This window comes from Lytechinus pictus, chromosome 4 (genome assembly GCF_037042905.1).
Source record: "Lytechinus pictus isolate F3 Inbred chromosome 4, Lp3.0, whole genome shotgun sequence".
Classification (NCBI taxonomy): Eukaryota; Metazoa; Echinodermata; class Echinoidea; order Temnopleuroida; family Toxopneustidae; genus Lytechinus; species Lytechinus pictus.
The window spans coordinates 6,604,199-6,670,347 of NC_087248.1; the positions used below are offsets into that span (position 1 = coordinate 6,604,199).

Below are 66,149 nucleotides of genomic sequence, written 5' to 3' on the forward strand. Positions count from 1 at the left end.
GGACAGGGCCTGATTTACAAACTAAATGGTTTGAATATTCATCTATATATTCATCATAATAATCAAACTCTTATCTCTAGGGTGTTGCATGAAGTTTGGAAAAAACATAGTAGTAAAATTGAAAAAAAAATAAAGTATGAAACTGAAATTGTACATGTTTTAAAGCAAATCTATTTTTAATTTCAGTCTAAATTTGTTTGGTTAAATATTCATAAAATTAATGGTGAATGACGTTAATCGCATTTCAGATTTTTTTGGGGAAATACTTTGTGCATTTCCTCTTTAGCTACTATTCATAATTGCAACCCATCCGTTGACTTTATTTACTGTTCTATCCATGTACAGTCTCCTATTGATTACAATGTGCAAAGTGTGTCAATAAACTTCTCGCTCCGGCGATTATTTATTCCTTATTCGATTTCATATAAAAGAGCAGAGTCGTGAGTAGTCCTGCATCTTTTGCAGCACCCCTATGAGTAGAATGGACCCCTCCAGCAACTGTTATGCTAATGACGTTAAATGGGCAGTAGCACATGTTTGAATAGATTCAGTATAGTAGAGATTCTACCATTCTGTTGAACAGGGCAAAGCATTACGGATGGATGCATCAGAATGATACGTTGCGTGGAAAGAGTCAACGGAGCATGCCCTTCGACGACGTAATCAAGCCATGACACAAAACAAAAAAAAGTCATCACCGCTAAGCTTGAATCTTAACTTCTTGAAATCATAGAGGATAGAAGCGTCCTCTTGGTAAGACCAAAGCTAGATGATGTGAACAGATGTTACTACAGACTCTAAGTATGCATAGCTAATTGATATTTCTTCATTGATTTTTTTCTGTTTTCTTGAAATCATTTCTTCATATATTCTTCAAAGAAAATTGAAAAGTTCAATTTTAGAGCATTTTGACCTAACTTTTTAGTTGAAGTTTGAGATGGAACCTTCCATGCTAGGATTCTGAGAATCTTTGTTATCTTGAAGTTGAAGCAGCAATTTTACTGGAAACCTTTCTATTTTTATTGAACAAGAATCTGTTGGACTGTGCTAAATCCTGAATGAACCAAGTTAGAAACTAGAAACTGCCCCAGATGCCATCAAAATTGTTAACTTAATAAAACATATTGGATCGTGAATATGTTTTGTTAGTCTGATCAGGAATCACAAAGCCTTTTCATTGGACTGCTCGTGATCATGCGTGAATATCTTCCGATTATGTTTCAAACCAGAGATGAGTTCTTCGGTGGGCTAGCATCAAAGGTAAATAACCTTCCATTTCTTCTCTTGTTTTCTGATGTGACTTTTTTAAATGATGCCCTTTTTTTGTAAACAGTCCATTTTACTTTGAAGACTTGTTTTAAATCACCCAGTCTATGCTTTGAATAGGGTGTAATTTCTCATTTGTATTTTATTCAGTTCCGCTCCAAAAGCTTCATTGGGTGAAGCCCTATGAATTAGTTTTCAATTCGTCTATGGAAAATAAAAGATAGTTAGAAAACATACAACATCTATGACGTATGAAAAGTGTGAATCGCAATGTGACTAGGGACGCCTTCTAACACAATTAAATCACACTGTGTGAAGTCTTGTTAATATATATTCTTTTTACAAGGACTGCTTTGTGTTCGTCATCTATTTATAGTATATAGCCAAATTATTCTTGTGATCGAAGAAATCAAAGATAGCGTTGCCCATCCTGCGATGATATACAGACCTATGTGTATACCATTGGAAATAATTGCAATGGCCTTTCTTCAATTTTCAGTTATTTTGATATGACTATATGTGGGTGTGTTTGTTTTGTTCATGGCCGGCCAAAGGTTTTGCTTGGGAAAATTGAAGTTGGTTCCTTTTGTGACATGATGCACATCTTTTTATTTTTGCCCGTTTTGGTCTGAAAATAATAAATTCAATATTTATAGGATACCTTGTTATCATTGTTGTGTATTGATTGTAGGCCGACTTATTTTTATTATTGCGTTTATGAGACCTGGTATAGACATTAATAATTTATATCAATCAATTTGGTAAATTTTAGGAAACGTGGTGCTAATTTCTTTTTTTTTTGTAATTGTGGATATGGGGGGTTGTCAATTAAATATATTGATAAGTATTCCAAAAGTATGTTTTATACTAGAAATGTAATGCATTTAAGATCTCTATAAAGTCAGATAGAATGCTGTATGATGCTTTGGCTGAAAGGTTTTTTTTTGGGGGGGTAGGTCTATTTTACTATATTGCTTACTGTTTGTAAAGTCTAATTAGGATCAAGGGTTTATGATGTTTGTTATAGCTCTTGATTAGATCATTTCATGATAATTACCAGAACCAACATTCCCTATTGTGTACCTATTAGCTGGTAAATTGTAGGCGTCCTCTGATGTGCCCTTATTCAATTTGCATGTTTGTTGATGAACATGTTTTATGGTGTGTATTCATGCTATCAAGGTGCTCAGAAAACAAAGCCTTGTTTGGACATCATCATGATGCATGATTGGGATTATAGAATTAAGAATTGCCTCCTCAATTGGGGGGAGGGGGGCTGTTCTTGAGGCCAAAAGCCTATTTTAAGTTATTTTTGTGTAAGTCCCCCAAAAGTGCTTGTCAGTTTTCCATTTCATTATTAGGCCTAGCCTATGTTATATGAATAATTCAAATTTTCACGAATTTTCAAGAATCGGGAAAAAATATCATAGACAGGCCACTACCCTTTTGTAAAGTGGGAATGTGAAATGATAAGAATAATGCACATTATTGACCCTTTACAACTTTAGCTGGGCTGAAGGGAAATGTCCTATGAGCAACAGAGAAAGTGTAGGCCTACCTGTTCCATTATTTTTTCACTAAAATAGTAACCAAAGGAGCCCCATTCCAGTTGATAATTGAGAATGGTTTGGCATTGGGCAGGTCAAACAACCTCACTTTCTCTTTCTGTGCACATTTATGTACTATCATTTATAACTCAGCACCAATTCTTACTTCATACATTACACCCTGAAGTTTGAGAACTGTTCAGTCGTCTTTTGTGTGGCGGGATCTCTGTTGCATTGATGTGATCCATATTATAGTGGGGCTCTTTGATGTATGTTTTATCTCGTTTACAGGGCTGCATCACAATGCTGACCATTGATAACCTTCAAGATTCTATATGTTTAAGGGGTAATATTACTTCGCTCTATTATGTAATGTAGAATCCTGTCACCATATATGCATGAATTGAATGAAAGGAGGTTCTTAAACGTTCCAATATAAAGATATGCTGATGATTAGCATAATCGGACTTCAGTTATATTAATAGAGGTTTGAGATTGAATGGTTACTCTGTTTATTTTGGAATATCCATCTATCAAAGGAAGTATTAAATTTGGTAATTCCATGACAAAATGATTTTAAATCCTTAATGCAACAGCAAATATATCTTTCTCCTCCTTTTTTGTGCTCTAATTTTCCTCCTTAAATATGTCCTTCCATTCGATTAAGCCATTGTACTATCCGGAAGGAATATTTAATTTTCTTGATAAGCCCAGAGGATTCTCTTGTGGGTGTCTTGCCCCGTATGGACAAGAAGGCCTGCGATGTATCTGGCAGAAGCTCAAGACTTCTGGTCAGTTTACACCCTTTCCCTGAAAACTGATGATCCACAGTAAGTGCTCAATGCTGTGTATTCCTCCAGATGATATCTCTAAACATAGGATAATTTTCACCTACAAACTCCTGTATTGATGTTGATTGGCACTTTTCTGGGTTTTGAATGAGAACAGGAGAAGCCACAGTGCCACAATTTGCTCGAGGAAATTCTACAAGAACTGGATGGGAGTGGAGGTGGTGGTCATCACATTTAGAATTCCATATCGTTATTTTGATCTATATCTCGGATGTAGAATTAGATCATTGAAGAGGAATCTTGAGACTTGGCTCTAAACCAACATGGTCCAACCCCCTTCCTGCCTTTTTAGCACCTGATGGTGAAAGTATAAAAGGATTGTTTAATTACTGCATATCCTGTTTGCTTACTTGTTATTGAAACCCACAGGGCATGCATATTGACCACTCTCATCTAGTGGTCAAGTTCATTGTCCAGTGGTCATTCATGGCTAAACCTCATTCAGGATAGGAATAATAGATGGTTTTGCAATGGTCATTGAACGGTCAAATCGGACCTGAGGACAGTATGCCATAAGTTTTCCTGACGGTACCTTTGAGGTGGTTTGCTACTGTTGAGACAAGTGGTCACTCCTGGTCAGTCATAGGACAGTGTGTGGCTTGTGACTGGTCATCATGTGAGAATGAGTAGCTGACCAAAGCCATGAAGCTAGGTGTGCGTACCATGGATAAGGAATGTGAATAGGTCGTATATCCATTTTTTCCTGAGATCGTCCACCATTTTGGAGGTGCACAACTTTACTGACTGTTGCCTTGTGGAAATAAACACTTTGAGATGTGCTGAAGTTTAGGTCAGAGCTATTGAAATGAACATTTCAAGAAGACCCTATGTAATTCAAGGAAGAAGGAGAAAAGGGAAAGAAATCCTACTGCTTTGGTGATTTCATAGGCTGCACTGTTAAAAAACGGTATGCTGCATTTTCAAAATTAATTTTATTTTTTGTGAGTACCTATATTGATATGTTTACCCAAAAGACTTGTGGTTATGCAATATGTTCTTTTTTTGTCAATTAATGTCAGTTTTTGTGAAATTGTGAGTGTCGAAGTAGCTCCTACATGTAATCATTGAAACTTCTCAAATGAGATATGTTTCCGTGCATATAATTTTATTAGTACAAATACTATTACATTCTCATTATGAGAAATTTGTATATATATTCTGAGTCACCATGGCGATACAAGATATGCTGTGTTAGTAAAACAACATGTTTCGCCCTGAACCCATGGACCTTCCACAAACCTGAATAACGGTTTGCGTAACAGTTTGCTTTCATAGACAACTTTCATACAATAGTTCAATTATTGGGACAGTGTCTGGTCACGTTCAAGTCTATTCATAAGAGAAAGCTCCATATCAGCAAAAAGAAATGAATTCAGTTGTGAAGAATATGTGGTTTGAGTATGTTTATTAGAAGAGAAAGTCACTTGTATTCCTAAGGTTAATTGTGTTGATTTTCATTGGTGTGTTTCACAACATAAAATTCTGAGAATATAGACATGAAGTTTGCAATCACTTCAAATTTCACATAAGGACTATCTCATTATCATTTTGCTTCTCATAATAATAGCAAACAATGTAAAGAGAATTTATCACTTTGGCTGCAATAACTTCAATATCTGTGAATGTTTTATTCGCTTACATATCAAAACAATTGAAAATAAAACATACAAAGAAATTTATATTAAAAAAAAAGAATATGTAGGGCTGTTTGCATAGATTACTTGCAATTTCCATGATCAGTATGTTTCTTTTCCCCAAATCAACAAACCGTGCAAGCATTTGGTAATTCTTTTGTTCTTTCTGATGGTAACTGTCATCAGAGCTTTTAATAGACCAATAAAACATGAATGTGACTCCAAACAGGAGGTTCTTGTCCTTCACATTTCCTCAGAAAACGGAAGACAACCCTTATTTACTTTCAGCTTCCTTTCATTCTAACATTTGTTTTGTGGTATGTTTCTTGATTAGCTTTATTTACTCACTTCATATTGACAATGTCAACAACACGTACCAGCCCACACATTCCTCATGGTAATCAATACTACACGTTTCTAGGAATATTATGAGACACTTCCTTTTCTTATACAATAATTCAGTTCATTTATACCGTGTTTACACTTAATCGGCATTTGGTTCTGAACCAAATGCCGATGCAGAATCGGCATTTGGATTGCGTTTACACGTTGTTATAGCTCGCGGTTCAGAACCGCGAGCCGATGCAAAAACCTGAAATGATGCGCATACCTACAATATACGTCATAATAAAGACAATGCTGGATCAGTGCGCTTACAATTACGTCACAATGGTAAAGTAATTGAAATGCGCACAAATTGCCGGTGCAGAATCGGCTTTCTGTTTACACGTAGTAAAAAAGCCGATTCTGCATCGGCTCGCGGTTCAGAACCTAGTACTTTGGTGGTGCAAATTGCCGGTTCTGAACCGTGAGCCGATTCAAGTTACTCGCGTTTACACGCTATGAAAAAGCCGATGCTGAATCGGCTCGCGGTTCAGAACCGCGAGCCGATTCAAATGCCGATTAAGTGTAAACACGGTATTAGTTGTCAAAATTGGATTTGTCTCAAGAAATATTTCTTGAGTCATTGACTGATGACAATTAGTCTGCAAGCACAGACTCATATTTGACACTTTATTAATGCCATGTCTAGAGTGTAGACTAGACGCCAAACTCCCTGTCTGCGTAATAGTTAATCTAGTCTCACTATTTCAGACTCTGCATTATACACTATGCAAAATTACGAAAAACAAGGGTCTGTGCCGGCAGACTAAATGAAAATACTTATAGTTATTCTAACAGTATTTTTCAAAATACAATTTCATGTCAGTAGATCAAATTGGATACATTCCTTTAATGTCTTTTTGTATAAGAAAAACCCTGTTTCATATGCCTTAACTAAGGTATGTATTTAAAATGCAACAGGATTTTTTTTTTTTTGCTTTGAAAAAGAGCACCTTTATTGTTATTTGCCAACAAGACAGAACATAGACCGTCCACCGGGGTCCATGTACAGACTTACAGGTAGGCCCATTCTTTGACATAACTTATGTTTTTGTGATGTTTGACGTCATTGCTGCTTCAGCCATGTGGAGCAGTCTTCATTGCATCTGACCAGTCTTCAAAGAACCTGACAATTTGTCCTATTGTCTCTGGACTGTTACACAGAGGTTTTAAAAATACCCTCTCAGAAAACTTGCTTTAGAAGAGGAGATTATCTTCTAGCCATTGACTTGGAATTGATCAAGTCCAATGGAGCATAAGCCATCAAGGTATAGTTTGGTGAATTTATTTTGTAGCCTTTGGTTGTAACTGTAAGAAGAAGCTGTGGACCTGGAACTGCACCAGCCACAACTTTGGGGTGATCAATCCTACCAGAATATCACATGGAGGATTGGTGCGTAACAAGGCCCTGTAACATTGAGACAGAAACAAACTAATCATACAGGTACATACTTTTAACTGTAAGTATATAATAGCCCATATACAATTGATTACAATAATCAATTGCAAATATTTTCATTAATGCAACAAGGTCTTGGTATAGGCCTAAAAGAAATGAGAACATATCTTGAACATTTCTGGTTATAGATAGAATAAACCTTTTCATTTAAGCCATCCTGGAGAAATTTCTTATACGGTGAATACTGCAAGTGCAATTAAAGGAGAAAACAATTTTCTATAGGCCTACAGGTATGCATATCATTTCATTTTTCCATGACAGGGTAAAGTGCTAATGGTATGCTAATGTATTTTCAGAGAGTCTACAGCAACAGGTCCATGCAACATCTGTAGGATCCCATGTCGACACCATAATGCTACATGTACATTTATGGTTGGCCAACAAGACATAAAACAAAGCTGGTATCTTGTAGAATTCCCTTTTTATGGCATTCTTTATCTAGCATAACATGTGATTGTATTGTCACGTGTGTACCTTCCCGTGCAAGTGCAATAGAAACAAATAATTTGGCTCTCTAGTTCATTAAGTAAAATTTTCTGTAAATTATTGGTAATAGTAGACAATTATCCCGTTTTATTAGTGATAAATTGTATGATTTGATGGTACCAGACAACTACCAGTTCCACAGTCCAGCATTGTGCATTTAAACTAAATGAATTCACACTATTGAGGGTGCACTTCACATTAGCATTGGAAAAAAATTATCTGAATTGCTGTGCAAGCAAACAGAAGAGTTCCTGTGATGCTGCTATTGATTTTTAAAAGATGTTCTTATTAATTGCTCTGAATGAATGAGTAATTGGTCATGTATGTTGATGGTCATTTTTACAATCCCCCATTCAACCATACTGACCCTTATCCATTCTCATGGTCAATTCTTAGAACTTGTTCAATGTTATATCTTTGTCTATTCAGTTGGATTGTAATTTGTGACAAATTTGATTTACCACAGCTGTACTGAATCAATCATTTGTATACAAGAGAACTAAATTCTGAAATTCATTTTCCACAATACATGACAGTTGTGAATTTCAACAATCAAGTAAATTTTAAGAGGTGACAAATTTTGATATATCGGCCTTTTTCAAAGCACTGGCTTCATCATTTCTGTATGAGAGCCTTATCATTTATAGAATGTCCATCTGATTTGAAGGCAATTCCCTCATGTAATCAAGTCAATTGCTGTTGGTTGAGAATCTGAAATGAAGGGTCACTCCAGTATAGCGTCAAAGTATGATACATATACTGCATCCATCTTGCTCATCCAGCTGTCAACTATCCCATCACTTTTTAATTTTTTCTTCAAGTCCGTAGAACGGGTGGTGTGAAGGCACACCCATTCATAAAAACTTTCCCCTTTGTCGACTAGGTCACTCATAATACTGCATGAATCTTGTGGTTTGGTATTAAAATGGTTAGTGGATGAGCTGTATTGTGGCACCATTCATGTGCTGCCTCCTTGAGGTAAGAGTCCATGGCTGGCTATAGGACTTGGAGGATTAAAATTTGTCTACCCCAGAACACTTTCCTTTCTGTCAAGCCAAGGGTTCTATTTCCGCATCCACTGGATGAACCGGTACAAAGGATGGGGAAGAAGATTATGGAGGAAAGCTCTTTGATGAAGAATCTAATCCATCCAGCTCTCTGATGAAGAACAGTTCTAATCCATCCTTCTTAAAGGCTTCTTGTAGTTTGTCTTTGATCTTGAACACCTTAATTAAGAATGCAGGTGGCAGCAAGTAGGAAATTCATTTAGGGGTAGGAATTATAAAATCATGTTTGCCAATTCTTATTTGGTTCAGGATCCGAAAGTGATCAGAATGTTATGTCTGAAACGGTGATATGTCAGGAGAAATGGGTTCATAAATAATTATTGTAATAACTTACGTGAACCTTAAGGTTTGATGTCCTTAAACCAAAGTATTTGAAAATTTATTGATTTTTTTTCACGATAGGCACATATCAGGGGAGGAGATAAACAAAGTCTTAAGGGCTATTTTTAGCATAGGCCTAGAATTTTACTCCAGTAAAATTGCTTCCCTGAAGAAAGATGAACTTTATTTGGTATTGGTTAGATCAAAGTATGTGACAAGGCAGTTGGCACATTTTATGATAAATATTAATTTGATTTATGACCATACCATGTTAAAAAATGAGAGGGAAATCCAACAGGTTTTTAATTTGATAGCTTGTACTTCCTTATTGCTTTCAGTAATGAGATTGATGTTATTTTCCTTGACCTCATTCAGTTTATTTATCCCTGAATCTAGACCACATCAGTCACCCTGAATTGACCCTAAGAATGTTGCTCCTGTCACCTCTATCCATTCCACTTCACTCACCTTCTTTCTCTCAAATTAATCTGCCTCAATAATTTCCTTTAAATCAATCACGTTTCGCTGGCCTCCAAAGCCACTCACCTTTTCCAGAATTCCTGAACCCTCAACTTTGTTGGATACATGGGAATGTGTACTTAACACTTCATGAAAAGGCCATTGCTACGATTGATCTGTGAGTGATTTTACTATGAATTGGATTGGTGATCATGAAAAAGTACAGAGTGGTGTGACGTGAATCTGAGAAAAACAAGCAAGAGGCAGAGCTATTTGTCGTCTATTACTCGTATTCGTCTTCAGCCATGTGTGGTGTGATGAAAGGTAAAAATTGATTTCAGAATTAGCCGCACCGGAGCGCTTAATGCCTTATCAGCATTCCATGGGACAATAGGTGCTTGTTTATCACAGAAATATCATAAATTGCGCTCATTGAGCTCGAATCCTTGCACAACATCCAGCCCTTCCAGCCGATTACCATCGCACCATTTAGTGCCAATCTTCAATAGGGTTAACAGCCCGACACCCAGTGGTCTCATAAGCAATTAAACCAATTTGTTGAGATCTTCCATTCATTTTGTTATCATATACAATAGTAACGAGTTGATGGTGATTAGCATGCCTTGATATGATATTTGAGATGACGAGATGGTATTTGCACCCCTTTTTCTGGTGGAGGGGGGCTTGTATTGGGATCAAAACGTACCATTGTTGGCCTTTTAGCCCGAGGAAACTACCCCTAACTATATCATTAAAAGCAATCGATACAACGGACACAAGAAAAACAGCAGGCAAAAATAACCCTCCTTCTGCGGCCATTGAGCTAATTGACAGATTTGTTTTCTGTAAAGCAGTCTACAACTGACATTTATTGATAAAACCACAAATTAGTTAACAATACAGTGCATATTTTTTCCTCTCAAAAATTGTGTTATTGACAAAAAAAATTGAACAGCAACATTAATCATACTGTTGAAGAGAAAAGTGTGAAAGAGTACAATTTTGAAACCAGGAAGTATACATTTTTAAACTTTTCACCAGTACTGTCATCAAATAATTTTTTATTTCATATATATGAAAGTGTGTTGACATTCTATTTGTAGAAAAGAAAAGAATTGGAAGATGAAAAATAACACCCTTCCATTTCAAAACTGATTCTATCTATTTGAGTTTTAAGAATATTATCAATTCATTAGTTATAACTTATTATGTTAAAAGTCTCGCACAAATTTGAATTCCTGAGGTTTTGTCGTCAAGATAAGTCCTACATTAAATTTTGAATTGTCAGAAAGTGAAAGTTGGCCTTGTCATTCAGTATTGCCTTAGTGAAATGAAAGTGTTATTTCAAAAGTCATATGAATGCATTGCTGCATAGGAAGTATTTGAGGAAAATAAAGCTGTCTATTGGTATGCCTTATAAGTAGCATAATGATAAGAAAGTTAGATGCTTCGAGCCCTGGCCTTCGTGACAACAATGCATTGAACAATGTACTTATTTCATCTGGGTTGGTACAAATGAAAGTGAAAGTTTTTGCACAATTTTTAATACAATCATACTTGTATGGGCAGGATCTCAAGATGATGAAGAGAAGCCAGTGATATTGTGTGCATAGCATAGTTGACTCATGTTATTCAAGCGTTCGTTTATACCATGAGCTACTTGAATGCCTGAGAGATTGGGATCTGTATGGCACTGTGAAGAACTCTTGGAAGACAAGATTGTAGAATCGATTCAATATCTCGGCATGAAGTCCATAGCCTTTTCCCTCCCAGTTTGCACTGTCTTAGGTAATTAATTAACATCACATTCATGAATGTCCTTTAAAATGGTGGCTCAACAGGGTTACACAAGTAAAGTTAAGATCCTCCATTTTGCCTCTCAGACAGGGGTCATAGGCTAATCCCCTGCTATAAACTCCTATTATTGAAAGGGGTGGATTGTGGCCCAATCAAGAAATGGGGGTTGTTGGGTCATTGGTTGTACAACTCCAGTGAGCTTTATGGTCCGTACACAGCTTGATGAATGAATGCCTTGAGGCAATCTAATCATCCAGTCTTCTGGCAGAGGATAGTGTACCTGAGGCTTTGCAGTGGGCCATGCATGCTATACCATACCTCTCTCCTTGATAGTAGGAGCATGGATGGAGTTCATGTGAGGAGGGCTGCTCAAGGCCCGGCCTGCAGAATGGAATAGACGGATGTTGCAGTAAATAATGTTCGGTACTGGAGGAGCTAATTTGATAACTGGTTCAATATTTCTTTCATTTTGATAATTCGTTGTTTGGATCTTCAAGATGTTATAAAAACTTTGAAATTACATTTAGTACATGTCCAGTATCCCTGATGGTCTGACTAAATGGAATTAAGGAAAGACAATGGATTATATCTTATTTATGAGCTCTTGAAGCGCAGCTGGACAGGCATGATGGAAAGGTCAAGCTAGGTGAATGTTCACGGCAAATTGAATATTGTAGCACTGCTCTAGAATGAATCCTGTGACACGGAAGGTAAGTTTAGAAAGACATCTATGTTCTTATACGATATTCAATTTGTTTCATTGACCTTGCGATCCAGCCACTACTTTCTAATCAACTTGATACCCTTTGGTAAGGATTCAACTGCAGAAGAACTTTGTGATTTTTATCAGGAGAGGACACCAACAAGTCAAAATAAAGTTGCTTTTACCAGGTTTGTTATCGCATTGTTATGACATGGTATTTCCTTTGTCTGATAAATGTGAGAACCTGCGCTTTTATTATCATATCTCTTTGTTGATGGATATATAATCCTGTGTTTTGATCTTTGGGTCTTTGCTGATGTCTGCTTACATCAGGCGATCACATCACAGCCTCAAAGTACTACTATTTGAATTTACTGAAGTGAAGATAGTGTCTGGAACAAACTCCATTGCTTTATAACTATTTGATGGTAAGTGGAAGAAAGAGGCAACGGAAAGTAACTCTTGTGAGTATGATTCAAGCTGCTACAGTACATGGTAAATCTTTATTTTGAAATATATGTATTGTTTGTGAGAGGAACAAGTGTGATCATTATAATTGTGTTTTGTGTTGGGATAAATTTATCTGGCAACAACCTACACCATAGGCCTATCAGATGAGATCAGATGAAGATAATCGACATGATATAATGTGACAGTGTTTTTTTTATTAGATCATGAAATGAGAGTAAGCTCCTATGTTGCAAACTAAACTGCAATTATGGCAAGTTATCCATTCCCAGTGAGCCCCCCCCCCCCCCCCGAAAAAAAAATCGTGTGAGAAGTAACCTCCAATCTCAGAGTAGGCTAAGTGCTTGTGAAGGATAGAATCTTTGTAGTATGATACAGGATAAGGGGCTCAAATCCTCACGATAGGTCTTGTAAAAGGAAAGAAACCTTCAAAGTTTCAGCTCAACACATGAAGAATAGATGGTTAGGCTCTTTGTAAATAAATAGTCCAACCTATTAGTTTTCTTGCGCCGCCGTTTTGGTGTGGTTTCCTCGGGGCTATCTCCACCCCTAAAGTTACTCCAGGAGTCCAGGGTCAGTAAATTGGGCCGTTAGATAAGCATGTGAATCGATATCACATGTATGATCATCAAGATAGGGTTATTGTGTAGTGCAGTTTGCCTAATTAGGCTTATATGACATGAATGTAGAATGTAAAAGGTGAATATCAACAATATCTATCTCCTTGGAATGCATCTATAGTATATGGTCTAAATGGAATATGTGTCTTTTTTTCTTCTATAATCATGCTCTGTTGACTATACTTTGAACATCTAAACATGTTCTAGGGTAATATTATTTTGTTAGAGTAAACTACACTTCAGTATTGAGCATTTAAATGAAGATAAAAGAAGAGGCTCATTCAAAATCTCATCAGAGAATTGTCTTTTTGCTGGTTGGCCCTTGTCAGCTTCAGACTCTTGTACTAGACATTTTATATTGACCATTAGAACAGAGACGGCCATTTATTTCATCCTCTTTTATACTTGTTCATGGTGAAAAGCAATTATTGGATTTCCTTGAGTGAGTTCCTTATAAACTTACTATCCTGATAGGTAATTTATAGAAGGTGAAAAGTTTATCAAGTTACTTTAGAATCATCCACTTGTTCAACCCCCCCCCCTTCTTTCTGTTAATGTAAGCCTTTCTTCACTGTGCCTACTGTTATTAAATGCCTTTTCCATCTACGGTCATTTTTTTTATTTCATGAAGTACCATGACTACATGTCCATGATCATTGTGTTACCTGTTTCAATCATTTACATTTTTTAATCCCCAGGAACATTTAATTAAATTCAGGTGCCTGAATTTAAAAAAATGAAATGCATACTGTGCCATGTAAAGTAATTTAAATCTCATAGTTCTTGGACACAATTTAGTATAGACCTAGCGATATTACCAAGTACTGTAACTTTGTTTCTTGTTTCTATCAACTTAGATATACTTAGCGAACATGTCACAATTGTTCAGGCCTTTTACATTGAAATCATCATGAAAATTTGATTTTGGACCTGATTTGAATATACCCGGAAGTGGGATAGAACTCAACATATTCACACAAAACTGAAATGGTGACAGTACCCTTTTCCCCAATCTATTTTTGTTTCTTGATTGGGTGGGTCACACATGCAGGGTCGAAGCGGACAAAAGCTGCACCAGAATAGAGGATGAGAATACATTGGACCAACAATGTACCAATCGCAGGAACAGCCGAAGGCACTGTTGAATTGACTCCTTCGTCAATCAGAAACCTTTTCTCATTCGAGTCATACATCTAGAGGCCATATCTTGCCATCGTTTAGAAAATTATCTCCAGAGATGAATCATTAATCATGGGATAATGTGTGCTGGTGTGAAGGGTTGTCTTGTTTGATCCATGGGTGTTGATTGTACTCAAGCTAGGTTCATTAGGGCTATGCATGTATGTTGACTTGTATGGTGGTGTATTCACTCATGTGACGTCAGAAAGGGAATTGATGAATTGTGTCCAGGAGGAGAATGTGAGATGAGAAGAAAGCGATGGGCTAAAGTTAGAGGGAGAAAGGGAATTGTTAATCAGTGATTGTAGACATAGATACTGTAGAGAGGGAGAGAGGAGGGGTCGATGACATACACATTAACATGAGTGAAGAATGGAGATGTTCATAAAATTAAAAAGAAAGTGAAAATGTAGGCAAAAGTAAAAAGATAGGCAAAGCATGGGCAAAGGCAACTCTTTGTATAAAATGAGAGACAAGTAATCATGTCAGGCCTATGGTCCCGGGTCTATATTTAACTGTAAGTTTAATCTTATGGGGACTACAAGCTTACAAATTGTCAATAATATTGTCTCTTGTTGCAAGCTTTCCTTATCCAGTCAGTTTTTTTTTTTTTTTTGTACATGAAAACTTTACAGAAGCACACATTTTCCCCCTGTAAATCAAAATGGGGGCTTCCAGTAATCCAGTTACATGTGAGCCTGCTGGATTAGTTGAATAATAATAATCCTCTACTTTAATTGAATGAATGGATCAAGCCCCTTTATATCAGGGACCTACCACAGTTTGTCAGTACTGCCCATTAGGTGGAGAATCAATGGATGTATTATCCCGGCATAAAATGAGTTAATCTCCATGATTATATTGTGGATCTAAAAATACAACTTTGATGTCCATTGTATATAATGTTGATAAATGAATTGCCATCCAGGTTTCATTACTTTTAATCCACTTGACAATCCATCCCCCTGTAGTCAGTCCTGGTTGAATTGGACATTTTTGGAAGTATTTAGGATGATTAAAAAAATAAACATTTCATCTTCGGAGGGTTCCTGCCTAGCCTGAAGACTAGTCAGGAATCTCTATAGAAGCAAATATATATGTAGATGAATTTTTTTGTTTATAGCTGCAGATTGTGGTTCTTTTAGGCAATCGATATTGCATAGTGTTTTGATAATAAAGGATAATGTTCTCAAAGAAAGAAATCAAATAAAAGGATAAAATCATGGAAATCCATTACTGATGCTCCTAGAAAATCTGGATTGAAAATTATAATGCTTTGGAAACAGATTTTAATCTTGATTTATGTATTACACTGATTCAGTTATATCCTCATGACACATTTTATTGTGTTTCTACTATCCTTGAATGCCTTCAATGGAAATATATACTTTTGATAAATAGCAACCAAGGTTTCCACCAGTACCTGACGATAATTATTGAAGAGTTATATCAATAGTCAAGTTCAGAGGTTAATATTGTGGTCTGGAATTCCTTCACTCCACTTTGCACTGAAGCTGATCTCTTGGCTTGGTTTTGCGGCCAAGCTGATCCCCCATAACACCCCCTCTGTTATGGCCCATGGGGCATAGTCCGTATCAGCGGTCTTTCACAATTCTGCATCTTTACACCGCTATGCGCTCTCTCACCAATTCAAACGTGGTTTCACTGTTCATGCTCAGTTGGTGGTTAACTCTGGGAGTGCACTGATGTGATAAGCATCAGTTGGTACATAGCAGCAAACACTATGCTAGTATCGCAGCATTCGCTTCACCAGCATGCACTTACCAATCGTCCACTGAAGCTCTGACTTTACAACAGACTAGTATTTGTTTAGTGGAGGACTTGTGTCAATGGAAAGCAGTTTTTTCTTCCTTTTCTTGGAGTGCTATTTGCTGAAACGATAACCCAAAGCTTACCATTCTTGTCGGAGTATTTGCTCTGACCAAGTTGGTAGTTTTTATAAAAGGAAAGAAGACTTCCACTAACGGTCCAGCATAATAAGGTGGTCTAATTATAGCGGTCAGTCGGCCGTGATGAGTGGTCAAGAGTGGATAACTTCCTTGAGGGTCTTCCCAAGTTACAGCTAATTCTACTGAGTGAAATGCAACCTACACAGAGACATGCATGCCTGAAGATTCACTCATTCAGCCATTAATCTCAGCTCTTGTGAAAGGTTCTTTCATTCCTTCAAGACTCTTTCATTTCTTCAAGAAATCAGGAACTATTTTCGCTTTTATTTGGCATTTGCATTCTTCAAGACAGCACTGAATCACATTTGCATTTCTTTCTGACGTTGCAAAAGGGAGTCAAAACATATTGCAATAGACTGTAAATTTGACTTAAAAGCTACCTGCCTGATTGTTTTTCGTCAGTTTGTTTGCATTCAACTCAAGCTGAAGGAGGAGGGATTGAAGGATTTATGTATTGATCACAAGACATATTAGTATCTAAAGGATTCTTTCTAACCAGTTCACTCAAAAGACTGCCTCAAAAAGACCGACGGCTATCTGCAAGGTGACATCTTCACTTCGATCTAACTTTTTTTAACCCTCCAAGGAAGAGGAAGAAAGTAAGATGCCATAATGGATGCAGACATGCAGATGGAGACCTACGCTCTGGATGTACAAGTGCGTCAGATCCAGGAAGAGCGCACCCGCAGGAAGGGGGTTCACTGCATGAAAGGGTTAGAAGGTGTGAAGGAGGGTCGTCCAAGCTCTTGGTACCTGTTTAGCGGTCCAGTCGTGACCAAACAAAGACGACATTCCGAGGGTTCAAGGCCTAGTGATCAGGTCTGTCTTTTCATTAGTTCATTCTTGGCCTCATAATGCCCCAGGCGACGTATTTTTGTGAAGGGGAAGCTATATTTGAAAATATCTCTATTCATTTCTTTATGAGGAATGAATGTCGGAACCCATTGAGTTGCAGTCACAGTAGATTTTCATATACAGGACTTGAATAATAACGTGTTTGTGGATTTGTGGAATATTTCTCTTCCATTGAAAGCACAATTTCTTTGATGTCATTAAAAAAATATATATTTACTATATACCGATACTTTTTTCTCTCAATGTATGAATTGAATTCCGGTATTCACTTGATTAAGTCATTGCATATGTTTCAAAGCATTGATATACTCTCAAACAACCTTTGAAGGTTAACCGAGAATACATCCAAGTTGTTTGGCATATAAATATGTTTAGTGAGTCCTTTCTTATTAATATTTACCAAGACTTGTGTTGATTCTCACAGACCTTGCTACTTTTTTATTTGCTGAGGAAATCCATTCAAAATCTGACCAGCTTATCCAGATCATTTTGGAAGCTCAACAAGGGCAGCCTATATGGTGTATAAGTGACAGTAAACCAGTAATTGCCGGATTTTAGTTTAATTCATATTATTATCAACATGATTACTCTACACACCTCTTTTTTTGCAGTAATTGTGGTGTTTATTATGAATGAAATTTATTGTTGAATGAAATGTGAGCTGACAAATGATGTCTTGGATTTGAAATGAATACATTCAGTTTTCTATATCTGACTCGACTTTGCCGGACTTGAGATGAATATTCTGCGAAAATTGTAACCTCAGTGCATGATTTGATATGATTTTGAATTGATTTGCAGATGTAATCTGTGTATACCATGGTAATGCAAAACTCTTCAGATGGGTATTCTCCACTAATAGTCCATTCTATTCAATGGATAACAATTTAGTTGAAATAATTTTTATTTCATTGATATTTGTTAAAGGACAAGTCTCCCCCGACAAAAAGTTGATTTGAATAAAAAGAGAAAAATCCAACAATCATAACAATGAAAATTTCATCAAAATCGGATGTAAAATAAGAAAGTTATGACATTTTAAAGTTTCACTTAATTTCACACAACAGTTATATGCACATCCTGGCCAGGATGCAAATGAGGGGACTGATGACATCACGCACTCACTATTTCTTTTGTATTTCATTATCTGAAATATGAAATATTCTGATTTTCTCACCCATGTTTGAAATCAAGCTTTATTCCTCCCTGTACTTGTGGAATTAACATTGTTTAACATTATGTAGTTCAGTCAAGTTTTACATTATTGTCAATTCTGTATAAATTGAAATATTGTATAATTCAAACAATAAAAAACAAAAGAAATAGTGAGTGATGGACATCATAGACTCTCGCATTTGCATATCACTGAGTTGTGCATATAACTGTTTTGAGAAAAATATGCGAAACTTTAAAATGTCATAACTTTCTTATTTTACATCCGATTTTGATGAAGTTTTCAGTGTTGTGCTTGTTAGATTTTTCTCTACTTATTCAAATCAACATTTTTCTGGGGTGGACTTGACCTTTAATCACTGATGTGTTTATTTTTCTAGGAATCTTTGCAGAATAAGGAATTTCCTGTATGATTCTCTATATTAGTGGTACATTATTGAATGTTGATTTAATACCAGAGGAATTGAAAACCCAACAATTTCAAAACATCTTTGGTGAATGATGCCACAAGGGCTGCATTACACTTATTTTATCAGTTTTAATATTTCAACATTCTCATTTAAAACATTTGTTTATACATGTATTTGATAGAGGCTTAACTTCATCACCTAATTGGGGATATAGGATCATAAAAGATAAAACTTCTTGACTTTTGATAGAAAATTGATAAAAAATGATGTTTTTTCAATATACATTAGTAAACCCATTTTTTTCTTTCTTTTTTTTACTGCAGGTACAACGTGTGTCACAGTATGACAAAGTGTTACATAATCTGCTTGAAGACAGCTCCAAGTCTAGGACCGGACACCCTCGGGACCATGAGAGTCTTCTAGATCCAGAACAAACTGTTAGAGAGGTAGGTCTGTGTATCCCTGGTCTAACGATAACCTTTAGTTAAGACTAAGGTATGGCTCTGTGACTATACAATGTTTTTCCTCTGGGGCCAGGATTCAAGTTTTTAGTAAAAACTCATCTTTCCTATTCTCCTTGTGAAAGGATAAGTATGTGAAATCGTAGTGTTAATGTTCAGTCACGATTACAATAGCAATCATCATTACAATGATGATTCACGTGTGAAAAGGCCCTTTATGTATTGAGTTAGAAATGTATAGTTCATTATATTCTTTTAATGATAATGAAAGTGCTTTGGGGATATTATTTTGAAACCAGATTAAATGATGATGCACAGTTTTTCTCCCTACTCAACTTTTATATTTGTTTCTTCCGACTTGAATGAAGGCCTGAAATAGTAAAAACACTATCCTCTTCAAGTCCGATAAGTCAATATTTAATCCAGCCTGGTTACATTTAAAGGAGAGCATACAAATCCCTTTCTTCTCTGGTCAACTTTGAAACCGATTGAGTATTTGATGTAACCCCTACGGTCTGCTTGGTTATTGTCAGAGAGAGCCTGGTCTAAAGATTTTGACATGCTAGTGCAAAGCCATATCAGCCATAGAAACAGCACAGTGGTTGAATCAATAGAAACTAGGAAACAAATTATTGACTTGATCCGTCAATCAATTTGTCTTTCATTTCCTCTAATGATTGGGACTGTAATAAAATGCATGCATTTGCTGAATTCACTGTAAACATTGATTCTGCATGCTGCAATGATGCAATTCCCAAAGTCTTATGAAGATTTATTTCTTTATAGGTCTTGTATATAATAGTCCTTAGCTTTATTTGCATATGTGATTACCTCATAAAGTTGCTGATTCACATCAGTTTCTCTTGCAGAAAAGTAGTTTAATCTTCAACAGTAGGTGGTTTCAGACCGCCTCGAAGTTCGCCAGTTCCAGGTATTCTCTGATCGGGAAATTTACCCCGATCAGAAAATACCAGGTATTTTGGCGGTCTGAAAGCAAACTACGCGTAATATCCCCGAAAGAAAATACCCGATAAATAGTAGGTACTTGGCGAAATTACGAGAACTTTCGCGGGGATTTTTCCAAGGTCGTGGGTATTTTGGCGGTCTGAAAGCAAATTACGGGAACTTTTAGCCCAGCGTGTCGTTGGGTGCGGCGCCGTGCATGGGTTGCTGCTGGGCTAGTGATTTTGAATTTCGCGCCTTGCTGCTTATCAGACCATACTGCGCATGCTCGTAACTTCAGGAACTTATCCCGAAGGGTATGTTTCAGGGCGGTGTGAATGCAGGAATAATTAAAGGGGAATCGAACCCAAATGAAAACTTGTTTTTACAAGGAAAAGAAAAATCAGACAAGTTGATAGGTGAAAGTTTGAACAATATTGAAGAAATAACAAGAAAGTTATGATTTCTTTAAAGTTGTAAATATTGGTAATCACTATACCCATGGAGACTTCAAATTGGCCGCATATGGGATGTCATAGTGATGTAAGGCAAGGACTACTCTTCCATATACTCCAATACATATTTTGGCTAAAATGTCATTTTCCCCAAAAGTTTTATTTCAAATTATATTTTTCTTTCATGAGGACATAAAAAAAATATACTACCTGGGTTATATTTAGATTACTTCCCCAGGGGAATGGGTACTTAGGAGAAAACCACAAATCCCTAATAATAAAGTACATGGCCTATGGGAAAGTTGTCCTTGCCCCTTGTCATAATTTACTTACAGAGTTGCCAATTTGAAATCTACATAGTATTAGTGATCTCAATTTTAAAGCAGCTATAATTTTTTTATTGCTTGTCCGATTTATTTCAAACTTTCACCATTCTGTTTAATTAATTTTTCTCCTTCCCAACACAACATTTTATGGCTAAGGCTGGATTCCCCTTTAATGGGTATTTTTCAGCCTAAAAAAGTTCTCGTAATTTAACGGGGATTCTTGTGATCGAGGCGGTTTGAAACCACCTAATTTGTTTTTAGTCTTGTTTGTCTTATTATTTGCTTAAAGTATTGTTTTGATTAACCAGGATGTGATATGATTTTTGGGAAGTTGGAGTATTAAGATTTCAAAGGCAATAAATCAATTTATTACATATGAGAATACAATGAAAAAAATCAGTTCGTTGTAATTAGTCATTTCCAAACCTTTAGTTTCATCCTCAAATTCATTCAAGTTCATTTAGAATAGAATCAGTCAGCTGAATATTATGATTTGAACTCTTCTGATATGGTCTAATGACCCAGCAAAGGTTTTATACCATTGAATCATCTTCAATCAGAGGGACTGTATTGTTCTCAATGGTTGTTGGTGGTGAAGATCAATTTCCATTCCTTTTGTGATGTATCCTGAAAAAGAAAATAAACCACATGCTGTTTCCTGTCCGGGTATAGACAATCTGTGATTTATACTTCAAGCCATTACTTGGAAATGATCTATGAAGTATTTGTATCAACGATCAAGTGCATATTTCTCAAGTTAATAATGATGAAACCTGAGTTGAAGGGTTTGTTCAAAGTGAAACTACCTTGCAATACAAACTAAATTATCAAAATAAACAATTTTAATAGTTTTGTTAAACACAATGCTATACTGTATATTGGTAAATGAGGCATTTATGTTGATTAAAAAATCAATTTCCCCTACTGACTCATCTGTAATGCATATTAAAAAAATTGTATAAGGATGTGTTGTATATTGGTCAAATAGTCTAAAATCTGTACTGCAGATTTGTCAGATGTATTTTCAGGGAGCTCTTGTAGTCAATATTGCTAACTAAGTTCAATGCAGACCCTTGGCTTCAGCATCACTCACTTGCACAGTGGTATCTAAGTACAGCCACAGTTTTATGATTGGGACTAATTAAAGATCGAAGGGAATAGCTTATTTCACTGCACCTATGTTTTATTGGTTAATGAGTTTTACTGTGAAGTATCAAATTGGACCCCAACTGGGACATTCCATTGTAGTATTTGGTTTCTTGGTTTGGAAATTAAAAAAAAAAAAATTATCCAAAATATGATTTTATGATCCCATATGATTTTATGTTTGAACTAATCAAATTGATTTTTTCATATTGATATTTATTGATTTTTTTCATATTGACATTTATTGATTTTTATTTATTTGTTCATTATTATTATTTGGGAGATGGAGGAAAGTGTGTTAACACCCATCCCAACCCCCCCCCCCCCCACTCCCCGACTTTTGCACCATTAATGCTGATGATAATAACCATATCTTTTAAAGAAGTTGTAACAGTTTAATCATTTATTGCATGGAGTAAGTCATGGCCTTCATTTTTTTTCTGAAGTTCATTAACAACAGATTTGTTATTGTTTCCTCACTCCATTGCAATATTTGAAAAGACAACTTTTTTTAACGATTAAACTTGACCTTATTGACATGGCTTAATGATCTTTATTACAAACAATAAAAAAATGGAGCAATCTTTGTCACACGCAAACTGCCAGCACTCAGCAAAGATTTAATTGATGAATATAAACACTGTATTCCATAAAGTGTTTAAATCGTCCTTGTCTAATTTGCATGTAGGTCAATGCACTGCAGTCATTTACAACTAAAATATATGAAAATATTTGTATTATTTTATAGGTTTGGGATGAAGCTGATTTATCCAGATCGTAGATATTATTTACTCTTTTTTTAAAAGATATATACCTCTTTTATGAAAAGTGTGCTATAACTCGTTAGCCTCAAGAAATAACTACCTTACAGTTCAAAGTGGGGTGCATTTACAAGGTGCAATTATACCCCCCCCCCTGATCCAATGAAGATTGCTGATAAAGGCCTACCATGTGCAATACAACTTATTGTTGATAATCCTTCAATACTTTGTATGTTTTACAACTTTCTTGTTGATACTTCTTACTCTTTATTTGATCTCTTTCGCAATATTTATTTGATGTCACTCGCCATTAAGTGATAACCCAGGACCTTTGTATCTCATTTGACAGCGTTTTACTTGATAACAATGCATTAGGATTCTGGGTCCTGCCATAAAACAAATATTATCTATTAGTATCTCCTAATTAGGTTAATATTTGAAGTTTTTAGAAGAGTTTTATCATCCATTCCCCAATCCCTCTAGCCATGTTTTTTTTTCAAGGCAGAGCATAAACAAAAGATAAAAAAATCAATATGCCTGCTGATATATTCAAACCTGCACACAGGGATTCTGCTCTTTGTAACCTGGGCCGCCCTGTGTTACAAGGAGTTACGATTGATCTGATCAACTACAGAAAACGTCAACATCTAAAATGCATGTTTGTTCAAAATATGTTCTAGATTTGATGTATACTCGTACATTTTATCATTGTCTTGATAATTTAGTGTGTTCCCTTTTGTTTATAAAGGTCAATGTGCAAATTTTGTGTAAGAAAATTATGACAATGATGGACTTCCATATAAGTTGAGATGATTGGATGAATCGCAACTCTTTGAGGCTGTTCTCACTACGTTCCTAAACTAGTTTAACGCGTAGTGAGAACGGTCGAAGCGGTCTTGGAAGCGATCTTCCAAACCAGTTTGGAAAACCACCTCAAGATCGCTTTGCCTCGTTAAACTGGTTTTAGCGTAAGTGAGGACACAACCGTTCTTCGGTAAGCGATCCTCGCACATTTTGAGCGCGCTACTCCACACGACAGGTGTAGAATGCCTATGCTGCGGTTTCGAATTTCGCGCGAAACGTGTCACCCCACTGAGAGCGTTTCCATAGCAACAAGGGCGCTTTACGGGAAGTGATTTTGAAAACCACTTTCGTGTGATCAAGTTGGAACGCTAGCAAAGCGATCTTCCAAAGTGGTTTCCTGAATCGGTTTCCAGTAAACTAGTTTTAGAAAGCATAATGAGAACGGCTTTGTGAGCAAGGCCCAGATCTTCATTTTTTTTACAAAGCAACCTGTCTGTTGTATGCCTTAATTGTTATTGAAAAATATTTGATGGTACAGTGTAATTTAAACTATCATTTTGAGGAAAATTGTAACACGATATTTCATTGTCAAACTCTTGTTTAGTCTATTAACTTGGGAAGGGAAGGGGGGTTGACATCTTTATCCTGTGGATGGGTTTGTCTTGTGTAAAACATTCTATTGTCTTCAAGATTACAACATATGATAAGATTGCTTCAAAACAAATATCAGATACTGCCCTATAACTATCAAGTTTATCTTACCATTATCTTTGGACAACCATTTGAAAGTGGTACAACAAAAGCCTCCTGCAACGCTTTACATATAATGTCCCCAAAAAATTTAACTCATATTTGTCAGTCATGAATGCAGAAATCTGAGAACAATGGCTGGAATGTTATCAAACGATCTGCTTTTTGAAAGAACCATGAAAAATCATTTTGGGGAGATGCAAGCAAGAGATAGGAGGTCAAAAATAAACAAGTTTTGATAAAAGAGGATTTACCCCAGACTGCTTTTGATTCTTATCTGTTTGTTTGTAATGAGTGATCCATATTGTATGCTCCATGAAATTTACATCTGTACAAACTAAAGACAACATTCCTTTTCCCTGTGTTTGGTTGTTGATTTATCATCATCAAATATTTTATATCTTGAAGGAGTTTTTTCTTCTTCAGAGTACACCCCACCACACTTATAGTAATTGAATCAGGAGTTGTCTGTAGTAAAAGAGAAAACAGGATATCTAAATATGTATGTCAAATATCGGTGTAAACAATGTTATTGTGTAAGTCAAAATTTATTAAATGTTCATTCAATCTTTTAACCCTTCTCTCGCTCATAGATTGTGAAGGAGCTGAAAGGGGCTCTAGGCTGAGAACAAGTGGAAAGTCATGAGTTGTATAAAGCTTGGCTACATTACCACAAACTCTGTTAAAAAATGAAAATATATTCCTTGATTCATGCTCAACCCACAACTTAATTTTTATTCTCTTTTATCTTTTCCTGCGTCATAGATTGTAAAAGAGCGAGAAGAGGAGATGTGTCAGGCGGAGAATGAATCCAAACTCCTCCAGATCCAGGAAAGGTTTACCCATGATGAGCTCAACCTCTTTGGAGCTAAAGAGATGACAAAACAACAGGTTAGTTCCTTCATTATTTTTTTTTTCTTTAAGTTTTGCTCTTTTTTAAAAACCAATCTTTTAAGGTTATATTTTTCTTTCGATATTTTCTTCATATTTGAAATAAACCATTTATTATTTTAAAAAAAAAAATTTCTTTACTGTTATTCTCTGTTTATTCTAGGGCATTTTTCTTTGTTTCTTTTTCCATTTCCCCATTTTGTTCTTACTACCTCACTTTAATTTTTCACCTCACTACATAATATTGTGAGCTAGATTTAGATTTACATAACTTTTGTAGAAGTACAAGAAAAAGCGTATTGCAACTATTCGTAAGGTCCATGGACTGTTCAGTTTTTTTTAGGTCTGATGTTTGCTTTTCAGTCAATTAAATGTATTTTCATGTGCTTGAGAATATGCCATCTGGATCTCAGTAAAGATCCCATTTTAATTGTTTCCTTGCGATTTCTTTGTTCTGGATGTCTACTTCCTGAAGAAATCATCCAAATAAGAGATAACATCGTGTAGGCCTTGAGAATTGCATCTTGAACTCATCTGGTCTTCATCGGCTGAGGCTTCTTCCTCTAATTATCCAGGTCTATCTCTTTATCTTTCTCCCCTCTTCTCTCTTCCTCACCGGTCTGTGTTTCAATTTCGGCAGATGAGCTCAAAGGTCATTGCAGATACTGTCTTAGCAGATGCTACATCTTCAGGGAAGTGTACCCTGAAACAACTTGGTCAGTGAGTTTTACTGACATATTCGCTCTGAGCCAATCAGATTGAAGGATTTCAGTAGCTTATAACAGATATCGGTGACAATCACTGACTATTTGTTAATAAAATGATCCCAAGTATTGCTTCTTTTAAGTTTCAAGCTATCTGTTGATCCAAGAACATCTTCGGGGTATCTGTCTAGCCGTTGTCTACAGGATCTCCTTGATCAGCATGGGGGAAACAAATTAGGCAATGTGTTTGTTTCTTTGATCTTCTAAGGTTTGGTGACAGATCGCGACATTGAAGAGGGTTTTGGTTTAGCTTCATTTCTGTTTGGGTCTCATGTTCTTCAATGCAACATTATCTGTTACATATCAAAGGCTGTTGTTACCTTATATCCAGGGCTATATCTCCGCACAATTGGATGATTATCAAAAGATGACGGTTTTTGTACTTTGTTTGTGTGCTATATGGTTTCTGTTTCAGTGAAGAAAAAAATCCTTGGAATAGTTTTTTACTGGAACATAATTACTAAAAAATAGGAATATTGCTTTTGTGTTCTGCAAAGAAATCAGATAGAAAATGTAAAAAATACATATCTTTGGCAGGGTTCGAATCTATTATAAAAACATGAAATGCAAAGAATAGCGGTTTTAGCATTATTGAACATTCATATTGATTTTATACTTCATCTCCTAATTGTTGTAGTCCTTTATTTCTTCTTCAATATACCAAGCTAGTTAAAGGCTTTTCTGTCACGTTTTGTCTGCTAACATTCCCAACCACGATTAGACTTGATCACTTTATATTTCCCAGAACACTTCACTCTTCTCTTTGCTGGTAGTGTATTTTTCACTTTATGATATCCATTATTAACTGGCTGGAGCTGTAATATCAGTTTTATGATTTTGTCAGTTGTGAACTTGCTCTACCATTAGGCCTAAACCTTGGTTTCATATGTATATAAAGGTCTATATTTCTCACATTGCAGTTTAATAGTATCTTCATTCTATGTATTTAAATCTGTAAAAAAGAAAGCTAATGTTACATGTTCTAGCTGTCTGTTTGAAAAGTTTTGAAAGAGAGAATGTAGCTATACGAGTGAAGAAAGTGAATAAAATGTTAATTTTACTGCTTGAAGTTAATATTAACAGCAATAATCTCCTTATTGGCCTGATTCTAGAAACGCAAAAGACTATGCTCAAAACAAATAACTGAGAGTGAAAATCATGACTGCCCCATCTCACCTTCTCATCAAAGCGTAGTCAAAATCTAGGTATCTTATTTTTTTTAATTGCCCCCTTTTCTCTCAACGTATCTCTTATTTTTGCTATCTTGCTTGTCCAGCCAACACCAACTGCTGACCCTCTGTGTTCTGATTCCACCTATAATTTAATTTAATTGCCAAAGCATTTTTGTTAGAGAGCACTGTACTCCTTTCGTTGATAGAATCTCTATGATTGTGTGCAATCTGAAAAGTATAATTGTTGTGAGAAGGGTATTGAAATGGGAGCATTCCTACCCCCTCCTATTATAGGTCCAGCGAACCCCCCTCCTTCATTGTCTCCTGTGTTTATAATAACAACCTCATCTCATACCCATCCCATTTGTCTTCATACGCCCAGGGCCATCTATTGATTCACACTCAAATAGACAGGTTCACACGGCAATATATGAACTTAGTGTTGTCTTCGGTTTTAGTTTAGAATTAGAGCATCAACGTTAGCTTTCCTGCCCTTCACAGATGTTTACATTGGTAGCTATGTTCATTGGAAATCATATGAAGTCAAGCTGGAAAGTGGGCCGGATTTCCATAACCGTCATATGCTTGCTTATGATATCAGTGTCCCCTCTCCATCAGTTTTGTATTTGTAAAACTGATGGTCCCGTGTGAACATGATATACTAAAGAGACTGAAGATGATATGAGCAGATTGTTATTACAAAATGGACTGTACTTCTATGAACCTTGGAGAGGAATGCAGCTTAATAATAGAGTATTGTGATTTTTCTTTTTGTGATATTCAATGTAGAGCATGAACAATATTTATAGATGGGAGGGATTTGCAATAAATTTGATTTCTTACAAGGGAGTCAGATCAATCGATAGCTGCAATAAAATATATTTTTATGTTTATTTGGTAATCATTGGAAAAGAATAGTGAATAAGTCATTTAATGACAAATTATGCGGTCTATTATTTTGAAGTTAGTACTGTCCATGAAGATTAATTGGAAGGTGATTGGTTGATTGATTGGTTAATGTATCCTGATAAGACACAAAGTGACATTACTCATTTGATAATTCATTGCATATGGAATAGAATTAGTAGTCAGAGCATGGAGGATGGTTAGAGGAGGGAATATTTAAAAGGACAAGTGTGTGAATGAAATGGAAAGAAAAAAAACAGGAGGAAAAAAGGGGATTTAGATGCTATCAGCTCTACGCATAATGGTAAGTGTAACTTTTGAGTTTTGAAAAATAAATGAGCAAAAAGGGCCATGATTTGAATACTATATAGTGTTTTCTTCCCTTATGCATTATTTGCCAATGAGCTAAGTAGCGTTAGCATAAAGGATTAGCAGTGAAATGTGGAGAAAAAAAAACGGTAGCCCCATGTATAGCTTCTTGTGTTTTGGAATCACTTCTCGTTAGGTTGTGAAATATTGTACATACCACAGGTTTATGCAATTGTAACTCTGTTTATTTCTCAAGAATTCGTATTTGACCATTGTCAAACATGTATAATATAGTGGGTGGAATATATTGGACAATAGAGGATGAAAGTTTTTATAATCATTGGGTGATAGTACCATTCCCAGAAGAAATGTAATTGATCAGGATTATCTGTTAGAGGATTCGAATCTTCCAATCAATTGCAAACTTACAAACTCTTTGATAATCATATTGGGAAAAATTGGGATCAACTTGAACAAAGCTTACCTGTGAGATGGGGCTTCAAATGTCACACCGATGTAATTAAATATAACACGTTTCTTTGAAGAGTCTCTTCAGAACTCAAGGATTGGATGGAAAAAGCATCCATAAAAATGTTTGATTCTTCCATCTTCCATCATTGTAGACATTTATAATAAACTCCTGTAGGCCTTCTTGTTTCATTGAAGGGGGGGGGGTAACAATTTTGCTTATTCACATAGCCTTTCCAAATCATTTAGCTTTTCATCACGCATTGTATACCCAGTTTTGACTAAACTATTTTAACATCAAAATTAATTTCCAAAACAATATACATATAAATAAACTTGTTTATTGCTATGATTCAATTCAATTCAATTCAAAGTTTATTCCAATCAATCAATCATAAAAATACGCAGTTTGAAAAAAAAATGGGATTGGGAGCCCCTTGAAGTTAAAAAAAAAATTGTGGGTGGGGCACCACCACCTTGATACAATAAAAATACAAATCATTATAAAACATACAGAAAAGTTAATCAACTAATAACAACATTGAAATACAGGGCAAAAGACACTGGACTAATATAAAGGAAATAAACAAACAAATGTGAAATGATAATTATAAATTCATTGGGACCTAAAGTGTGCTATTTATTACCTAGATATTGTTACTTAATATATTTAGATATTGTTACTCAATATTGATTGACACTAGGCATCACTGTGACCAGCATTCATATCAGGTGTGAGATCTGACAAGAAAATCACCAAATATTGCCATGATTGTTTGATGTTTTACACAATAGCAGAGATCACTGATAACGATCTCTGGAGAAATCATCCGTTGCGTGACGTAAGGCTGTAATTGTCCGTGAATACTAGAGCAAGCACGCATGGGCCTTGTCCATGGATGTGACAGCTGGCGTGATTTCTTAATGACATATTTCTTGATGAAAGATCACGTATTCGTAGGACGATGGATTAATTTAATCCTCGTTAAGTCTCGATATAGGCTTTAGATTAAACGTCATGCATCATAAAGTTGTGATAAAATAGAAATGCCTGTTGTTCACACCGAAGAGATGGACTTGGACTAGGAGAACCACAAGTAATCCTTCCTGGGTGATTAAATGAATATTATTACAAATATGATATTTTAATGGATTTCAAGTATTTGTTGGATCTCCTCTTGGCTTTGATTGCATCTTGAGCTATATAAAAATGGTACGTTGGCAATTTTGTATAAAAACATTGCTTTTTCATTATTTGATGCGTAAGGAATTTTATGAATTTAATTATTAATGCTCCCGATATATCCACCAATTCTATTTATAGACTCTCAGCTGTAATTTGAGCTTGTCTCACTTCTATATCCACCTAGAGTATTTTCTTATTTAATGGATGATTGCATTTTACACCGATTTCATAGTTTTGGTTTGATATTTGATCATGGCTCAATTATGTAGCGTAGGCTTTCCAGACGCCATGTGGAGATGTAAAACTTCTCTTCCAGACAATTTAGAAATTTCCTCTTTGATTTGATCAGGGAGAAACAAATCATAGTCTGGAGAAACATGAAATTTGATTTTAATTTCTAAATGCATGCACCCCATGAAAATGAAGGCAAAGGATTTGATTGAAAGTGGCAGTTTATGACCCTGGTTACCCTCTTGGCCCATGACCTGGGCAGGTATCATGGTGACAAGACTTCAAACTTGACACCGGTACCGTCAGCTCACCCGTATTTACGCTGGCACTCAAACAGGGGTAAAATGGTTTAATCTTTGTGATCTTTGGGTAACAGGTTCCAAAATTGTTTGAAAACAGAATGTGATCATGTTCCATGCATGGTATCATTAATCGTGGGATTTGGTTTCATAACAGTATGAATAGTAATAGAAACCATGAAGATTTTATGTTGGGGGGGGGGTGGAGAGGTGTTATTGGAGGAAGAAAGAGTAATTAATGGTTAGTAAAGATCAAAAGTGCATGCTATTTGCTTGTCTTTTTTCTTTCCTGATGATTATACCCTGTTAATTTTTTTATGGATTTTCTAAACTGAAGAAAACAGTATTTTTGTTTTCTTCTGTGAAACGCAATACTCGGAACTCCAAATTTTTGTTTTGACATCATCTGCCATTGATGACAGTCCTCCAAATGAATTGATATCTGAACACATATGAAAGAGAGATTAATGGACGATTCTCCCAGTTGGGAAATGTGATTCTATCCATGGCACACTTAAAAGCCATCTAGACATTGAAAGCTAGGTCAAGATACCTTGTGAAGTTGTGATATATCATGCAATCCATACCGCCCATCGTTTTACCAGGGGTGTCAAAACATCCGAGGTACCTAATACCAGAATATGCAGGGTAATAATGGCCTATTCACACTCATTTCTTAGAGCATGATTTGAAATGACATTTGTGAGATCGTGATCTAGCTGGTGGGTTTAGAGCCATTATTTTCATCTGTTCATGCATGAAAGTGTGAGAGTGATACCAGTTTTCTAATTTCACTATTAGTATTAGCCTCCTTTCAGTGATTTTAAGTTAAAGCACTAAAAACTTTGTGCATTCAGTTGTTAAAGATAATCCTCATGGGTTTCTGAATAGAGATTTAATCTTGATTAAAGCATCAGATCTTGAGGTTCTGTTCAGGAATCTCACGTTTAATCATGCATATTTGCACCTGATGTGAAAGTCTCTATCATGGACAAGTTGCTGGTAGCTTCGGCATGCACTGTCTACAGTCGTATCACAAATGTCAGTGAGTTACCCAGTTAACCCTCACCAATACCCCTCCTATTTGTGTGTCCCACCTCAGCTAAGTCTTTCTTTTTACCCCCCCCCCCCTCTTCTCTCACCTATGTACTTATCTGAATGATCCCTCCCCCTCCTTGCACCCCACCCCTCTCTATTCTCACCAATCACATCGTCTCTTTTCGCAAGTCAGTAATCAAACCCCTCCAAATCCTGTCATATCAGCCGTGATTGTATACCTTCGTTCAAATCGGCGACTCCAAGAGCTAATCCCCCTGAGCAACCAGTGAAAGTAGCTTGCTTTTCTTTGGAGTTTATTCAATGTCCAGACCTCCAAGCCGGCCTGACGTAGGAGCATGATAATGCTGGTAGTAGATGGATGGCTTCCCTTGACCAACGGTCAGTCGCAGCTCCCAGATCTCACTAGATATTGTTTGAACATCATGTAGCGGCAGACATGGGTTGATAAAACAATTAGGAAGTCTGCATTGTCTTTGAGTGTAATTGCCAGAAGTGATCTTGACTGGCCAATAATTTGTTTGGAAAATTTCAGTTTGGAATCTGCTTGTGAACTTTCAAGGAGTTTATTCTTAATTTTTGGATGTATTACACTTGTATAAGTTTACAAGAACAAGAAGAAACATACATGTAAACAATTACCTACACTTGGATGTTGTTCATAATTTATATTGCAATTGTTTCTGATATGGATGACTGACATACATGACTTTGGCCAACAGGAAGGTGTTTGCCAGAGATGTACTCATAGCCAGCGTAACTTATTACTCCAGTCAACTCTTAGGAATGTTCTTGGTCTCACTTATCAACGTTTCATCATGTTTATACATCAGCATAGATCATTCATTAAACTGATAAATGTGAAGCCCATGCAGGTGTCTTGATAATACTTTTCACTTACGAACTTTCTGACTGTATCCATCATGCCATTAGCTAAAAGCCGCTCAATGCCCGGCTCCCTTGCAAGGCAATGGGTAAGTCTGTCCGGTATTTCTGTTCTTTGGAATGTTTTATTACTACTGAATACACAGCATAGACCTTGTTCAAGCAGATTGCACCACTGTGTATACACATCAAATCTACAAACCTCTGTCATATAATTGCCAAGAAAAAGCTGTTTGATTAAATAATGAAGAAGCCCTTTGACCTACTTACATTTTGTCATTCTGAAAAGACTTGCTTTAGGCATATGGATTAAGAAATGGGCTTTTATAATAAGTTCAAATTTGAAAATAAGAGAATATGCTATAAATATAATGTTATTATTTTTTGTTTCAGTTTCGATAGACCTCTTCATTTTTGTGACTTGTCTGCAATTTGCAGTTTAGGGCTTTTGGAATAGGCCATACATGTAGGTCCTAAACATCTATTTAGAGTATGAGAAGGAGAGAAAAAAAGGAAGGAGGAAAAAATGAGTGAAATAAAGCGGGAAGGTACTTCAGTTATCATTTGTAATGTGGGTGTGTGTTATCTCCCAAAACATGAATCTGAATACTAACTGCCCCAATTTCTTTCAATGTTTCAATTCTGACGATTCTGAATAGCGTCTGTTGTTCGAAATCAGGCCATCTTCCGGATTTACACAGCTTGACCACTTTTACAACTTTTTCATTTCCACTTTTTGACATTCTTGGCACTTCAAAGCGCTGATTGCATTGTCGACTGTGTTGAGAGCAAATATGGTCTGAACCATAGAAATCTGGTGCACAGACTTCAAAACCACAGCAACGATGCTCCTATTGTTGCTCTATTGTGACCTCATATTGCTAGAGGAGGATTTGCAGTGATAAGTGAAAGTGATGTGTGTGGGGTATTGCTTATATGGTCAGATTTACATCATAATAAATGGATTTATCATAGAATTGTATAAAAGTAGAATATAATGATAGTCCATGCTTTATCATATTTTTTTCAATTAATGGTCCAGGCTTACGTCTATTTTGTACAGGTTTGCACAACTTGCTATTTTTACTTTATACTCTACTATATTTCAGGTGAATCATGTATGGCTTCCGTCATTAATGGACAAAAATTACTCAAGGCTTTATACAAAACAAGCATTTAATATTGGACCAGTTATGGTGTCTAAGATTGGATGATTAACAATAATTATTGTTGGACTTGTTTTTATGAAGTTATTCACCCCTTGCATTGCATTCAAATGTCAAATTGCATTGAATTTGAGCTTATGTGCTGGAGACATCTTGATTTGTTACTCACAACATGATTTATGTAATTGTGGTCTTGGTGATTGGATTCATTGTTCTTGTACAGATCACAGTATCTCTTTATGATGAGTTGATGACATTATCTGTCTTCTTTTTTTACATACTTCATAATTTGCTCAAATATTACATCTGTTAAATATGCTGAAAAACTCACAAACTGAAGATATTTGTACACTTGAAGATTTGCATAGCATTTGATTTATTTCCATTGTGCTTTGAAATTTGGACATTTGTTATTACCAGTTGAGTGGAGTGTGAGTCTTCTTTCAACTTTCTCTTTCATATTCATCATCACATTCTTCTTGTATTCTTCCTTTATCTTTCTATGAATCATTTATTTCATTCCATTCTTTATATTTTGATCGCCTTCTCTATAGTCCACTTTGCCTCTGCCGCCTTGATTGAAAATCTATTCACTCCATTGGTTATTGCATTGGCATGTGAAAAGTGACAAGAAATAGAGAATCTCCTCTCTACATGCAGTTTCTCTTTGATGAGCAGAGTTTTAAATCTTGTTTAATCTCGGCTTGACTGAGTTCTATTGAAAAGATGGAGACTAGAATAGGAAATAAACCAAGGACAACTTCTTTGTCATGAAAAGTTCTTCAAACAGTGCAGTATTGACACTTTTCTTTTTTCCTCCGCAGCTGAGCCGTGATGGTATGAATAGAAAGCAATACTCATGTCCTCCCCTTTTTAATCAGTTACATAATATAAATATAACTCATGCTCTGGTGATATGTGTGCATAAACCACATGGGGGTCGTTGGACTGGTCCCATTTTATCTACATTATTTACGAAAGATAAATGTTCTTCAAGGAAAATTATGGATCATAGAGGATTGTAAGTATTCATAAGAATAACTGACACATTTGAAGTAAATGTTCCCAATGGAAGTACACAGAATGCGGCACAAGGTTGAAGTAAAGAGATTCCTTTCTCAATCAGGCAAGATTTTGTAAATAGGATAGAATTACTGAGCTTTTAATAGGTGGGTGTACAAGGTTGAGAGATTTGGTTATAGATCGATGCAGGCCTTCTCAATAACTTATTTAAGTTATTTTCCAAAATTATGTATTGATTTTATATACTGGTATATACTACATTGTCCAAATTATTTTATTTATATTATGTGGATATATTTCAAATAGCCATGAAATGTGATCTCTTCAAGAGAAAAATATCCTTTTTTTAGATTATATGAGAGAGTCAGGCCTTCAGTCGTGATTTTCTTATTAGAAATTGATAGTGCGATACATATTTTGAATGGTTTCATAACCATTTGTGTGTATTTTTGGAAATAGTACCAGTATTAGTCTTAGTGTATAAAACTGTATATTTATATCTTGATAACTAATATGCAAGTTGTTTTTTCTCAATGGTGCTTTATGTAATATGGTCAATGAGGAAGCGTAATTATAGCAGGGAGTTGGGATATTGTCACTATTTGTTACCATACATGGCAATGCAAATTTGGTGTCTTGAGACGTTGAGTGGCCGACCCTTTGCTGCATATCATTCTGTTTTAGTTGTAGCGGTGCTATATCGAGACTGTGATGTTATCATCCGAAAGTGCAATAGATAGTGCATCTGTAGGTCCAGTTTAAAGTAACAGCTATCCTTGTCACAATCACCCATCCCAAGTGAGGATTAAGATAACCGATTTGTAAATTATCTCTTTCTTGAAGTAACATGTTTGGTTTGTGTATCAATGAAATCCCAGTGAATGTAAACAGTTATGATGCAAAGGAGTTACCGAGCCCACCCATTATTCAACCGCAAAGCTTCTAACCAAGTCCATTTTAAAGCAAATATCATGAGGATAATTATGATACCGCAAGTTGGGGCGACTTTCAGAAGTCTTGCTATTCCAGTGTCAAGGTCATTGGCCATAAGGATATTAACATATTTCAGATTTAGATTGATATTCGTATTACACAATTATGTTGCCCCCCAGGCAATACAATTTTTATTCTATACTCTTTCTTTTATGTCTTATTCACAATCTAGCAACTAGAATTCGTTTTATAAGGTTGATATTAAATTACACCGATAATGAATGTATTTTAAAATACATAATTACTTTAGATAATGATAATGACAAAATGATTGAGATAAAACTTAATAGTACTTAATAGTCATTTTTCACTCTTTTTCAATGAAGTAGTTGGTTGGTCAAAGAATAACAGCACTTGAAGATTTTACACCCTTCCTTCTTAGAAATAAGAATGGAATTCAAAGTATTACTCATTGTTTATCATTTATGATGTACATGGTATGATTACTAGACAAGAATGAATAACTAGAGGTGGTTTCAGACCGCCTCGAAGTTCGCCAGTTCCAGGTATTCTCTGATCGGGAAATTTACCCCGATCAGAAAATACCAGGTATTTTGGCGGTCTGAAAGCAAATTACGCGTAATATCCCCGAAAGAAAATACCCGATAAATAGTAGGTACTTGGCGAAATTACGAGAACTTTCGCGGGGATTTTTTCCAAGGTCGTGGGTATTTTGGCGGTCTGAAAGCAAATTACGGGAACTTTTAGCCCAGCGTGTCGTTGGGTGCGGCGCCGTGCATGGGTTGCTGCTGGGCTAGTGATTTTGAATTTCGCGCCTTGCTGCTTATCAGACCATAGTGCGCATGCTCGTAACTTCAGGAACTTATCCCGAAGGGTATGTTTCAGGGCGGTGTGAATGCAGGAATAATTAATGGGTATTTTTCAGCCTAAAAAAGTTCTCGTAATTTAACGGGGATTCTTGTGATCGAGGCGGTTTGAAACCACCTTAGGTGATGGAATTTCTATATCAGGTAAAGCGATCATCTTTGTGGTCACTATCAAGTCTCACTAAATCCACTTCATTAATCAGCTGATAAACCATCTGCCAAGAGATAACTGATTTATGCGTAAAACTTGGACTTTGAAGTTTGCCATATGAGGCAAAGGTAGGAGGGAGCGTTCCGCACTGTTATTATGACACTTTAAATGTCATTTGCGTTTGAGCATTACGTCGGAGAGTCTTTTATTTCTCTCTGTCGGTGAATAGAGCATATTCTATTCATGATTTTATTAATTTTTTGTGGATTTTAAATTAACATCTCAAGATGGAAGATGGTAACATTGAATGGTACATCAATAGGAGAAGGCATCTACATGTGAGTATATTTATTGCTCAATTCAGAACTTAAACTTCATGATTTCAATATTCCACTGAGTTAACACCTTTTCGATGCCAACCAGGATCGTGTTCCATAAAGCTTTCATGCATATTTTACGAAATCAATTAAATATTTTAATTTCAGGATAGTAAGAAAAAGCCATCCACAAACATTCATAGGAAAACAGTGTAGGTTTTAGCTTGTGTGTAAGTATTTGAGCCATTATTATTTTCAATTACAGAATACAATTTTTCAATAATATTTTTCGTTCATTTTAACGGATGCATGGAGCTCATTACGTTGAAGCGCATTCCAATCAGTGATTCTCTTGCGAAATAACAGTGTGTAATGAACCCTACATAGTTAGTTCTTTCCTGGTCGTTAATGTGCCATTGATAGGCTTAAGAATATAATTTCAACGGCTCATTCCTACCTGCATATAAGTTATGGATATTACCAACGTTGTAAAATACCATGGTCTGATATTTGATATTACCATGAAGGTACGGTAGGTATATTATGTTTTGGCGGTATCCTTACCAGTCTGGGCGTGATCCATGGCCAGGGCAACATTGGGCAAGACCGAGAGCGAAATTCCCCATCACATCATTGCGGAAAAACTTAATCACATAGTTGTGGAACATTGTAGAAAACTCCATGGCTTGGGATTGATTTAAAGATAAATTCCAGCTGTGGGAACGATCTCAAAATGACTTTTTACAGAATTTAATATAATGATCACCAAAGTGACTGTTTGTATGAATAAAAAATATGTGCCAAAGGATTCTGGAAGAAATTGTGTAATTGCTGAGAAATAAGCAAAATAAGCGCGGATTTGGTCACTTCCGTCGGGTCGTTATTCCAGCAATTATAATACACTGTCCCACGTGTGCCTATCTGTGTTGGCGATCTTTAGTGTGATCGTTTTTTAGCTAGATATTATGATTTCACAAAGTTCAGTTTTTGTAACTGTACCAGATCTAGATCCACGATGATATATCAATACTTTACCTTAGTTTTACAGACTTTCTCACGAAATCAGTGTTTTACTGCAACTACGTTCATTTAGCTTTAAGGAAATGTAATAAGGTAAATCTACAAATTTTAATCTGGTTTGTCCCTGTCGTAAGGGTTGAGCAGATTTTCCTCACATCCTCAGCAAAAGAACCCTTCATTCCTCTTGCCTTATTCAGCGCGTCCCCCATCATCAAGCCAACCCTCCTAGTCTAAGTTAATATTTCAGTAGGATTCCTCATATACTCTTCACTCTTCTGATAGTGACTTTCCACTCATGTAGGAGCTCATTGTAACTCATAATTGTACCTCATACGGCAGATATTAATTACAATTTTTACAAAATGGGCTCGTGGCCCCAAGATGAAACATTTCTGCATTTCTAACTTATAATTTTAATTAATTCATTCATTTTTTGTGGGGGGGACTCCAAGTGTGGCAAATAAGGCTCTCTACACATAATCAAACCTACCCCATTGGCCTCATTAATTTTCTTCTATCTTTGGTATCCACCCCCGGTTATGACTAAAAACGGCAATGTCATGAAATTGAATTCAACTAGATAGCTAGAGGATCATATGAGAAATCTGATATTTTGAAGAGGCACTGTGTGAAGACAGATTCGATGTGGAAATAAAATATACCGGATGCATGCTACCCTCGGAAGCAATACTCCATTTCGCAAGTCAATTTCAGGGTTGAAAATAATGCACATATCACTCAGCTGACTATTCGTCGTGGATTTGGCGGTTATTTTCTCTCATGATATGCTGGTATATTTTTCCATTTTTAGGTCGGAGCAAAATACCCATATTTTGAAATTTCATTTAAGTTGATCATTTGTTGTCCTTGTAAGCTATATAGAGCTGTTGAATATTTCATGCCTACTCAGAATTGTTGCATCTCTCGGAGCATATGGTTTACTTTTAACGGAGTTCAATGGATTCGCCACGCTTTCTTTCAGAAAGCTGTCAACGCACAAACATTTTGGTATAATCTGAATAAGAATCTCAGTCAAAGTCATTGCATTTGGTAGCCCTTCAAATTCATTGAGAATGTTAGAGCAGTTTGTACATATCTGGGTGAGCTGCATTGTAATCATATTTTCTTGAATCGCCAGAATAATTCATAGCTGTCATATTGTACTGAAGTAACACATTTATGAATATTGTTTACTTTTCTCTGCTATCTGGAGCATCAAGTTCATGTATTAAAGGCCTACATTTGTTGCCATTATAACCTGATATGTATTTTAACCTGAATAGTAAAAATTTCAACATTGTAAGACTTTGATATGAGAGACATTGTTTTCTCTTTCCTTTGTATAAATGATACTATTCGTCTGAATATAGTTGAAGTGTGAACTTGAGAATGATTTTTACAACAAAGATATTCTAGGATTTTGCCCTTCATGTTGGGTGTTATTGCACAGTATGTGGCGTGGAATGATATATTTGTTTAAAATACAAGCTCTTTAAAGGTATTAGATCAAAGTACATCAATAAAGATCTTCAGTCTTATTATCAGCTAAGATGAATATTTCTTGAAGAAAGTTGGCAAGGGCATAGTGCTGTCAAAATCTACAACATATTGTGAAAATAATTGTTACCTCTGAAAAGTCTTTTTTAACAATTCATTGATAGAGCAGAGTCATTTTTTCCAATGACTGATTATGTGGGTTGATGTTCTGCTGTTGTATCATATCTTTTATAAATGTTGACTTAGAATGAGGGAATATCATAATAGTGATTCCTACTAGATCATGTTCACATTATAACATACTTATCAAGGACATTTCCTTTTGTATAATGTTTGGATACGTTTTGCCATTTGGTTCTTCTTTGAATGTGAATGTGTATCTAGATAATAACGATCCCTTAATGTTTGTCCTTTGAAATCATTTTTCTTTCATGCGTCATACATCAATTTGTAAATCCTGATTTGATATATCACGTATTTAATTTTCTTTCCTATTATATTTTATATCTACAGAAATTCAAGGCCTTGTCTACGAGGCGGCGGTCAGCCCCTGTAACGGTCATCAAGAGTGCATTGACCACCTCATCAAAACTCAAGACAATACAGGATAAGAGGTAATTTGCATATCAGTAGATTCTTATATTTCTATAGACTAATTTATCTTCTACAACTTTTTTTAAGAGAGGGGGGTTATACTCTAGGTCATATTCTTATCCGACCCCTCAAGTTAATGATCATTGTCCCCCGCCTCCCCCCCCCCCTTTTAGCGGCCCCCATTATTTCTTTCTTTATCATATTATTTCAGGTTCTTTAAAATTGACAGAAATATCTTTACATAGAAAGAAATTTCCTAAGAAGACCATCTTGACAGAATGTGAAAATGATTGCATATAATTCCCTGTCATAAAAAAAACCTTATGTATAGATAATAATATGGGACCACAACAAACAGTGTAGTAGAGTTAAATCGTGCAGATTGTCATGTAGTTCCTCATAATCAAGACTCCCTGATAACTCTATTTGCCATCCAAGGCGGCTGGTTAGTGCTAAAGAGCTACTCTTCAAATAGAGTTATGTATGATTATTGATGATTGCGTGCCTGCAGGGGTTAGGGATCAATATAGATAAACAAGATTATTTGCTATTTATCTTTCCCTGGTGTTCATTTTCAGATGTTCATAGTCTGTTGTTTTACCCAGGGACGAGGTAGCAAGCTTTAAATAGGGCCTACAGTGCATGTATACAAGTTGACACTTCAATATTGTGTGCAATTTAGTGACATTTCTGGCCTGAAACTAGGGGTTTTGAAAGATTGTTAAATCTTTAGTTCAAGCTACAACCCCATTATCACAGTTTAGAAGCATAATTGTATGCATTTAATGTGATCATGGATGATATAAAGTAACTTGCAGGTGAAGAAAAAAAAAGATGCATTTCTGATTTCAATTGATTGTGGTAATTATGGAAATAGATGTTGGTCATATGTTTACCACTCCTATCGAGGCCTTGATCTAGACAATGAAAGCTAGAAGATACTATTTTTAAAATGTGGGACTCGTGAGGCCTTTGAAAAGCCATTACCCTCTCTTTCAACCCTCTGTCTCTTTCATAGAGGTGAAAAACATAAACAAAAATTCAAATAAAAGCAAAAAACATTCCACTTTGGTACCTGGGAATGGGTTTTGATGAGAATAATAATCGCTATTGTGCTCAATATCTGCCTTTCAGTGTGATAGTATTTGCTATCTTCTCCTATGTAGTGTATTCCTAATCCACACTATTTCAAATATTCCCTCTGACAGCAAAATTCTTATTCTAATAATTTTTACAAGTACATGTTTTTCAAAAACATGTTTTTATATTCCATTGAGTATCGCTGAAAAGGTGTACTAGTATGCCAGCCCAAAGCCCCTTGGAAACTACATAACAGGATCCTCAATATACCCCCTTCAAAGAATGGCTCCTTTTCTGTTCAAATTTTTCCCATTCAACCACAAGAATGTTGCAAGTTTGTGCCGCAGTCATGACCGTGGCAGAGCCGAGCAAAGTCACACAATAATCCGCGTCGTCTTAACACGATCAGGCAGCGTCTGAATATAAGAAAACAAAAATTGTAGAAAAACAACCACAGGATATTTGTGCAGGGTTTTGAAGAGTACAGAACAAAAAAATGTATAAAACAAATTACATGAACTTGATGAAAGGCTTTAATACTGGTACAGCCTGAGGGTACTCTTTGTCATACTTTGTTATTGGGATTTGATATTAACTTCTTCAGATATTAAAGAATGTTTCTGTTTGAATATGTAAACATGAAGGTGTCTTGTACTTTTAGGCATTGTTCTTGGGTTTTTGTTTGGATAAAATAAACTCAAAAATCAAATAGATGATTCATCTATTTCCTTTGTTTTTAAGTTCAAGATAGCTCTGGTGCCTTTGTTAATATGTTATCAAGACTAATATCAGTATTACTTGAATTCTGTGCTTACAAACTGTTTAATGCAATGATTGTACCCTTAAAGGGATGATCCGGGCTGAAAATATTTATATCTTAATACATAGAGTAGAATTCACTGAGCAAAATGCCGAAAATTTCATCAAAATCGGATAAGAAATAATAAAGTTATCGAAGTCTTAAGTTTAGCAATATTTTGTGAAAACAGTCGTCATGAATATTCATTAGGTGGGCTAATGATGTCACATTTTCACTTTCCGTTTTTTTTTATGTTATGTCATAAAATCATAATTTTTTCATTATTTCATACTTGTGTGAATAATATGTCTCCCTTATAATGAAATATGTTGCAGCAATAAATATCTAATGCACTAAATCAGTTGTCAATCCAATTTTTCTAGTTCTTGGAGGAAAAAATTTAAATAAACCTAATTTCATATAATGAAATACAAAAGAACAAGTGGGGATGGGACATCATCAGCCCACCTAATGAATATTCATGACGACTGTTTTCACAAAATATTGCTAAACTTAAGACTTCGATAACTTTATTATTTCTTATCCGATTTTGATGAAATTTCGGCATTTTGCTCAGTGAATTCTACTCTATTTATGAAGCTATAAATACTTTCGGACCGGACAATCCCTTTAATTGAATTGGTACAGTATTATCAAGGCGGCATTTGAAGTATAGAGATATCAGAGATTTTGCTCGAAGTATAATAGAAAGTGATAGAAATTTGTTGACAGAAGTTGTTTTAATGAGGGATGCCACTGGTGGTTTGAGCCTACCTTTACCCCTTCAAGCAATACGCTTCATGCTGTGCATCTTGTATCAGTGAGTGATAGGAAAGTAATAAACAAGCATTCCTCTGTAGATGAGAAGGAATATGAAATATCAAAATTCAGGGTATCGCGTTTCCAACTGCAATATTTTGTGCAATTATCGTTTGGGTCATCTTAGTGTATTTCTTTCCTACCGATCACCCTTGAGCACGAACTTTCACGTGAACTGTCACAATTTTGTCACAAAGATAAGGAAAACTGGGACAAATATGAATTTTGTCTATTTTGGTTATTGTATCTGAGCCACTCTCTATGACAGATGTCTATGAGATGACCTACATATCTTTCATTTCAGATCTGTTTTAAAAGTTGCTATTGTCGCACGTTCTACTTGATCAACTCAATTCCATGTAGGCCCGACTGATCTTGTGGCCCAGAATGGCTGTATTACCATATGAAATAAAGATGGATTACTTCATTATTATCTTGTGAACAAATGATCCTGAAATGCTTTGACAGCGTTAGTGAACAGCTTTAATAATAAGCATGACTTAATCCGATTATGCTCATAATTATAGGCCTGTTCTTAAGAAAACATTTCAGAATTGAAATGTGAATACTACGATGAATGGATTTAATTTTGCTATTATAATCTTCTTTTTTGTGTTGAAGATTCCTGATATATCTTTATCAGGTTTTTGAAAATAATAGGTCTAAAGGTTGTTCAATTGGAACATGCAGGTTTTCATAAGCATTGCTCGTCCCTTTCAATGTAAGCACTACCACTTTGAATAACGATGGTAAGATCATCAATTGGCATGGCAACCAATACTGGCATGTATCCAGTTATGAATTAATTTGATCTTTCACTGATTTGTTTGGAATGCTGTTGTGATGTGTGTCACTGCTGTCACCTCTTGCTATCATCGTGACAGTGCAGAATGTTGCCAGGAACTGTCAATACAACGATGGTAGAAAATAACTTCTTTCTCCCGTTTTCTTTACCTGCTGCTTTTGAAATCGGCCTGACTGTGTGTATGGGCAGAATAAAACCCATGATTGATGGAGCGGAATAGTGATGTCATGAATACTATAGAAGAATACAAAACAAAATAGGGAAGAGAGGGAGAGAGAGAGAAACAAGAGATAAATGAAGGGTAATCGGGCGAGAAGAACGGTGTGCGTTATTGTCGGAACTGTACAGAAAAAAACCCTGTAAATGTGATTTTTATATTTTACCAAGTCAGTGTAAAAAGGAAAAATCTGTCATTGCAGTTTGGTGGATTCATGCATTTAGGTTTGCAGTGTATTTATAAGCAGGAAATGTGTTTTGTCACTGTGCACCTGCAGGTCTTCTGAAAACTCACCAAAAGACTCCTTTATTTATAAACAAATTAAAGAATAATTTTGGACTGCACCATAAGAAATTTACGTCATTAGACTCTTGTGACTGTTGATGGGGAAGTTTGGAATACCAGTTCTGTGTTTACCTACAGAATATGCATATTTAGAGGTTCTTGTGGAGAGTCATACTTGAAAACAAGGATAAACAGCTACAACTGGAGTGCTTATGCATCATTATTAATTCCACTCCATATTTTGTGAAAATATTATGTGATCAGAGCTTGAGTGGAAGATGGTCGAAGGGATCTGAGTTTATGGTACCTAACAATAGCAATGTCTTGTGCGACACCGATCGCCGTCATATAAAGTTACAAGTCTCAAGTGCAAGTGGCTAATGAGTGTATCATTGCAGCTTATTTTCAAAGCCATGTGACCAATGGGATTGTGTATCATGCGATCCTCATCACATCTCACCACAGAGGGTGCCCTTGTAATTAAAATGAATTGATTATTGTCTGTGCTTGCTGGACATAGATTGTTCACCATGTCCAAGGATTATATCAAGAGACATCGAAGGTGAATACATGTACTTCCGACATGTTATTTAGTTATCTAAACAAAAAATATTATATATATGGCCCCTGTTTGAAGTTGCTTTCATTTGGTGAAACCCATTTCAAAAACAGTAAAACTTGTGCATATAGGCCCTGTTTTTTATTCCAATGTGTAGGCCCAAGTGACTAACCTTTTTCAAGTTTATTCAGGTATCAGTTGGATACTTCCTGTTATGGTTGTTTGAAATCATAAAAGAAATCTGAAATTTGAACTTCTTTTCCAAGTCATGAAATATTTATGCTGCTAAGGTGTTGGAGAAATCGCTCAAATTGATAGGGAGTCCATAAAAATATTTCCAGGCATGCTGGGTTATCGGTGTGGTGCCCGTCAGACATGCTGCTATGCATGATGGGATAGCACTTGGCACCTGCCGTGATACAAGTTGTTGAGAGCACACAAAAAATATCACATTTCAAAGAGGAAGTGATGGTGGTAAATTTTGTCAACATTGCAATGTACATGTAAATGTAGGACACCTTTATTCAGTTTATTGTCAACTAAATTTATATCAAATGATAAAGGACCAGCAAAGATGTTTTTCATAACCATTGGGCCTGCCATATGTGTTCTTTTGGTCAATGTAGCATCCATATTATGTTTTGTTGGTTGATTTTGACTTATGATAAATGGGAAATTGCAACCCATACCACATTTTACTTATGCTTGAACTCTGAAAGTTAAAAAAAAGGTCCTCAAGTTGACTATTTATTTTCAAAGCTGTAAAGTATAGGCCTACTCTTTCCCTTTCATTTTTTTTACCACCACTTTTTGTGTTATGGCCGGTTTGGTCTTATCCCTCATCAAATGGGTAGTGTGTGAAAGATGGTTGCTCCCCGCCAGCATACCAATCACTGACCTTTTGACCTGCTAAAGTCACACAGATACTGCTCCTCATTGGAGCGATTCATCCTCTTTTCAGCTCCAAATCCAAGCTTTTTAGTAGAAGGGCTGGTTGCCACATTGCATGTATTAGACTTAGACTGTTCATGTGATCGCAAGGAAAGATTTGTAGTTTCTAAGAAGAACAGAATTTCAATTGCAAATGTCTTTTTTTTTTTACATTGAATGAAGTACTTTTGAGTCTTCTGAAATGGAATGGACAGAGAAAAGTGGACAAGATGTGAAGAATAAGAATGAGACTTTGAGAGAGAAGAGAGAGAGAGATATAGAGAGAGGGAGGAGGAGGAAGAAAACATGACTAGACAAAGAGAGAAAGTCAAGTAGAATGAAAGAGAAAGACATGCAATGTTCACACATTCTTGTGGTGTCTGAAGCATTATACCTAACATTCAACCGTAAAAGGTAAAAATCGGTCATACTTGACAGTTTGCGGCCTTCAGCCATTCTTTGCAAAAAAGGTTAACAGGGGTCAGCCAGAAATACCCTGTCTGATTCCTAAAACAAAATACATCTTCCATTCTTTTAGACAAGTCCCACTGTGAAGTGGCTCGGACAATATTTGTCTTCATCTTCCATGTGATACTTGTCAGTAACCGCCATCACCTCAAAGACCTACCCCACTTTCTTCTTCTTCCAAGTTTTTTCTTGGTTAATACCCCTAATCGTATTTTTGATTCAACAGAACTTTTCTTGGAAAATTGGAGTGCAATGGGGTGTTTGCCTGAAAACAATGGATGATTAGACATTTCAACGAGTTACTAAGAAGTAATAACATAGTTTGAGATGTTACTCATGCTCAAAGGAGATATGCATCAGGCCTCTTGAGTTATTCATTTCCCAAATGATTCATCCAAAATATGTTGCAATAGATTTACAAACCATGCAATCTGAATTCATTTCAAATCATGTCAGTGTTCTTTTTTTTCTTACACTCTTGTTAGACTATCAAATTCTCTACTATGATATTTTTCTCACTATCACCCCCCCCCCAAAAAAAAAAATTATAATAATAATCTCTATTTTAAAATTATGTTGCAAGTTTTTTACATGTCAAGTTTCTTTCTCTTTTTATTTCTTCCCTTTATCCAAGGAGTTATTCAAAATACTTCCCCATAGCACCCTAGTTATGGCCTATATTTTTTCTTGGGGGGAGGGGGTGGATGTCTTATTTCTGGAACCTCATTCTCCCACCAGTACACTACCCATCCCAGTATTCTTGTCTTCCTGTACAAATAGAGCCAAGACAACAACCTTGCCTGTAGCCCAAGCCTTCCTCCCTCATCACCAGCTCCCCTCCGGCTACCACTTGGCATGTTTACCCATGTCACTCAACCCGTATCCAAACCAAACTTCATAGCTGGCCCAGATAGGGTTAAACACTCGCACCCCTCGGCTACCAAGCCCTCCATCTCACACCCCTTCGGTCACCGGTATGGTGGTCCCCTTCAACCTTCTTTTACATCTCCTTACAGAACTTAGAAATCAATATCTTTGCCTCCTATACTGTACAGACTACAGGTCTCTGTAATTATGTAACGTAATAACGTGATGTCCTGATGGTCTGGCCCAGTATTGTGAAAACATAAATTCTGTAGGCCTACATGATATGATGATGATTAAAAAAAGATTGCTTTGTGTGAAATGTTAAATACATGATATTTAAGATATAATGGGCAATAATTGAAGGAAGAATTTTTGCCCATTCTTAATATATAGTGTGTAGTTGTAAAATGCTGTTTCCATATTAAACAAAACTGTTTTTCATTACTTTATTCACTATATCTTGATGTCACAATTTCTCTCTTTTTTTCCCTCATCTACAGCAATAACAACAACAGCCCTGAAGGCATGCTAGAACTTGGCTCCCTGTCCGCTAGTCTCAACCTCCCCAGTGTTGGGTCCAGGGATATCCCGTCTCCTACATCGGAAGCACCGCCCTGTAAGAGGCTATACATCATGGAAGGACCCGTTCATATCTCCGTTGGACCACAGATCCAGAACAGATACCTGGTGCTCATGAATGATACGCTGCTTATCGCTAAACCAAAGTAAGCATTGTCTCTTTTAGAAATTCTTGACAATTTCCAAAGACTGTTATTATTAAAAGGACCGAGGTAGCAAATAGGGTCAATGGGAAATGAAAAAAAATTGAGAATTCAAAAGAAAAAGGTGACTCTGTGTTCTCTCAGGGAACAGCAGTGTAGCCTATAGCAGAATCTCTAGTGGATACTGTAGATCTGTAGGCCTATCTTCTGTTAGCTGACCAGTCAAGAAAGGCAAGATTTTTTCTTTTAAATGTCATTTAAAATTATGCAACTATTATACACTGATTAGCCTGCCATAACTGTGTTAGGGAATGATGATTTTCTTATTATTTTCCATTCTGTTGACATTAATAAAGTCTTCAATCCATGTTCATCATGATTCATGTCCTTCCCTTTTCCCTTTCTCAGGTCGGCTACTTCGTTGAGACTGAAACACAGGTTAAGAGTTGGGGAACTCTGGCTCAACACCTGCATCGACGAGGTCAGTGAGGTCATCAAATCACATGACTGTTCTTTCGTCTTGGGTTGGCCGACAAACAACGTGGTGCTCACGTTTGCATCCAATCAGGAGAGGGAGCTCTGGTGGCAGAAACTTAGCACGTAAGAAATCCTCTTTTTTTTCTTTTCTTGAACATGACTCACTTCATGTTGGACAGTGCTACAAACATGTACGATCTGACGATTGGGTGTAAGAATTTCAGTGTTGGTTAGGTCATGGGAATCTGGTATGAATATAAAACTGAGAGTTTAATTATCTTTAGGGTTTGAAGTTCAAAGTGATGCTAGGATTTTTTTTCAATGTTAGTTCCAGTGTTTCATTCAGGTTTTGGAATTGGAGTAGGTATTGGGGTTGGGTTGGGGTAAAGTTCATAATTGTTGTAGGATAGGATAGCAACTGTAGACCAATATTCAGTAGATCTCCCTTGCAATTTCTTTCAGAGCAACATTGTTTGATATCTTGATTTCTATTTTAGATTGATGTACAATGCTCTAGTTTATTCTTTCATGAGGAGACATAAGGGTAATGCTGGTTGTGTAAAGTAAGATCTTCGTCCCCCCCCCCCCCCCAAGAGTTTTCTGGTGCCATTCTAGAGTGGTACTCAATGCCTTTGAGTGTTATAGTCAACAAATGAATAGTATAGAATACACATCATCAAGGACACACCGGTTCCTCTTAAAAAAATGTCTCCCTATCGGAGCTTCTCAATGCTTTCATGTCTGTCTGTAATTGATGTCTTTCAGTAATCTTCAAGGGTACTATTCAAATTGGAATCAATTCGATTCATTGACATGGGTTCATCGAAGAGACCCATGTTCCTATATTTCAAGGGAATGCCAGATGGAGGGATAATAAATACTTCTTTGACTTATGTTTATTTGATTAAAAAGTGAGGTGGATTTGTTTAGGACGGGTTATCGGGAGGTCTGTTTGAGTTAAACATACAGAGAGACAGTCGGACTCACAATTGGATTGAAAACCAAATGTCATTATGTGACTTCCGATCCAGCTCTCGTTTACACGGCGGCGGCATTGACGTTATTCATAAAATCAAATAAGAGAAAACGTTCTATTGGTTGATTGGATCTGTTCACACCGGATCTTGTTACAAACCACCCCACACACACGCAACAAATTACATCAGTATGGTGGGCCATGTTCAGATAAACGTTACTTGAATCGTCTCCAGAGTTTCAATGGGATAATTCTGTAGCCCTGGCCTTACTTAAAGGGGTGTTTCTCCTTGCCATTGAAAACTTTCACATGTAGAAGTGTATGAGGATCATTCCTGTCTAAATCCTTATTTGGAAATGTTCCCACTCTATCTGGAGTATCCATTATTTCCTGCAGACTTAAAAGCCCTATTGAAAGCATTTAAGCATTCTGAAATCATCATTCTTTTTGTTGGCAATTCTTCTAATTAAACTACAGCTTTTCTGTGCTTTTTCTTTTTCCCTTTGATACATTAAAGTTACAATTGTTTTTCATCTAAATGGATTTTTCTTTCTCTGTTGATATTCAACACCATCCGTACAATGCTTTTGGTTATAATAAAGAATCTTGTAAAATAATTAGTAAAAACATGTAACACATTAGATAATATGACAATCTCCAAGGATGTTCTAAACCTTCTGGGAAGAGCACAACTTCATGTGGAAGTTCACAAACTCATACCTCACAAAATATCTACCAGTGTCTCTACAAATTTAAAAGAAACATACCAACTTTGGCGGAAAAGGGAGGGGGATATCAAGGAAGTTTTGAGATTTGTTTTTGGCTTTGTTCTTGTTAGAGTTCCCTCTAAGTTTCATCTCCCGAGACTTTAAACTTGACAGATATGAACTAACCTTCACCCCACACATCAAACACTCGCTCTCCCTAGACTAGGGTTGTATTAGCAACCAATTTGGACTTGTGATTTAAGATGGATACCAAGAGCCCCAGAATTATAATGGGTACCATATTTTATCTGCCACTTGTTAGAATATGTAGCAAATAATGGAATTTAGTGCATTTTCTCTCTCTATCTCTGTTATAAAATGCACTTATACTTAATTCATATATAGCAAAACTGATAGGGACTGTTTTCAAGGTTGAGATATATGTAAATATGAGAAGAAACAACTTTATGTTGTATCAGAGCAGTTAACCCTGATTTCATAGTACCTTAAAAAAGTTATCCGTCATTTTCTTTAAATTTTGTTTTTCTCGTGGACTCGATGGTCAAGTTTGATAGCCTATTGTTTCTATGTTTTCATTTATAAGTCAAGTGAAAGAATTTCAGTAGACTGTAAATAATAAAATTGCTGTATTGTTATTTATTTTCATTCATGATTGTAGGCACATTGAAGTGAAGCGGAAGGAAGATGAAGGAAAGTCTGTTCAAGTCAGGGTACTCAACAGAGATCAGGAGTACTCCGCATTTCCGGTAAGAATTAACTAGGATTGGCAACAAATCTACCAGACTTATTGACCAATTCATGAGAGGGATTGGAGGAAGAATGAAATTGTATACTTTTTATTCCTCTTATGAAAAAAATGATTGATAACAATTATGTATTGGATGAATAAAAAAAATAGATGATACACAATTAAATTTGATATTTTTTAAATGAATGAATGAAAGGATAAAGGATGAGGGAGAAATGAACAAATCACAAATAAACAAAGGAATCATAAATAATTAACTTGAGTTAAATTAGTATTGAATAATAATAAATATGGAATTAAATTACAATCAAATTGATATGTACTTAAGTAGTTTAGATAATTCATTAATACAGAAATAAAGGAAGTGAGTTATTAAAATACTACTTAAAATAATTAATAAATAAACAGAATACTTTGATATTATAGTGTTTGAGAGTTTTAAATCAAATACAAATTGAACAGGAACCAACAACAGGAAAAAATGTCACCAATGCGTATTATGCAACATAGAAGCAACCATGATAGGTATGAAGAATTGATCATGCCTGAGTGATACGCAGGAAATATTAATTTAGTAGTACGTAAACCTTCTCTGAAATCACCCTCAAAATATTCAAAGAATCAATACTCCTCACCTGCCAGACCACTTCCCTATTGGATTACGTCAGCGAACCTCCCCCACTGATCTGAAGTCTCGTAGTAGTGAGATCTACTACGTCTTAGACAGTGACTAATAAATGTGCTAAGAGTCACCATCATCACATGAATTGCCCACTGAGTATCATGTACTTCTTTGTTGCCCTTGCAAAAGATATTACTGTGGGGTTTTTTTCATGTTGAGCTGTAAGAGTTCATTTCATATACTTAAATCATTTTTTTGTAATTTCTAGGGCATAATAGGATAACACATTCATGAATTGAAATCCTAAATTCATACATGATTATACTCAGGCAAAACAATATAACCGACATAGCTCAGTGTCTTGTCTCCTGCGGGAGGAACTTATAGACCAAACTATGAGTTTCAGCCCCTGATGATGTCATCTTTGATGATTATCTGGGCTTCCGCTTTGGCGTTGAGGGAAAGCTGTGTATCGTTGGATAGAAGTTTAATTGGCTGTCATTCTAATACAAGCCGTATTTGGTCAACACAGACTTGAAGTTCTGTCGCTGTGTGCTGGCACATGTTCACAGCAAAATCAAAGTAGTGGCATATTCGAAAGAAGTTCTTACAGGAAAAATAGATATATAATTGATTTTGTCTGGATTGTTCTTCATATCATTCAAAATGGGCAAGTTTTTTCTTACATGTTACTAGTATTGTTTTCTGACCTCTTTGGAACCTTTTCCGTCATTTAAAATTTTATTTTCTTTTCTACAAAAATTTAGTTCAACCTGATCAGTGCCCCTTGACATAGAAGAATTGATATCAATCATATGTCTATGGCAAGTCAATGATGAGTTGCAAGTAATTGTATGTAATGGTATTTCATTACAGATCACTTATCAGGGTGTTGTTTTAGCTATTAGTTGTACTGGATCCTATCTGTATTTGATGTATCTTTCTTTTCTTCTCCAGTCCAAAACCTTACAGATCGGCAACCACCAACATTCAAGTGACCTGCTGGATATGGCCATGCAGGAGTTTGGTATGCCAGAAGATGCTAGAAATGATTTCCAACTCTGGGTGCAGTCAGGCAGGGAAGATTCTCTCTATCCACTCATAGGTAAGATCACTCCACGTTTCATTTCTTTCCCTCTCCAATCATCCATTCTGCTTAACATCCTAATGCGGTATCTCAATTACAGTAGATGGCATTTTCTAAAGCTTCATATGAATTCCCCCTTCCCTTTAGTGAGGATATCTCTATTGTCTGTAATTTTCATTTTTACAAGATCCATTTATATTCAGATCACATCACATATCTCATGCTTGATATGAAAATATTTAATCGCTGAGTAATTTACATAAAGATAAATGAGGTTTTGAGGTACAGAATCAACAATTTTTCTAAAGCTATAGAATCGAGAAGTAAAATATTTCGTGTTATAGAATTCTAACAAATGGTTGTGAAGTTTGTATGCTTCTAATCGATATAGATCTTATATTTTTGGTGAAAATTTACAAAGTTGAATTTGCATTTTAATTTTTCAGGTCACGAGTATCCTTATGCAATCAAGATGAGTCACATTCGAGATGCCCAAGACAAACCAAGTGATGTGGTCTTCAGTTCCGAGATGGACCACCTATCGTCTGCTGAGAACGAACTCAGAGAACATCAATGTCAGTTTATCATCAGGAGGAAAGGAAAGACTGGTACAGGAGGAATCGGTAGGTGTCTTAGAGCAAAGAGTGGTTTCTCAGAGAGATGGGTGTAATTTAGCATTGCACTTAAATTCATAGTTACAATTGATGTGTCTGACATCATCAGAGTTTATGGATAGAGGCCATGTGTTACAGTGAAGTCATCAATAATTCACTCATTAGTGTTTTGTGAAACAACATCCAGAATCCTGGTTCCTGTTCTTGATATAGGGTTGTAAATGACTATGATGGGCGCCAAAACCATTTCATTTGATGGCCTTATTAGAGAACTTTCTCCTGAAATTAATTTCCTGTAGATCAGAAGTTTTTTAATATGAAGTTCAATGGAATTCAAAGTAGCCAGGCGTTGCATTTTTCTGTTGAAGAAACATATTATTGATCAAGTCTTAAATTCTTGACATGATTTTACCAGTTCAAACATTTCTTTTTCTTTGTCTAGATTCCTCAGCTATCCAGAGAAGACTGAAGAAAGGGCGTAAGTCTCCTTTCAAGCTTTCCTTCAAGAGGAGTATCTCAAACAAAGATGGATCCTCACCAGGATCATCTCCACTATCACCCCATGCAAGGTAAGATCACATCTCCACTTCTCACCCCCCTCGCTTCAATTTCTTCTCCCTCTCTTTCTTCCTCACTTCCCTCGTTCCTTCTTTCTCTTTACCTTACCCTTTCCCTATTTCTCTCTCTTGCTTTCCTTCTCTCTTCCCTTCCATCCTTTCTCATTCCTTACCTGTTTATCTATTCCCCTCTTTCTTCCTCCATCACAACCACTATCCCCTCTCTCCTACTCCCCCCTCATTTACTCTTTCTCCACCTCCTCCTTTACCTCTTTTCCTTCATTCTCTCCTCCAATATCTCTAAATTCACATGCTTTGATGTGTTAGCGTTTTTAACATGCTACATGATTCATGATTATCAATGACTGAAGTATGCTAGGAAGTAATATAATTCTCTTCCAATCTCTCCCCCATTCCTCTCCACCCAGGTTATTTGGTCTTCCATTGAGCATGGTATGTCCAGAGAACACCTTGCCCAAGCCCATCCAAGACCTCCTGACCACCCTCTACCACCAGGCTCCATTCGTGACGGGGATCTTCAGAAAGTCCGCCAACGCCAGGGTGTCCCGTGAGCTGCGGGAGGCCCTCGATGCCGGGGAGCAGTGCAGTCTGGATGATGTGTCCGTCCACGTTGCTGCATCTGTCCTCAAGGTATGCTTTTACTTGTCACAATGCCACAGATATGTCAGGGCTGATGATTCAGAAATTTAGAACATTTCAGCAATGGTTCTTTCCATCAACATTTATGGCATTTGACCAATTACATAGAAATTATTATACTAACTATACCATGATGATAAATACCCGAAACAGCCAATCAAAATCAAGGTTTCCATGGTATTTATCACTTTGCCAACAAACTTAGAAAAGGGACCAAGATTGTATATTGCATTATGTGTTGTAACTGCCTCTACACATGTGTACATAAAATAGCAATTACATCTATTTGTAAGAGACAGCTGATTTTCTGACATGTTGGTGCCTCTAGTCATAGGCTCGTATTTGTCCATCAGATTTACCAACTTCCTATGGACATTTCCTATGAGTCTTCATGATTTCCTTCCCAAGGTATCAGCTGGTTAGGTTGGCCCTACTATTGATTAGGGAGGGGAGCACAATTTGTTCATAATTTGATTTGAGTAGGAAAAGAGAATGACAGATTTTAGTGAGCGGTCATGAAAGGTCACATGAACATTTTGAATAAGTCACTTTGACTTGGATTGCTGTAGTAGTTCAGACCGCAGCATTAGCACGTGATTAAGAAAAATACTTAGCTGTTTTCTTTATAATTATCATCAACATTAACATGAACTGCACGGCCTTATGAATCAAGAACAAATATTTGTTAAATTTCTTTGCTTATGATTTGAGTATATATCTTAAATGTATTTCAGCAAACAAATTGTAATAGTTTAATTCATCTTTCGATTTTACTGTCTCTCTTTTTAACAGGACTTCCTACGTAGTCTTCCAGACAGTCTACTGGTGTGTAGTCAGTGTGAGGAATGGATCAGTACCATAGACATTGCTGACAAGGAAGAGAAGCTTCAAGCCATCAAAAGGTGAGTCGAAACCCCCATGATCTATATTGGATTCAACCTGGTGAATTGTGTTGTACCAGCAGAGGATCATACCATTTTGAATTCCAGGGGTGTGATTCAATGAAGCTGCCATAATCACACCAATGGCGTGTTCAGGCACAATATTCAGAGCCAGAATGAATGATTTAAAATGCATATGGCTGCTTTCTTGTTTGTTCTAAATGCATTCATACATGATGTAGACTCAGTGAGGATATGTTTTCTTGGGGAATAGCATATAATGTAAGCCATGCCTAAGGTGTTATAATGGTCATATCATATTGTGATGCTAATGTATCGCTCATCTTTATTGCAGCTTGCTGGGTCAACTGTTGGATATCAACCAGGTGTTGCTTCGACACCTGTTCAACGTTTTGTACTACGTTTCCCTCCATATGGATGAGAACAACATGAACAGCTACAACCTGTCAATCTGTGTTGCACCAAGCATGCTCTGGCCTCCAGCCAATGCTGGCCCTGTAACTCAGGTGTGTATGCAATCCTCTTCAGCTTGACATATATCTATGTTATCCTCAATTGATTTCTTTTGTTGCAATTGCTGCAGAATGTAGGTATAACAAAAATTTTAATATTTGTGGACATGAGCTTTTACTCTCCATCCATGACAAAAATCTTCATAAATGCCCTTGTTTAATGGTATCACCACAGCTTTTTGAACTCCCTCTGTCTTATTTTTTCATATCAAAGATGAAAATTTGTTCAATGCAACGCTTGATAGGAAAGACTGTTTTTCTCATGTTTAATAGAAAACTGGTAATTCCTTTAGAATATGCAGTGAAGTGGTTGCATATTTCATTTTATAATATCCATGTCAATTTCAAAGTCATATTTTACCACTGAGATGTGAATGACTTGATGTGGTTTGATTATTAAATCATTCATCATTTATTTCCTTTTTTTACAGGCTATGGCCACTAAGAAGATCCCAGCAGTGGTGGAGTTCATCATTGACAATGTCAAGGAAGTGTTTGGTGATGATGTCTTGACACTCTTTGGAGAACCACCCGTCCAGGCAACAGAGCGAAGGAGACATGACTCTAGTGGTGACTCTGATAGTATGAATGAGGTGTCGCCGTTCATCAAGCGTGATGACTCTTCTCTGGACAGTATTGAGAAAGAGTTCTTTGCTAATGACAATGAACAAGAGCCCATTGGGGCCATCCACAAGTGGAACTATGGAACCACTCCAGTGCTATCACCATCAACTCTGAGCCGGGATTCTGGCATTACATCCAGCGATAATCAGTTATACCCTGACTCTGATAATACAGATACGACAGACTCTGGCATGGATTCCAAAGAAAAATTGAGTGTGGTGCCCAATGCAAGCGGGAGACCGGCTAAGATTTCCGCACAATTTAGCGATGATTTGTTCTGGAGGCAGAGGAGGGGTTCTGAGCCTGCCCCCATCTCTAAGGAAGCAGCAAGGCATCGCATGGCTTTGCTTGCAAGCTCGGCAAACAATACTGCAGACAATAGTCCAGAAATCTCTGATCAGGAATCATATAACCTTAGTGAGGACACACTGAAATTGATCAAGGATCTGAACAGGGATTGTTCATCAAATTTGTTGAATGCGATGTTACCCGAGGATATGCGATCCAACTCGAGAAAATCCAGTGCGAATGGCTCTGGTCTGCAAATAAATGAGAAAGGACTCGTTCCAAGTAATACCCAAAGTGTGAATTCTATGCCTACAACTCCTACAGAAGAAGATCCAATGCATTCTATTTCATATGGACGTAGACAATCTGTTCCTTCCATTGGATCAGGATCCCCAACATTCCCCCGTCGACTAACATCCAGTCGGCGCAGTGCTTCTTCAATGTCGTCTTCATCATCAGAGAGAATGAGCGATGCACAATCATCTAGTTCCTCTGAGAGACTGCATTCGTCTAAGCTAGGTATGAAACCCCAAAGGACTGAGATAGACATGACTAAGACTCTGCAAGCTGCCAGCTCTAACACCGGCCGCTTGTCACCTCATGGTGGGCCAAACATGGGACAGCATGGCTTTCAGCCAACCTACAAAAAACTGTTTATGAACTCTGATACGCGAGGCCTGCCTTCTCGGCCAAATGCTTTGCCAGTGCGACCAAGACACCATCCTAGACCATCACAAACCAAAGAAGCCACTCCTCCAAGGGAATTCTTCCCGAAGGATGCTACAACTCGCTCAACGACCCTGTCGCAGAGTCCGCGTAGTCTTCCCACTCACCAAGAGCAGACAGAGAAACGGACGCCTCCCATGAAACGCAACAGCAGTCCTTCCATTGCAATTGGTCAGCACACTAAGCAACGTGTCAGCAAGACCCAATCAGACTCGTCTCAATCCAGAACAACTCCACCTACTTATCAAGAAGCCATGAATAGACGAGCATTCCTCCAAAGAAGTACAAAGAGTCTGGACACTGAAGTGTTGACTGTGGCCTCTGACCAGAGTCCCAGAAGGAGATCAACCGAAGCCAATGTTGCCAAGCACCGGCATGAAGAAAGGCCAGGCAAACCGAAACGTCATCTCACAGCTGGAGGTATCATTTTTCTGGACTCTGATACCGATTCCAGTGATGACAATGGTGATTATAGGAATGGATATGGATCTGGAAAAGGTCGTGGAGTGAGACGTACATCAAGTGATAGCGTTGCTACTAATCGCAAAGGGTCTTCTACATCTGTCCAGCGTAGCAGTAGCGATACTGCCAAGCCTGCAGGAAATGAGGTACGGACGAAACAACAGCAACGCAATGCTGAGAACACACGCAGGTCAAGCCAACCTGTGCCTCCTAGGAGACGGCATCATAATGGTGAAGTCCCTCGTAGAACATCTGCTGGTAACCATCCCGGCAGGAGACAACCAGAACCTACCAACTCATCAAAATCTTCTGACCCTGTGTCAGGACGCAGCACTGCCTTGCATTTCCCTTTCCCTGACCCTCGCGCTGAACCACCCTCCTCCCCTCTAGCCTCCCCTCGCTCCAAAGCAAACATGGATGCCAAGAACGGACTCAAGAAAGTTTCTGGGAGTGAGCAAACAGTTAGTCAAGCACGTGCCGATTGGCAAAGAAAGAAGACCTCGATCGGCAAGGACCTGAAACTTACTGTTCACGACCTTGCAAACATTGACTATACAGATGAATCCTATGTATGATCTATCCCTTGAAACTATATTCTGTGATCAAGTTATTTGGTCTGTCATACTGAATCACCTAATTTGTTCTTTTTTATCAGAATCAAATGTATTCAGGTTAGCAGGTAATATACTGTTGCCATTCCATGTTAATGTTGTGATGAAAGTGTTTTAGTACTTGTATAATGATGTCTCGTGTTGTATGTGGTCCATTTGTATATCATGGCTTATATCTTGTAGATTCAGCAAAGCCATAATGTTTTATTAATTTTGAGTAAATTTTTATTACCCTAGAAAAAACTGTAGAATTCTTCACCATTAACCCTGTGTTGGCTAGGTACCGACACTCTAGTTCATCTTCTAGTCTCGGTCAAAATTCTGTCTTTCTGTCTTGCTATTGTAACATATGGATGAACTGTAGCATGGATGGTAAGATGAAACCGAGGATGGCACGGTAACATAAACTATCTCACTTAACTTTTGAATGTGTGCTAAGCTTGGCTGATAAGGAACTCTTTATTACTATGTAATATCTGAGAATGTTCAATGTCAGAGTAGCGATAAGTCTTATCTTTCAAAAAAAGTAATAATTGATATCTCTCTGACTCAGCAGACAAGAAATGGAGGTTAATCTAATGTAGAACGAAATGTTGCCTTTCCCTATCACCTTGTTGTTACTACAGAGATTACAAATTCTTAAAATTGTTAGATGTCATTAATTACATAGAAGTATAGCTTTTCTTTGATATGTTTTGTGAAATCAGTCCCAGAATAGTTTTCATGTGTTTCCAGTATTTCTAAAGGACTTTACATTCTGTTATAATATTAATGCAGTATTTCATATGATCTACAAAAAGGGGTTAAAAACAGAACACTCCACACACAAGAATATTATTTTAATGAAAGCTTTATGACTTTTTACGAGTCTGGCGTCGTTGATATCCATTACTTCATTAGAGGTTTGACATGGAATTACTTTCAACTTTTTTAATAAACAGTGTATTTGTATAATGTTTCTCGTAGTTAAGTGTGTAGATGTTTTAATGTCATGGTGACATGTTAAGTTCTTAAGGAAGTTTACTTTAGGTGTGTAAAAAAATGATAACCAACTACCTCATTCATTTTTAAAAAGCTTTTAGCTTTTCATGTCAGTGAAAGATGCATAATAACTAAATTTCTATAGGATATTTTTTTTCTATTTTTTTTTTTTCATTTTGATTTTGGAAATGTTTGATATGTGATGATATATTTATACATAAGTAAACCTCTACTTTGTTATGATATCATGCCGTAATTCATCATTTTCAAACAAGAGATTCCAATATAAATTACATCCTAAACATTTGTTTAAAACATGAGAAAGGTGATTTTGGTATATGTTTTAAGGGAAAAATCAAAACAGAGTGATTGTTTCCTTTAGAATGGTGAATCATTGGACCATTATATACAACTCTTCCATTTATGAAAAGCAATATACATGTATGATATTTACATAACTAAACTATCCGGATACTTTATTCAAAGGTTTGGATTGTTTTTAGATTGAGATTGGAATGTACGATCCTTCAATTACTTCGACCAACTTGTATTGACATGCTCCTTTTATATAAACTGATTAATTACTTCTCAATAGGCCCTGTTGTACATACAGCAAGAGGCTTCACTGGTTGAATATAAAACCACTTTTGTGTATATGCATTTCAAGTGAAGAGAGTAATCAAAATACATGTTGCTTTTCAGAACAATATCTTGTGATTCTTTTCCTGCCTTTCAGCTACTTTGATTGAAATTTACTTGGGGAAAATTAAGTACACTGAATTGAATTTTCTTTGTCACTTTAGATCTTTGAATGAGTGAAGATAAGAATGTGATTTTTGTCATTTTTATGTTTACTGATGTAGGTGAAATATTTTCATCTATTTTATTTGTTACCAATATCTCACATATACACAGTTACTGGTACAAATTATAACCACAAATACTTATGCAATATTTTTCACTCTCTGCTACTCTATTGGCATGTATCACAAACAATTTTTGACAATTTTGTTGTAATGAATATTATGCTTTTGTCTTATTTTCAAGACAATAATCTTTTTTTTTTCATATCAAACATGACCAAGCCAACTTTGTATACTCACTGATCATATGTCATGTAACAGACAACACCATTCATGATATGTACAGTTTTCTCTATTGTACATATCAATGTTAAAGTGTACAGCTTTCATCCTTTCTTATTTGTTTAAAGAATTGATGTAGAGGGCGCCCTTTTGTATTATTTCTATAGCCTTGTACATGGATGCCACATGGTGGTACCACATTTTTTGTAAGTATCTGTACAGAATTAATGCCACAAGTTATGCCAGTATTTTATTCACATATTTATGCAAATAGTAATTAAAAAAACCTGGAAAATTAATTTTTTTTTTCTCATTGTTTTTTTTTTCTAATTAAGAATGACTCGAAAGTAAAGTAGGAGATGATATTCAGGGAGAAAGGTGGATAAAAATATGATGCTGATGGTGATTGTGGTGGTGGTGATGGTGATGATGATGATTATGATGATGATCGTGATGATAATGCTGCTGCTGACGGCGATGGTGATGATAGTGATGGCGATGATATAATGGTGATGGTGATGATGATGATAAACCTGATGATAATGGTGGTGGTGGTGCTGGTATTATTTTGATGATGGTGATAAAGGGGACCATCATGATAATGATATGGTGATGTTGGTAATGATCATGGTTTTGATGATGTGATGATGATCAGATCACGGGCAGCGCCAAAGGGGGAGGAGGCAGACTGGGCTTTTTTTTCAAGTGAGAAAAAAAGAGAATAAAATGAAAAGGAAGGAAAAGTGTAGAAAGGAGAGGGTTGGGTGGTGAAACTCTTTGATACCAAAATATTCAATTTAAATATAATATTACCTCACATTTACATCGTCTTTCCCCCGTCCACCCCCCCCCCCCCCGCCCATCAAAATATCCTGGTGCAGTCTCTGACGATAATGATAATGTTGTTAATAATCATGAAAATCGTTGCCATAGTGATAATTATTACAATGTTAATATGGGGTAGTTCTTAAACTTGACGTTGATGGTAATGATGGTGTGGATCATGCTAGTGATAATGGTGGTGGTGATTATACATATTGGGATTGAGCTTATCATTTTCTAACTCGATATTTACCGTCTCGTTTAATTGCCATCAGTCGCGTCAGTTCTTCGATATAGGCATTACTATACACCTAAATACTTCTGTGTTAATTTCAAAATCAGATCTCCGTAACAATAAGATCAGTACCTCACGAGTAAATGATTTAGAAACACCGCCATAACCGCCATTTTTTTTTTTAAACAGACGATTACGTTATTTCTTACCAACCGACACTTCTTCGGTTTTCAAGCAATAGTTACGCCCATGTCACCCGCCCTTCCTTGAAGAAATTCTTATCCGCTACTGTCAAAATGTATTGAATGGAGTCCACAGCCTGACGGTTTATATTTACTTGGTCTTCAAGAGTTGGTCTACTCCTCATATACTATAATACAACATGGGCTAAATCCATTTGGTCCACTATAATTTTGGTGTAATGTTTGTTCGGTCTACACTATGCTTGGTCTAATACCAACATATAATATGTCTGTTTGTTTGTTTGTTTGGATATATTTCCATATATGAAAATACACAAATATACAATCTAACAATGTAATATGGCGCATTTACATAATGATACTGTTCTTCCATTGGGTCCTTTTTCTTACATAAAGCATATAGTACATGCATATAAAACATAATACATCATTACAATAAATGTAAACAATACAAATCGAATACATTGCAACTCTTAATTGACACAACAAATGGAAATACAAAGACAGTTACCCGCACCCCACCCACGCCTGATTGTCACTTAGTCTAATTGAAGTCCAAATGGTCCCACTACTAATTATCTTGCTCTTTATCACATTAAAAAATGATTCCTAAACAGTTCATAATATAATCAAAGAGACTAGGCAATATTAGACCAAGTGGATATTCGACGAAATAGGTGTAGCCTAATTGGAATTAGACAACATATGTACTAAATTGCAATTAGACTAAATGGTTTATGGGACTAGACCATATGAGACCAAACGGAAAGTAGGCAAAGTGGGAGTAGACCAAGTGGCAATTACAAAATTGCAAAAGGACCGACTATTTGTATAGTGGCTTATGAATAAATACATATCTCACCAATCAAATAAGTGCAGTTTATCATTTTTCTGACAGGCGTCAGTACAACCAAGGAGTCCTGTGCTTGTGTAATCATCACTTTTCCCCAACGTACAACATCTCAGACTCCTTTAATTGCTCCGACCATGGACCTATTACGAATAATAATAGGTCCATGCTCCGACACATATATTGGTTTACCTCCTCCAAACCTAGCCTACACCATGGACCTACTATGCCTACACCGTCCCCTTCTCTCTCATTTTTCTCCCTCCCTTTCTCCCTTTGTCTTCCTCCTCCTCTTTGCCCCTTCATTCATTATTTTTTCCTCTTTTCTCGTTCCTTCTTTCCCCTTTTACTTTTCTTCTTTTCTCTTCCCTCTATTTTTTCCCCTCGCCCTTTTTTTTCATTTTCCCGACGGTAGTGAAGATTTACCGACGTTATCCACAGTAGTACTAGTAGGGGGAGGGTGCACACCCCCACTCCACCTCCCCCCCCCCCCCCCTTAGCGACGGCCCTGCTTCCAAATAATATAATCAGCACAATTTTTAAAGGGTGTAATACAAAATGAAAGTAATAATCTTAATTTTTTTAAAATATATAAATCTTGGGAGCATGATTCAAGATAAATTTGTGTTTACTTTTTAAAATCCTAAAATAATAAAAGTTAATTTATCATTTTTACTTTTTCTCGCGATTATCATTATCACTAAGCAGATTTAAATAGTTTACCTGGTGGATGTTTTATAAAGCTGTTCGTAAGTTAAGAGCGACTTTAAGAACGACTGGTGATCCTTTCTTGTGGTAAATGGTATGTACATCGGCGATGGTTTAGCGCGTAAGAACGGTTCACCAGTCGTTCTTAAAGTCGCTCTTAACCTACGAACAGCTTTATGAAACGGCCCCCCGATGGTTGAATCGCACAAGAAAAGACAATGACTAATACGATGACAATAGTTTTTATTTTGCAGCTCAGCAGCTCATTTAAATAGTCGTCTATTCGAATAGAACTCAATACAATTTATATGACCAAATCCAAAATTTAAACCTTTTCATAGTTACTGCCGATATAGGGATACTTTATAGCTGTGGTATTTTTATTCATTAAATGTCCACCAAGGTGTGAACGCACTTAGATTTTTATAAAATTTCAAGATTTTTTTATTAAATCGCATAAAGTTAGTACGATGCCATGGATATCAATATTACAGTGCTCTATAAAAAAAAAAAACCTTAGCGATAAGATATAAGAAGGCACAGTATTTATTGATTTCCTTTTGGTAGTGATTCGAAGCATGTAGTTGCCAAAACGACCATATTTATTTTCCAATTCAAGAGAGTGTTTTCAACCCCTTTCGCAAGACCATTGATGATTAACGATAGAAAACAAAAACCATGTTTGTATTGCTCATATATTATCATTGCAAAAATTGCTACTTTTATGGAGTTGAAAATGATTAGCAAGGCATGTATAAATGGAAAAAGAAAGGACAATTCTTTCACAATTTTTGTTCTAGCTGAATGTTAAACAAAAAGGTGAGACACTGAAAGGACAAGTCCACCCCAACAAAAAGCTGACTTTATTAAAAGGAGAAAAATCCGACAAGTACTCTGAAAATTTCATCAAATTCGGATGCAAAATAAGAAAGTTATAATAATTTAAAGTTTCAATTTTTTTAACAAAACAGTTACATGCACCTGGTCGGCATTTCTTTCGTATTAACATTATTGTTTTTATCATTGTTATTATTATTATTATAATCATTATTATTGTTGTTGCTGACGTCAGTGTCTGCTAAAAATAAACGAATTCTGAAGGTAAAATGTCTAGTTACATTTATATTTGCAAACTACAGCGTATCGTGGTTTACCTCCGATTGGCGCCAGCTTAACCACGTGATCATTGCGACAGTAGCCAATAAGAGCGCGACCCTCTCGATCTGTAGCTGGTGCGAAGGTGTTGGACATGCGACGATCCTTCGGTTTTTGAGGGTCCGGGCGAGGCTCGGCTGCAAGGAATTTGAAGAAAAGTTATTGTATTTGTATTAAGGTCTGATATCAGATAAAATATGATTTACAGCAACATACTAAAGTTGGATATAAACCTAAACAGAAAGCATAACAAGCATAACATATTTTAATGATTGAAATAAAAGAAAATAAAGCGTTTGAAGAACATGAATTAAACATTAATCATGGGATATGCATGTTAACAAACACCCTCTTGGTCAGGCCGTTCCTTCGCTCCCTGATTCTTGACCATTCACATTAAAAAAAAAAAAACCTTCCTGCGTTTGGCCATAGCATTATTTTCGTTCAATTTACTAACATAATCATTCATCTGAATGGATTCAATATCCATTCTTTTATGACATTCACTTCCCTTTTATTCTTCACAACTCGTTTGCTAATGAGTTGTGCAAGTTTCTTCAATTATTCCAATAATAATTCATGAAAGGCAAAATCACCTTCGCAAAGTGTCACAAAATTCACTGAGGTAATTGAGCATTCAATGTGCATCATACCGAAGAATTGGTACGATGCACAGATTCTTTCGTAATCTGTAATGTAAAGTCGGTAAGAAGCCATGTTCACGAATAAATCAAGTCGATACCACCAGCCTGCGAAGAAAAAGAAAAGTGAATGATGAGGGGACATATCTAAAGCCAGGGTTACACCAAAATCGAATTTTTCTCGACTAAATTCGGACTGATTCTGCCCGAATGTGGCCTAATTTGGATGGATTCGGAACCTATTGGTTTCTGATTCGGGAGTATTCTCCCGGGGGGGGGGGGGGCACTCGACCAAAAAAATGGTAGGTGTGTGCCGCGGGCGAGACAAAAACCGGGGGCCTTGGAGCGGACCTATTGTAAAAAGGAGGGTCCTCGGAACGGGCTTCGGAACTACAAATGCTTGTGAAAACGGGGGTCCTTGGAACGGCCGGAACGCTTGCGTGTGCATCCCTATGGAACGGGCATACGTGTATGCAGCTAGCCCAGAGGCCCGGGCGCGGGGTGCGCTCGCGCAGAGGCGATGGTCGGACAGCGCTCAGCGGCCGCTTTTCACCAAAATTGCAGCTCATTGTGGCGGATCAATGCGACCGGAACGGCGTAACGAAAAATATGCGAAGCTTTGGAGCGGATTTCTTTCTTCTTTTCTCTCGATAAGAAAAAATGCTATGCTTCGGAGCGGCTTTTTTAGTTTCTTTTCTTATTAAGATGAAAATGCTATGCCCTGGAACGGAAATTTGAGTGTAAAAATGGGGGTCCCCTCCGCTGCACATACCCACTATGCATTATATACTGAGTGCCCCCCCCCCCCCGGAGTATTCTCTTCTCCCTCCGCGAATGCGAGAAAATTTGGGAGGGATACGAGCATAATTCCTTATGCTAAGTTCACACCAACGGCGCTTTGATGGCGCTTTATAAAGCGGCGTGCAAAGCGGCGGCAAAGCGTAACAAAGCTTAATTACGATTGTGATTTTCTGCATGGTCAGCCCCCCCCCCACTTTTGGCTCAGCCCCCCCCCCCCCCCACTTTGAAAACCGTTCCGCGGCCCCTGTTTATTATTTTCGTTATTTTTGAATGACCAACTGATAATCCCAACATCATTACCTTTCCACTGATATATAATAAGACCACATTCATAATCAATATATTTCTTCTTTAATGATTTGATGAATTTCTATACACAGGCAGCCTCTCCAACTGTCATCCAGGTCTTATTTTCTCTATCATGTAAAATTTTGATTGATCTTGTCTCTGATTTTATTTGTATTCTCTATGTTT

The 66,149-nt window shown here is 36.5% G+C and overlaps 2 protein-coding genes across 4 annotated transcripts; both read left to right on the forward strand.

Annotated features, from left to right (window-relative positions):
* Positions 1-11,240: 11,240 nt before the first annotated feature.
* Positions 11,241-29,335, forward strand: LOC135153863 (uncharacterized). Of its 3 annotated transcripts, none has more exons than XR_010293323.1 (3): positions 11,241-11,262; positions 18,973-19,095; positions 25,060-29,335. XR_010293323.1 is itself a non-coding variant. In XM_064098259.1 (3 exons), exons 1-3 carry the CDS (start codon positions 16,824-16,826, stop codon positions 25,306-25,308), a joined length of 579 nt encoding a protein of 192 aa, XP_063954329.1. In that variant the 5' UTR covers positions 15,942-16,823; the 3' UTR covers positions 25,309-29,335. The 3 variants fall into 3 exon arrangements, 1 of the variants encoding a protein (XP_063954329.1); XR_010293322.1 differs by lacking the exon at positions 11,241-11,262 and adding an exon at positions 11,515-11,981; XM_064098259.1 differs by lacking the exon at positions 11,241-11,262 and adding an exon at positions 15,942-17,030.
* A 2,522-nt stretch (positions 29,336-31,857) lies between these two features.
* LOC129259113 (rho GTPase-activating protein 20-like) lies at positions 31,858-60,559 on the forward strand. Its single transcript, XM_054897386.2, has 12 exons — positions 31,858-32,550; positions 39,969-40,069; positions 47,379-47,603; positions 48,009-48,200; positions 50,440-50,527; positions 52,109-52,256; positions 52,685-52,861; positions 53,295-53,421; positions 53,838-54,060; positions 54,862-54,971; positions 55,306-55,477; positions 55,915-60,559. The coding sequence occupies exons 1-12, from the start codon at positions 32,500-32,502 to the stop codon at positions 58,156-58,158; spliced, it is 3,858 nt and encodes a 1,285-aa protein (XP_054753361.2). The 5' UTR covers positions 31,858-32,499; the 3' UTR covers positions 58,159-60,559.
* The last annotated feature ends 5,590 nt before the right edge of the window (positions 60,560-66,149 follow it).

Bases quoted from the DNA above. Each gene is read 5' to 3' on its own strand.
- LOC129259113 (XM_054897386.2), top strand. From the start codon at position 32,500: ATGCCATTAGCTAAAAGCCGCTCAATGCCCGGCTCCCTTGCAAGGCAA. The intron at 52,862-53,294 runs GTAGGTGTCTTA...TTCTTTGTCTAG, and splicing joins GACTGGTACAGGAGGAATCG to ATTCCTCAGCTATCCAGAGA. The intron at 53,422-53,837 runs GTAAGATCACAT...CTCTCCACCCAG, and splicing joins CCACTATCACCCCATGCAAG to GTTATTTGGTCTTCCATTGA.
- LOC135153863 (XM_064098259.1), top strand. From the start codon at position 16,824: ATGGATGCAGACATGCAGATGGAGACCTACGCTCTGGATGTACAAGTG. The intron at 17,031-18,972 runs GTCTGTCTTTTC...TTTTTACTGCAG, and splicing joins GTTCAAGGCCTAGTGATCAG to GTACAACGTGTGTCACAGTA. The intron at 19,096-25,059 runs GTAGGTCTGTGT...CCTGCGTCATAG, and splicing joins CAGAACAAACTGTTAGAGAG to ATTGTAAAAGAGCGAGAAGA.